This window comes from Taurulus bubalis (assembly GCF_910589615.1).
Source record: "Taurulus bubalis genome assembly, chromosome: 21".
NCBI classification, from domain to species: domain Eukaryota; kingdom Metazoa; phylum Chordata; class Actinopteri; order Perciformes; family Cottidae; genus Taurulus; species Taurulus bubalis.
Genome location: NC_136609.1, coordinates 10,954,271 through 11,012,055, shown reverse-complemented (window position 1 = coordinate 11,012,055; position 57,785 = coordinate 10,954,271). Strand labels below are relative to the sequence as shown.

General features: G+C 43.6%; 9 protein-coding genes and 1 long non-coding RNA gene across 10 annotated transcripts; 5 read left to right on the top strand and 5 right to left on the bottom strand.

Annotated features, from left to right (window-relative positions):
* The first annotated feature begins 8,481 nt into the window (after positions 1-8,481).
* aamp (angio-associated, migratory cell protein) lies at positions 8,482-12,339 on the top strand. The gene is made up of 11 exons (XM_079236719.1): positions 8,482-8,608; positions 8,877-9,011; positions 9,102-9,221; positions 9,313-9,452; positions 9,777-9,921; positions 10,032-10,115; positions 10,613-10,728; positions 10,812-10,906; positions 11,159-11,249; positions 11,443-11,597; positions 11,721-12,339. Exons 1-11 carry the CDS (start codon positions 8,518-8,520, stop codon positions 11,794-11,796), a joined length of 1,248 nt encoding a protein of 415 aa, XP_079092845.1. The 5' UTR covers positions 8,482-8,517; the 3' UTR covers positions 11,797-12,339.
* Positions 12,340-17,503: 5,164 nt separating this feature from the next.
* gpbar1 (G protein-coupled bile acid receptor 1) lies at positions 17,504-18,532 on the top strand (the record flags this gene model as incomplete). The annotated part of the gene is made up of 1 exon (XM_079236720.1): positions 17,504-18,532. One exon carries the CDS (start codon positions 17,504-17,506, stop codon positions 18,530-18,532), a length of 1,029 nt encoding a protein of 342 aa, XP_079092846.1.
* Positions 18,533-20,374: 1,842 nt separating this feature from the next.
* On the bottom strand, positions 20,375-24,426 carry LOC306753041 (keratin, type II cytoskeletal 8-like; the record flags this gene model as incomplete). The annotated part of the gene is made up of 9 exons (XM_079236872.1): positions 20,375-20,751; positions 21,239-21,264; positions 21,357-21,577; positions 21,661-21,786; positions 21,871-22,035; positions 22,134-22,229; positions 22,379-22,439; positions 22,582-22,790; positions 24,265-24,426. The coding sequence occupies 9 exons, from the start codon at positions 24,424-24,426 to the stop codon at positions 20,375-20,377; spliced, it is 1,443 nt and encodes a 480-aa protein (XP_079092998.1).
* Positions 24,427-24,813: 387 nt separating this feature from the next.
* LOC306752893 (keratin, type I cytoskeletal 18-like) lies at positions 24,814-27,580 on the top strand (the record flags this gene model as incomplete). Its single annotated transcript, XM_079236722.1, has 7 exons — positions 24,814-25,197; positions 25,310-25,392; positions 25,503-25,659; positions 25,744-25,905; positions 25,986-26,111; positions 26,424-26,653; positions 27,443-27,580. The coding sequence occupies 7 exons, from the start codon at positions 24,814-24,816 to the stop codon at positions 27,456-27,458; spliced, it is 1,158 nt and encodes a 385-aa protein (XP_079092848.1). The 3' UTR covers positions 27,459-27,580.
* Positions 27,581-28,381: 801 nt separating this feature from the next.
* On the bottom strand, positions 28,382-35,486 carry arpc2 (actin related protein 2/3 complex, subunit 2). The gene is made up of 10 exons (XM_079236721.1): positions 35,290-35,486; positions 34,058-34,092; positions 33,695-33,807; positions 32,196-32,241; positions 31,832-32,018; positions 31,462-31,555; positions 30,574-30,700; positions 30,372-30,472; positions 29,448-29,548; positions 28,382-28,868 (listed from the first exon to the last, which is right to left on the bottom strand). Exons 1-10 carry the CDS (start codon positions 35,361-35,363, stop codon positions 28,847-28,849), a joined length of 900 nt encoding a protein of 299 aa, XP_079092847.1. The 5' UTR covers positions 35,364-35,486; the 3' UTR covers positions 28,382-28,846.
* A 3,538-nt stretch (positions 35,487-39,024) lies between these two features.
* On the top strand, positions 39,025-40,080 carry LOC306753040 (C-X-C chemokine receptor type 1-like; the record flags this gene model as incomplete). The annotated part of the gene is made up of 1 exon (XM_079236871.1): positions 39,025-40,080. The coding sequence occupies one exon, from the start codon at positions 39,025-39,027 to the stop codon at positions 40,078-40,080; it is 1,056 nt and encodes a 351-aa protein (XP_079092997.1).
* Positions 40,081-42,274: 2,194 nt separating this feature from the next.
* Positions 42,275-46,603, top strand: slc19a1 (solute carrier family 19 member 1; the record flags this gene model as incomplete). The annotated part of the gene is made up of 5 exons (XM_079236718.1): positions 42,275-42,565; positions 43,671-44,448; positions 45,330-45,522; positions 45,619-45,760; positions 46,409-46,603. The coding sequence occupies 5 exons, from the start codon at positions 42,275-42,277 to the stop codon at positions 46,601-46,603; spliced, it is 1,599 nt and encodes a 532-aa protein (XP_079092844.1).
* Positions 46,604-48,437: 1,834 nt separating this feature from the next.
* Positions 48,438-50,440, bottom strand: LOC306752894. Its single transcript, XR_013771231.1, has 6 exons — positions 50,342-50,440; positions 50,195-50,215; positions 50,002-50,022; positions 49,880-49,906; positions 49,730-49,786; positions 48,438-49,625 (listed from the first exon to the last, which is right to left on the bottom strand). It is a non-coding gene; the product is annotated as an uncharacterized lncRNA (long non-coding RNA).
* LOC306753039 (lymphocyte function-associated antigen 3-like) lies at positions 50,441-53,740 on the bottom strand (the record flags this gene model as incomplete). The annotated part of the gene is made up of 6 exons (XM_079236870.1): positions 53,626-53,740; positions 51,201-51,356; positions 50,986-51,111; positions 50,741-50,901; positions 50,524-50,621; positions 50,441-50,462 (listed from the first exon to the last, which is right to left on the bottom strand). Exons 1-6 carry the CDS (start codon positions 53,699-53,701, stop codon positions 50,441-50,443), a joined length of 639 nt encoding a protein of 212 aa, XP_079092996.1. The 5' UTR covers positions 53,702-53,740.
* Positions 53,741-54,410: 670 nt separating this feature from the next.
* Positions 54,411-57,208, bottom strand: cyp4f3 (cytochrome P450, family 4, subfamily F, polypeptide 3; the record flags this gene model as incomplete). The annotated part of the gene is made up of 13 exons (XM_079236869.1): positions 54,411-54,630; positions 54,710-54,792; positions 54,868-54,932; positions 55,055-55,188; positions 55,269-55,398; positions 55,482-55,548; positions 55,621-55,744; positions 55,859-56,005; positions 56,077-56,198; positions 56,285-56,412; positions 56,505-56,558; positions 56,652-56,796; positions 57,026-57,208. 13 exons carry the CDS (start codon positions 57,206-57,208, stop codon positions 54,411-54,413), a joined length of 1,602 nt encoding a protein of 533 aa, XP_079092995.1.
* Positions 57,209-57,785: the final 577 nt, after the last annotated feature.

The window sequence follows — 57,785 nt, the reverse complement described above, 5'->3', positions numbered from 1 at the left end:
CTTTCTTTTTTTGGAGGGTAGCCTGAATTCCTCGTGCCTGGAGCATCACTGTCAGATGTAATAACGGCTCAGGACCAAAGCATGAAGCCGACTTTGCCACCGATAGAAGGGGTAAAACTGCCCGAGGCAAAGTGGGTGGGGGGCGGCGGCGTGGGGGCAACGTGCATGTTTACGCCCTTGTGTGTGTGTGTGTTGGCAGAGGTCCTCTGAAGCAGGATGGATGCATGAGTGTGTATGTTAAGGGGGGGTGGGTCTTAAGACAAGAGGGCCAGACAGTGCAGCCGCAGGACAAATTGCCCCCCAAAAAAGTCGGTCACTGCACAGTGCATGTACACTTGTGCTTTGTGATGGAAAAGCAAGACGGGGAGGGGTCGAACGTGTGTGTCACGGGGAGTAGCTGACACTCCAGGGGGGGGGGGGGGGCTTCATGCAACAGCATTCTCCGAGGGCATCTCATCTGTCTCGGGAGGGGTATTCATGTGTGTGCGTGCGTGTCCCAGGCCATTGTCCCTAAAAGAGCTTGCTTGATGCAGGGTGACAGATCTGGGGAGACGAGCCCTGGAGCCCAAAGTGAAGAAATAATGAAGAAAAACAGACCTGGAAAATGGGTTAAACACACAGTTATGATGGGATATAACGCCAAAGTTTGCTCCATGTGGCTTCAGCGTAGCATTAATCATGCCACTAGCTTCACCCTGCACTCCAAACTCAAACTCCCTCACTAACCTAGCGACACAACAACAAGATCCCCACCTCTGATGTCGTGCCTTTTCATCTGCTTTACGACACTTTAACCCAGCCGTAATACGCTGCTTTAGATGTCGCTTTAACGGCTGCAAGCAACCCGTACGCCCCCATTCACAAAAAAAAGAAGAAGAAAAAAAAAAAAAAAAGATTGACGCATGCAGAGAATTACCACCGCCCATCCCGAACCATTCACACACACTTTACGCAGGCCTGTGCCTTCGTTTTGCGACTTTTTCTCGCCAATAACGCGCGCATACGGCAACAGAAGCGTGTTAGCAGTCTGTATATTGCGTGAAAGCCTAAGGCTCGGCTGCGCACTAAAAATAGCTCAGCAACAATCGGCATAATAAACATCGCCTGTCCATTCTCCCCCTCCTCCCTCCCTCCCTCCCTCCCTCGCTGCCTTCACACTTCCCGCCCGCTACAGCGCGAATAAACCGCCTGGAACAATGTCGCAAAACGTGTTAAAAGATGTGAAGTCATTCCTACCAGAAGCAGACGCGAGTCGGGGAGACAGAGAAGCCGTGGAGGAGAAAAATAAACCCAACCGGTGCGCCGACGCCGACGCGGAGCGGAGTGGAAACTTCAGCCGGACATTGTTTTGATGAATCCCGTCTGTGCGTCGCATCCCCTGCGTGAATATCAACATCAAAGCGGCGCGCCGCTACACATTCATCCCGCGAGGACGCAAACACGAGCTCACCTACACGCGCCACCAGGAAGCCAGTCGTCCCAACATGTGTCCCGCGGGGCTTTTTATTTCTCTGCCATGTTACACTCTGGGGTGTTTTTTCTTTCTCTCAGCGCAGAGGAGGAGGAGGTGGTGTAGGGTGGTGAGGGAGGGGGGGGGGGGGGGGGGGGGGGGGGGCAAGAAAATTCATCTCCTGACAGATTCCGCCATACTGGATTTTGGTTCCAGCCCCAGCAGCGTCACATGGAGCGCCCCTGCTTAGCCTGATGAAAATGTGATTATCTAGGAGGATATTATGTCGCGTTATGGTCATTACGAGGGAAACGTCTCTGGGCGTGTCCTGTTTATTATAAGACATATCTCTGTTCCGGTCTAACGCGGTCATTATTTGTTTTTAATGACTTTATGATGCATTACATCTCATTTAACTGCTCTGTAATAAATATATATGCAAACCAGTTTCTTCGTCGTGCACAATAAAATAAATAAAGCGTATTTATTGATCATTATTACAATCACAGTCTCTTTCTGTGACAATTTAACGAGACCTTCATGTTGTTTGTGTATTATCTGAATAAAGTATCTAAACATTATTCATATTTTGGATATGGGTGAGTTTATTATAACTTCATACCAACTTCTAGTCTTTTTATCCATAATAACACCCCCATAATAAACTTACACTTATAGTTAGTTAGTTTATTATGTTACTTTATAGTAAACTAATAATACCATTGTGAGTATTATAGCTTTAATATGCATTATCATAATCATAAAAGGCTGTTGTATGTTTCTAATAACCTAGAGGTTTATATTGTGTTATTATTACAGCACATTAATTGATTTGTAGTTAGGTTTTTTTTAGTAGTAGTTTTAGTAGTTTATTTTTCTGTTATGACTAATATTATATTCTGATGTGATGTTTCTATCCCCGTTTGCTGTCATGTGTTTAAGGAACAAAGAACCTGAAAATAATATAGATTATGTAGTTATTGAAATCAAAGTTAAGGGAAAGCTTGAGCAAATCAAACTCATCTACTACACATCTTATTTTGTGCTATTGCAGCATTTCCAACGATAGAAAGCAACTTCACCAACCTTCCTTCCATTATTCAACACTTTCCATAACCGGTCGTGGCAAAATGAAACAAACATGTTTATCCAATTCTGGCTCATTGCAACATGAAACGCCTTCCCGCTGCCTCCTCTAATCCAATATGCTTTTATTTCCATTACTTTATATTTGATTGTGCCTCTCAGCAGCCACCCACAGGCAGACGTGCAGCACCACTGGTTGAGTTGACTTGATTTCTGTAATCTGCTAACCAGCTTCTGCATATATGTTACATCCATGGTTCAACTTCATGACCGCCAAGAGTTGAGCAAAGGTGAATTACTACCATCATATTGTCAAACCCTCATCTACCGAGAGGTCAAAGGTCAGGTGCTCTGGTATGATTGTAATATCCTTGGACTATTTATAGTATAAATATATGCATCATTTCATGGCATATTTGATCTTTTTTGTCTGACGCAGCTCCGTCAGAGGAACTCAGGTACCACTTGATGATCCCATTGAGTTCATTTGAACTGGATTATTTATCGCTATTTATTTTATTAAAGAAGATATTGTTGCAATAATGTATTCATACAGTTGAACTATTAATATTTCCATCGATTTGATCAAGTATCCAATCGTTTTCACGTTTTATATCATGTTTTATACTCCTGTTTTATTATTTTTATATTCCTCCTGCTTCCTTGTTTATCGCCTTATGTAAAGCACTTGTTGTTAAAAGACACAAAACAAATAAACTAGCCTGTCCTTCACCTGTTTCTTTCTTTTGCATGTCTATTTGAACAATTCTCATTATTTTTAGCTCGTCCCTGCTCTGTGCATGCATTTATTAATCAAAGTCGCTCCTCTCTTTTTTTTTGTACGGGAGGGGAGGCCAGTTGGGACAGCCGTATCCATGGCAACAGAGGATTTTAATTTCTGTGGCTGCGATACGGAGCATCGGTTACGTAAGGCGGTCGGTCTTGGAGGCATCTCTGATGTTGTTGTGCTTGAGTAAGCTCTTTAGGGCTCAACCCTGTGAGCTGCAGACCCTGCATCTGCATATGAAAACAAACATGAGATACATATCGCTATGATCCTTCTGTTCACATGCTGGACATCATATTCACTTTCATACAGATATAGATATATAGTGTGCATGAATTGTTGCCAGAGTTAAATACAGTTTAATTATAAAATTACACTTCCCTCTTTTAAAAAAACAACAACTTAAAAATACTATACCAGACCTGCACTAAAGTGATCTATATAACATTTGCAAAATTAGCATTACATCAATCTGCCTGCTAGCATTACTTAAAAAACAAATAAATAAAGGGCTTTAAGATATGCATCAATGGGACAATGTTTGTCAACTTATTTAGAGATAAGTTGCAAACTGTTAAACAACTCATATTCTGAAAGATTATATAAATCATTGTGACACAAAAGCACTAAATGTAAACTTTTCTGTCATGGAGCACACATCTTTCTCATCTGCATTGTTTGTTTATACGAGCTTCTGCTGACGCAGATATGCATAAAACACTCAAATGTGTGTATACGTGTGTGAGTGAGTGTGTGTGTGTGAGAGTGTGTCCAGAGCAGTGATGTCAAAGCAGGGATTAGATTGGTTTATATTGCCCAGAGCAGCACATTTGGAATTCAGTGAGCGTCACACTCAGGTCGCCAAATCGCTGATCATGTTAGTTTAAAACTACTTTGCATCCAGGAGGGGGGAAAGGGGAGAAGGGGTCACCATCACCTCCTTCCAGATCTGGAAGACCTCTGGTTTGACCTCTGGTTTGGAGCACGATGCCTTTTTCAAAATTTAAAAAGCATCCGCGCCAAAGTACCTTACATGGCTCTGGCAGGAAAAAAAACACACACACAAATCCTGATTGATGGATGTTCCAAAAATACCTCGTTTTTTTGGCCAGTGGGGCAGTAATCTGGCTAGAAAGTCAACAGGCGGTCACGCGCGCGCGCGGCCTGCGCGGACCGGCGCTCCCGCCACCACAGCCGACACATCACACGCAGGCTGTGGACCAGACCACTTGCAGTGCGCACACAACCGGCTGTTAGTGGTTTTGAGAAGGGAAGCCGTCGTCTCACCCAACGCGGTCCCACATATGAGTCAGACGCATGCGCACTGACGACGCGGGCGAGACCTGCTGCAGCATTGGAGACGGCTCGCGCTTTCTTGTGTTCCCAAAAACCGCGAAATCTTTCCAGGTGAAGCTGGAGCGTTTAAGAGAGAAAGGAGAGCAAAAGGAGCCATAAAGAGTTCTTGTTAAAACATTGTATATAAATAAAAGAAGCGGAGTCAAGGCTTCTTACGGAGGAGCCAGTTAGTCTAAAACTTTCCATCAAAGCTGAGCTGAGCTGCATGGAGTAATTACCTCTCACACAGCAGCGGCTCCTGGGCCTTATTACTGATACTGCGTGCGTGTGCGTGTGTGTGTGTGTGTGTGTGCGTGCGAGTGTGTGTGTGTAAAAGGTGCACACACACACACACAAAATATATGAATTTGCCTTCATGTCCAGGTCAGGCAGTGTGTGTTTTTGTGCGTGTGCGTGTGTGTGTGTGTGTGTGTGTGTGTGTGTGTAAAAGGTGCACACGCACACTAAGTTTGTCCGAGTCAGGCTGTGTGTGTGTGTGTGTGCGTGTGTGTGAGTGTGTTTGTGAGCGTGTGTGTGTGTGAGTGAGTGTGTGTGCGTGTGTGTGAGTGAGCGTGTGTGTGTGTGTGCGCGTGTGTGTGAGTGTGTGTGTGTGTGCGTATGTGTGTGAGTGAGTGTGTGTGTGTGTGTGAGTGAGCGTGTGTGTGTGAGTGAGCGTGTGTGTGTGAGTGAGCGTGTGTGTGTGTGTGTAAGTGAGTGTGTGTGTCTCTCTGTGCGTGTGTGTGTGTGTGTGTGTGAGTGAGTGTGTGTCTGTGTGTGAGCGTGTGTGTGTGTGTGTAAAAGGTGCACATGCACACAAAGTAGATGAATTTGTCCTGGTCAGGCAGTGTGTGTGTGTCTCTCTGTGTGTGTGTTTCTGTGTGTGTGTGTGTGTGTGTGTGTGTGTGTGTGTGAGTGTGTGTGTGTGTGTGTGTGTGTGTGTTTCTGTGTGTGTGTGTGTGTGTGCGTGTGTGTGTGTGTGCGTGTGTGTGCGTGTGTGTGTGTGTGTGTGTGTGTGTGTGTGTGTGTGTGTGAGTGTGTGTGTGTGTGTGTGTGTGTGTGTGTGTGTGTGTGTTTCTGTGTGTGTGTGTGTGTGTGCGTGTGTGTGTGTGTGTGTGTGTGTGTGTAAGGCAACAGCCCCAGAGTGTCCTGTTTTTCAGACATAAACCAGCTTGAGTGATAAACCGAGGCATGTTTTTATGAGGGGGGTCGCTCCTGTCCTGCTGACGGCAGAGAGAAGCCCACCCAATGTGCTGCTGGGTAAAAATAGGACGATTAGGAAAAACCTCCAGGAGCGCTGAACAATCCTCCAGTTTTCTGCTGCCCCTGAAGGCCTCAATGCTCTCTCTCCCCTTTGAGTGTTTTCACCTGTCAGTGTTTTGCTTGAATCCCACATTTGACTTGTTTGCTGATGTTCAGACTCAAAAGAAGCACTCAGATCTTTTGCTTCAGTGACATCACAGCAATGTAAAAGTCCTGCATGCCAATCCAATCCAAAATTCAGAAGCATAATCAGCTAACTGTGATCTAAATCATGTGGAAGATGCTGATAACTGACTGACGGAGGTGAAACGTCTTTTCAGACCGAGGAGTGACGTTTAGTTGCTCGGGGACTGGATCACATGATCTCTGCGGTCGGACCAGCTCATGATCTGTATTGCATGTATGGTATTTCCTGTTTCTCCCCACCACAGACTGGATGTACAGCCTGACTAGGATTAAACCTGCAGATCCAACTTTATTCAGTCGTGTAATCTTTCTTTGATGTGACCGGTCTGATTTTATTTGTGTGGACATTTTTTGATTTGATTGATGAACCTCAAGCGCTGCTAATCCCCCTCGTCTGGGTTTTAATGCAGACTTTGGGCCCAACTGCTTTTTCAGTGGCGGCTTGTTATGTTTCAGTATAAAAATGAGTTTATTTAAAACATCAGCTCTTGGATTAGTGTTTGTATCAGCTACAAACACACGTTGTAAAAATGTCCTAAAACTTGATTGATATTTCCGAATTAATCCAACAAATTGAGAAGCTTTGAGTTATGTGAACAGGAGCTGAATGAAGTCCTTTGCTGGTAGAAAAACAAGCCGATGAACTGTCGGCACAGATTGACGGAATAAAGCGGCTGCAACTAATGTCCTCTAACTTTCCAGCGGTCGCTCGTAACCCAGCCGAGAGTTTATAAATCTCTCACTCACTGCAGATTGGAAAGGTCTAAATAATGTACACTCTGATGTTTCCACATCTCACCACATCATGAGACGGTTGTATTTTTCCAGTGGCGGTTTAAAGCGGAAGGCCTGTGCAGCCAGTAAAACGTATTTGGGCGAGCAGCGGCTGAGCTCTGCCAGCAGCATATATAGCTGGAGACATAAAAAAACTAAAACCTGAGGTAGACAAACTGTGTTAAGTGTTCATAAAATATCTCTTTTCATGGAGAGATTAAGGAAGAGAAGGGAGCTCGTTTTACAAATATCTCCAAATGTCCACCCAGAGAGAGTGTTTGTCTTTGCAGAAGAAGGTCAGAGGTCAGGAATTCAAGCTGGTGGAAACCTGAGAATTTAAACAATGTTTTTTTTCTTCTGCTTTGATTGCACTGAGGTGATGTGGAGGACATATTCAGGTATTTACACCCCAAAGTATCTCTGAACAATGATAGGAGCTGGATGCTGTCACCACACATGATTTTAAGTAACGCTTTTGCATTAATAACGCAGCAATCTACAAAGCACTTCAACGGCAATTTCATCATCGTGTTATTTGAGTTTAAAATCCCTAAACAGCCACGTAAATGAGAGTTTTGTGTCACTAGCACACATCAGTAATGGAGCATGATGAATCGTGAGTGTCAGTTCACTGGAGGGCCACTGAGTGTTAATCATGGAGGGAATGAGAGAGAAGGATTTATGTTCCGACTGAAAGGGGCAATTACACAATGAGGAACACTTCACAGGAATATTTTAAGAAGTCAGTATGTGGCCCAGAATTATTTTTTGCATGTGAAAGGACTTTTGCTTCCTGTGCTGCTTCCTTAGAAATTACTTGGAACTATGTAAAACATATTTTCTGCATGATGCTGATGAAGATACTGAGGATGACATTGACTATCATCATTATCATTAGTATAGTTGTGGGGATTCAATTCACATTTAACTTCTTGAGGAAAGCCAAACTCATATAATTATCGGTGTCACTTTGAGGTTCATATTTCTTTATTGAAATTGACTAATTACTCAATTTAGAAAAAACATATAACAAAATCAGCCTTGGATAACTCGTTTATTCATATAATAACCAGTTTAATTTAGTATGATAACCAGTTTAGTACATTAGTAGTTATTATACTAACCAGTTTAGTATAATAACCAGTTTATTAGTAGTATTATGCTATCATGCGTCTCATCCAAAACGCAAAAAAACTGATTATTTTAGCGTTAATAACCATGTTCATGTTTATAAGGAGAAATTACACAATAACAATCTTTTAAAATGATCTCCAGGCTTTTTAAACATCCTCCAAATTGGTCTCACAGTATTTTCTGAGCTGTATCATCATTCTGCACAGCAGCGCCATCTTGTGGTCGCGGTGGTGAACGACGCGGAGGTTTTCGCGACTACGTCATCATTGCGCGCGGCCTGCCTTCTGAAAGTCTCCGCAGCATGTGAAGAAAAACACGGGGAAGGGAGGCAGTTAACTTGACATTTAACAACTGTTATATTTATATTCACACAACACTAACTGCGACCGGAAGTGGAACTATTAACCGGTTCCGTAAGTAGTGAGTCGGGTGAGATAACGTGAGCTTCACGCGCCCGGTTATACTAGTTTTCGGTTGTTTTGCTAGCTTTCAGCGCGCTAACAGCATGGACAACATGCAGGGAGACACGATCGACCTGCACGGAGATGAGGAAATTATTGAAGTCATCGACCTGGACGAGATGGAGCCTGGTCCCGGTTGGTTGAACACTTTGAACTTTCTGACAAGTTTAAGGGCTCAGGATTTGGCCCCTTTTTAATAATAATCTTCTGTGCAATGCTATTTATCAGTCACCTTGTTATTTGTCTCTAAATGCTCTCATCTAGTTTATATTCTCTTGTTTTAGTGTGTGTAATTGTATGTATTAGTATAGGTTCTTGTACTGCTGCACCAACACAATCCCCCCATTTCTGATCAATAAAGGTGGATCTTCTTCCTAGTTTCCTTTCTTTCTCTCTCATCAAGATGACTTGGCAGACGACTTGGAGGACGTTGCCTTTGAAGACGACGGGAACGCAAATGACTCCGAAGGCTGGGAAACCGATGACGAGATGGAAGAGGAGCAAGACGACAGCGAGTTCACCTTCACAAAGCACACAGGTAAACGTCTCGCCTGGCTTGACCTCGCGCTCTCCTTAATGGAGCCGATCCAGTTTGTTCAGCTTGTCCAAAACGCCTTCCTTCCTCCAGGCTCGGTGTTCTGCGTGAGTCTGGATCCTGCGACGAACAGCTTGGCTGTAACCGGCGGGGAGGACGATAAGGCCTACGTCTGGAGGGTGAGCGACGGAGAAGTCCTGTTGGAGTGCGCCGGTGAGTGTTCAAGGCCGACTGGCGGCTGCGTTCACGCCACGCACGTGGCGCTGAATCCGCCCGCAACCGTTTCCCTTTTTTGTCTCCGCAGGTCACAAAGACTCCGTGACGTGCGCCTTGTTCAGCCACGACTCCTCCATGGTGGCGACGGGCGACATGAGCGGCTTGATTAAAGTCTGGAAAGTAGAAGCCAAGGAGGAGATCTGGTCCTTCGAAGTGGGAGATCTGGAGGTGAGGGTGAACGGGTGTAATCATGTAACAGGCTTCTGCATCAGCAGGAACGTGTCTGTTTAGTTTGAGCGTCTGTCAGCACTTGTGAAAAGTCTTTCATGTGGACTGAAGGAATTTATGAGGACGTAATAGGGGATGGCGGCTCAGGCTAAGAATGTGTGGTCTTGTGGAGGAAGTGAACAATCAGACGTCCTTAACCCAAAACTGCTGAATCTTAGTCTTTCGCAATGCACCCAACCTGAGATGGTTGTAAGATGTGCTGCTTGGCTCCCAGCAGCAAACTAGAGAGTTATTTTGTGGCCGTCTGCCCGGCTTCCTCCTCAGTGGTTGGAGTGGCATCCCTGCGCTCCGGTGCTGCTGGCGGGTACGAACGACGGCCAAGTGTGGATGTGGAAGATCCCTTCAGGAGACTGCAAAACCTTCCAGAGCTCCGCATGCCAGGCCACCAGCGGCAAAGTCCTCCCCGATGGTGAGAGATGACACAAAATCACTCCCAAAATAAAAGTCTGGAGGCACGCTCCTCAGAAGTCTTGGTGTAAAACTACAGATTTGTCAACTTTTTACACAAATGTTCTCCAGGTAAACGGGCTGTGGTGGGTTATGAGGATGGAACGGTACGCGTGTGGGATTTGAAGCAGGGAAACGCCGCCCACGTCATTAAAGGTGAGTCTGGCAGCTCAAGATGTAGCTTCATCCTGTTAGATTTTACATTTAAGGTTTTTAGTAGATATTTGTTATCTAGATGAGTCAGCCTTTCTAAATCAGTTTCTAAAAGAATTGAGGAGAGACACTTTTTTATTTTCCTGTGTTAAAGGAAGGATGTGATTCTCTGGAGAACTTTCCATGTGACTGCTGCTCCAACCCCCAATGGGAAAGTTGTTTATTGTGACGATGATAAAGGTTTAAGAGAGGTCACTGCTTAATGGGAAACAACAATAAATAAAAACCAGTAAGGGAAACTGTAAAAGTATCAACTATCAATCAAATGCAGAGTTCCAGCCCAATAAAACCGACAAGAGCTGAAAAAAAATAAACCAATTATATAAGACTCAGCCCTGATTTAAAAATAGTCCATGCTCCACAATACCGAGAGTTTCTGAGCTTCTGACCCAGACATCATCACTGTTACATAAATGGTTTGGTTTCGTCTCTGGCGACAGGTCAGGACGGACACAAGGGGGCGCTCACCTGCCTGGCGTGTAACAAGGACAGCTCTCTGGTGCTCACTGGCTCAGTGGACGGTTTCTCCAAACTCATCAACACGGTCACAGGCAAGGTGGGTGTCCGAAAAGACGGAGAAGCACAGAAACATTGTCCGGTGTTTTCCAAGTGTTCTGATCTCTGCTTTTGGGCGTAAAGGTGGTCGGCACGTTCTCTCTGGACGAAGGCAAACCCAAAGCGTCGACGGACGAGCCGGAATCCAACTCTGTCGAATCTGTGGGATTCTGCAACACGTGAGTTGTGAAGGGACGACTTTGAGAGTCATTAAACTGCAGGAAGTTTTCATTTTGGAGAAGTGTATATTATGTGCATTTTACTTTTTGTCGCCATGACTTGAAATCGGGTCAATCGCAATCTAGTTCACTTCCTTCTGTGAGTCCCTCTTAGATAATTTAAGAGAAAACACACTTCCTGTGAGTGTGAGAGGGAAGTTTCCCAGCTCGGCTCCGGTTCATTAAATGCTTCGTCCCTCTTGTCCTTCCCAGCATGCCTCTCGTCGCTGTGGCGTACCTGGACGGGACTCTGGCCATATATGACCTCGCCACACAGGTCCTGAGGAACAGGTGCCAGCACGAGGTACCACCAGCAGAACGTTTAGTTTAGCTTTAGTGCCGCCGTGGATCCTCACTTGTCATAACTGTATAAAGTTATCCAGCGCCATCGGGGAGGTCCAGTCGAGTGGATGTGGCCTGTGTGCAGATAACATGTTGAATTATACACACAGAGACACCCGAACTGTCTATTTATTTTCCTCTCCGTGGTCCTACAGGCTGGCATCGTTCACCTGCAGTGGGAGGAGTCTTCTTCTGTGGTGTCCACCTGCTGCTTAGACGGAGCGCTGCGCCTCTGGGACGGTCGCTCTGGCAACGTGGTTGCCGAGTACCGCGGCCACACTGCCGAGATCCTCAACTTCACCATCAACAGGTACGACTTTGCTTCGTCATTATTTCTACACGAGAGCCTTCTCTCTATGAAAGTGTAAATATTCTCTCACAGCTTATTTATCACTAAAATATGTGTCTTTGTCTTTCTTGATCTCTCCTTTAGGGAAGCTACTCTGGCAGTGACGGCGTCAGGAGACAACCAGGCGAAGGTCTTCTGCCTCCAGCGACCCGACCGGTAAAGAGAGCAGGAAGACGAAGGAAATGTAGCCGAGAAATTTCACCATCAGACTTTTTGTTCTCTCACACGTTGAGAACATGTTTCCCCTCTGCTCAGGATTTTAAAATGTATGTCTCACCATCGTATCTGACCTGCTTTTCTGGGATTGTAGCATCCAAAACATAATTTCCCCAGTTTTCAAAAGTGAAAGAAAAAGAAAGTTTTTAAACAAAGAAGTCTGGAATGAAGTTTTTAATCTGATTGTTTAAAACAAAATGTTCCCGCATTGCTTCCTTAAGGACGCTCTTGTTCAAGAATCTGAGACTCTAAACAGAGTCAAAGAGAGATGCATTACAGCGGCCGCTGCCTTTGACACAAAAGAGGATTTCCTTTGGTCTTTTTTATAATTTGTTCCATCATGGTTTTTTATTTTCTTTCCTCGTTTACTCACTAAACTGGAATATGTGTGGTCTTCCAGCTCTCAGATACATTGTTCAGGATTTATCTCGCCAAGTTTGTGATGTAAACTCAAGTGTAAATACAACATAATAAATAATTTACTTTCTTTGGCTCATTGCTCCCCCACCTCCTTGAAACACTAGTTTCCACTTGTGTGTGTCAGCTTAGAGAAGACGAAGCGGCGACTTCATGTTGAGCCCAACGTGGTCGTTTTGTGGGTCACGTGACTTGTCGGCCGCTTCATTTGTTTAGACTGGGGTTTGATTCAGTTTGAACTCTGATCTGTTTTATCCATTTGATCAGACATGAGTAACAGGAGGAGTTTAGTCAGTCGGCAGACGACGGGACCCTTAAGGGACCCAAAAACCACAGCCGGGATATGATTCAAGGTATACAAATTTAAAATAGGAAGGTGGTGAGTACAGTCATAGTGTCTGATCTTGATTTAGTAAAATTCTACCCTGTCTTTAATACCAAATTCAGATTTTTATCATTAAATAGATAAGGCTATATTTAGCTCACGGGGCCTCCACTAGCACATACAAATACTATTTTCAACGCTTTATTAAGTCATTACTCCTTATGAATGCCAGATTTATCTTCCTGTCATCCTGCTGCAACGACAAATAAACAGCATGTTACTGATGCTCCGGAAGATTAACCTTAAAATAGACCGGCGCCAAAGCTATTCCTGGGACTCGACCAACCAGAATCTGCCCCCTTTGCTCCATGTGGAATGTTCTTTCTGCTATTACACATACAAATCAAGTATCAAATCAATCCAATTGTTTTGGCAAAGGAACCAGAGAATGGAGCCCCAAAAAGTAAAACATTGAATGAATGAAAAGGGCACAGTTACACCAGAAACACCTCAGCAGTGACTCGTGCAATCCCTTGTATTAATGTATGTCAAATGAATGGGTGAGTCAGTGCTTTGCGCTTACAGACGTCCTGATGAAGACCAGACTGGAACGCCTTCTGATTCAGTCTAATGTGTGGCCTCCGAACACCACCGCTGCACCCCTCTCCTCCTCGCACTCAAAAGTTTAAAAAGGTCTTGTTTCAAGGCCAAAACCAGCTCTGCTCCTTCAACTCTATTGTTCTGTTATTTATTTTTTTCTCCTCTCCCGCCGGTCGTAAGTCACTATGAGGGGGAAAACAACCGTCAATCGGTATCCTGCACACAAGTGCTTCTTCCTTGAACCTGGATCCAAATGTACGCACGAGCAGACATGTTTTGCTTGTGTGCTTCTCGAAGGTGCACAAAACTAATCCAGCAGCCCATTTAGTGACCAGGGGAAAAATAACACCTGTGAAGTGTGGCGGTCACTGACGGCAGGATATTTTCCTCATCTGTCACAGCAGTGTGTTTGGCCTCAAAGGTCAGTCTGCGTGAAGACAAAGGCGAGGAGTGGCCTGAAGGGTTTTCACTTTTAGACCTCCACGGGGCCAAACGCCTGGTCTATTAAATTGCAGCTCGTATTGCGCTGACAACCGATGCCGAACAAATCGGTTGAGCACAGAGAGACGCGCAGGTGCTGTTGCCAAGGTAAACACATCTGGAGGAAGAGGAGGCAGGTGATGGACCCATTAACACGGTTTCACCAAAACTGACTCACTTTCCAGCCTCTTTGGGGGGGAAATGCACTGGATGGCCACATTTTCATTAAACAAATATTATAGTTAATTTAAGTGTAACATGTATGATTTAAGTAAGTTAAGAGTTGAAATTGAGTGCTGGAAGGAAGTGTCATGAGGCGTATGTGATACATTGAGCTGGGAATGTCAGTAATTATAAGCCCTGAAAGAAATTAAGAAGTAAAAGCACTAAAAGCAGGTTATTTCTATTATAAAATAGCAAATTATTTCAACAAAAATCCCACCTATTTGAGTTTCAGGACACCTTCAGTGTCTTCTGGAGCAAGGATGTGGCGCCATACATCTCAGCTAACATTAGCTAGCGAGGAAGAGGCGGCATTGTCTCAGCTAAGGTTAGCTAGCGAGGAAGATAAGATAAGATAACAAAACATAATCCTTTATTAGTCCCGCAGTGGGGAAATTACAGGATTACAGCAGCATTGCTCACAAGTGAATAAAAGAATACATCTCAGCTAACATTAGCTAGTGAGGAAGTGCCGCCATACGTCTCAGCTAAGGTTAGCTAGCGAGGAAGAGGCGGCATTGTCTCAGCTAAGGTTAGCTAGCGAGGAAGATAAGATAAGATAAAATAACATAATCCTTTATTAGTCCTGCAGTGGGGAAATTACAGGATTACAGCAGCATTGCTCAAAAGTGAATAAAAGAATACATCTCAGCTAACATTAGCTAGCGAGGAAGTTACGGCATACGTCTCAGCTAAGGTTCGCTAGCGAGGAAGTGGCGTCATACGTCTCAGCTAACGTTAGCTAGCCTGGAAGTGGCTCCATACGTCTCAGCTAACATTAGCTAGCAAGGAAGTGACGCCATACCTCTCAGCTAACGTTAGCTAGCAAGGAAGCGGCACCATACGTCTCATCTAACATTAGCTAGCAAGGAAGTGACACCATACTTCTCAGCTAACGTTAGCTAGGGAGGTAGTGACGCCATACCTCTCAGCTAACGTTAGCTAGCGAGGAAGTGACGCCATACCTCTCAGCTAATGTTAGCTAGCGAGGAAGCGGTGCCATATGCCTCAGCTAACATTAGCTAGCTTGACTAAAAAACTTTCATCTCCTATACCAGCCAAAGTCTTCAGACTGCCTTTAATTATTCATATCACATTGCATGTTTCCACTGTGTACGAAACATGCAGATTAGATCACTGATGTACTGTCGAATAGGATCCGGTGTTCTCGGAAAGCCAAGATGCTCCATCTCCTCCTTTGTAAGGGGAAGATGTTGTGCTTTCATGTCCAGCTTGGCCTCCCTGCATAGTGTCTTCCCAGACGCTCCGGGGCCCGGGGGACATCTCTGTTTAAAACCATTATCTGACGGGAGCTCGTCCATCTCGAACAGCACCAGGTCTGCTCCAGACTATCAGGGAAAGTTTCCGTGTTTGGCGAAGAAAACAGGTCACCGGCGGCCTTCCATCTAACAGTGTTTAAATTTGAGACATGTGTGACAGCTGTTATGAATTCAGGCGTACACACTGTTGTATGTGTATGTTTGGGTCAGTGAATGGCCAAATACGAGGAGAAAATACACCTCAGCATCCACTTTGACCTACTTGGAGTATGTTCTGGCCGTAAATTACTAATTTTGAAGGAATGTTTGAGTATTTTTAAGTAAAAATGTGAATTTAAATTGCTCACTTCCTTAAAACTCCCACTTTTGTCTACATTTCTAAAGAAAGTCGTGTTTGTACAGCTTCTATATATTCTGATAAACAATATTATTCTCCCCCTGGGGCAGCTTAAAAGTTTTTAACTCCTTGGAGCATCGAGAGACTCTCTCTTGGCTTGAAAATATGTATCAAAGGAAAGCTTATTAACAGTTGGATGTATTTTCCTTTCTTATCTTCCTCCCTTGGTTCTCTAACTGAGGTTTCACTCAAAGATGATAAACACCAGGAGCCCCTGGGGGCCTTTATGGAGGGTGTGAAAGCAAACCACATGCCAGGCCTGCTGATGTTGCCCAGGAATGTCTCATCATATCCAGGCTGCAGTGATAACAGCTTTCCATCCTTCCATTCATGGACGTGTCCTGGCCAGTGGTGATCAAAAGCTGCAAGGTGGTTAGTTAGTAGGGGAAGGGTTAACGGACACTGCTGCCTCATCCTCAGTGTGACCAGCGACCCCCATCAGGAAATATTTGCAGTAGAACCTCTGCAGCCTCCTCCTTCAGTGTGCACTTCCCCTTTAAAGTATCTGAGAGGAACAGCCTTTCACTTGGCAGCTCACTCTCGCTCCCTTGTAGTTTGCGGTGAGGCTGCTGTGGCTGACTTTGACTGAAAGGATTATTAAACAATAAAGAAGAAGCTCCTGTAGTTTATGTGGAAGGCGGCATCTTCTGCTGGTGGATGTGACATGCAGGGGAACAGGGTCCAAGGCATCAGTGATAAGAAGCGTTTTTTAACTTACATTTCCTTTGCCAAAGAATACATGACTGGACCGTCCATCCCAAGAAAAACAGGTAAAAGCCTTCATAGTTTTGTTGCTTTTTTATTAAGTCATACTCTGCAAAAGATTATTATATATTTCTGGTGATTTATTTAGGTAGCATCATGTCTACTCTTTTAAACCGCTTTTTTCATTATTGCAGCATTACAAATTATTTGATAAAAGCACTGTTTTATTCATTTAAAAAGAAAAGTGGCTCCTTTTATGAGAAGACATATTTGGAAAATGGCTTGAAAACACATTTCGGGGGAGAAGAAAAACCCATTAAATCAAACCAAATAGCATTAAAGCAGTAATTTAAGTCAAACCAATTTATTACTGTGTATTCACCTTTTAAAGACCCTTTAAAGGCTGTATTTGTTGAAACTGTCGCAGGACTTTGATACCATAAAATTCCATTTATTGAGCTGGTTAGCAAATGTTATATATGTGGACATTGGAAATGCTGGCATTTTGCAATATTTATTTGTAAGATTGTAATATAATGTTCGCTTTTGCACATTAACAGCACAGTTGCAAACAATGCTAGCTAGCCCAACATAATAAAGTATATTCATAAAACATATAGACAAATAAAACTATGTGTAATATATGGTTTATTGTAGTTCAATGGGAGAATTTCCCTTGACCATAAACTGACTTGTTTCCTAAAGTCAAACTTGTTAAATGATCTCCGGGACAAATACAAAGCGGGATGTAACTCCAGAGTCCCAGCTGATGAATTATTAAATAACAGCGGCCTCAAATCCATTAACACGTGCTCTTATCTCGGCTTTGAGCGAACACACAGCTTACATTTGTTTCGCTGCTTAAGAGATGACAGATAGTGTTGTAACTGTGACACCAAAGACAAAATGTGATATTTTAGGGAATACAAATACAAACATGCTCCTTTGAATTCAACAAGAAGGGTTTCTCTCTCTCTTCATTCCCAATGAGGTTTGACAGGCCACTTGCTTGATCTTCACTGCATGTTTAACTGTGAGATTGTAGCTTTTATTGACTTAAATTGGCTTTCAAGAGGTTCCTTAACTGCATCTTCTTGAATAGAGTAAACCAGTCTCACACATGTCAGCTCTACTTCAACCGTGCGTCTCCTTCCCCGCAGGGTAGCTGTGCCTTGATGGGAGTAGAGCCAGACTGCAAAGGGGAGGAAGGCCGCAGATCTCACTCATGATGGACTGCAACGACTCCCACTCGCTGCTCTCTGGGGAGCGGCTCATCTACGCCATCACCATACCGCTGTCGACCTCCATCATCTTGGCCAATCTCGTCATCATCCTGGGCATCGCCTGGAACCGCCAGCTCCACAACACGCCCAACTACTTCTTCCTCAGCCTCTTGGTGGCAGATCTGTGCACGGGCACGGCGCTGCCCTTCATACCGTTAATGGGCCTGAACCGGGAGCTGAGTCTGAGCTCCTGCCTGGTGGCTCACGTTTTCCCAAACTTCCTCTTCCTGGCGTTCCTTTTCAACCTGGTCATGGTCCACTACGAGCGCTACATCTGCATCGTGGACCCCTTGCACTACAGTAACCTGTGGATGCATCGCAGCTTCCCTCTGGCGCTGCTCGTGGTCTGGGCGCCGCCGCTTCTGTACGCATCCCTACCTGCTTTCGGGTGGAACAACTGGACGGCCCCGGATTGGAACGGCTGCTGTGCAAGTAGCCAAAACATAACGCGGCTTTTAAACTGTTCACCCAACAGAACCAAGTGCTGCTCCTACAGGCGAGTGTTCCCCAATGCTTTTATCTACTTGGAGGTGTATGGACTCGTCCTGCCCGCCATACTCGCCATCGCTGGCATGACCGGCCGCGTTCTGTGGATCACCCGAGGTCAGCTGAAGGACATTTGCCGCCTCCATCGCTCGGTGGAGCGGGGGAGCCAGGCCTCGGACCACGAGCAGAGGCTGAACCTGCGCTACACTCGCTGCGTGGTGGCCGTGTCGCTGACGTTTCTGGCGTGCTGGGTACCCTACCTCATATACATGCACGTGGGCATCGCCTTCTTGATCAGCGACACCAAGAGGAGCTCCACCACTCAAATCGTGCTGTCGTGCATTGGCATCGGGAGCATGGCGGTGGTGCCGCTGGTGCTCGGCCTCGCCAACAGGCAGTACACCGATCCCGCGTACAAGCTTCTCCAGAAACTCAGAGACAGGTGGAGGAGAAGGACGCAGGAATCGGGGGAGGTGGAGGTCTGAGAACATAGGGGGGAATATTTATGAAGATGAACCTGTGAGAATCGATGTCGCTGTAGTTGATGCAGGAGGGAATACTGCGTCACAGCAGAAGAATACATTTTCCCTCAAAAAAAATGTTTTACCTACACAATACTAAGTTGTGAAATATCCTGTCTGTCTGTAACTCCCCATTCCTGATGGGTTTCCATTACATTTTCATAATTTGGCTGATAATACTACTTGATATAATCAAAAAGATGAAGAAAAGTTAGTGCTGTTTTTACACTAAAACCAAGCACTGTTTGAAACAAGACTAAAGCGCCACTACAGCGACATGCTAACATGCTAACATGCTAACATGCTATTGTCCTGATGCCTAGCCGGTACAATAGGGTTCTGCATGAATGTAAATTCTCAGTATGATAACACGATGAGGGAAGCTTGAGTAAAACTGTGTAGACCTCAAAGCCCTCATTTGTCTTTGTGCCGCCTGCTCTGGATATCAGCTGAACCGGTGGTAGATTTTCTCCATCTGCCTGCAATGTTCACTCCTACTTTGTGTTTATCTATATACTGGTATGCAGGCTGAAGAGCGGCGTCCCTCATCCATCTCCAAGACGTGAGGAAATGAGAGCTTCAGCACGAGCGTGCACAACGTGAGGTGAAAACCATGTGTGCAAGTTAAAAGCAGTTTTGGCCATATTCAGATAAACTGTTACAGGGAGCTGAAGTACCTACAAGCAGGCTCTGGAGAAACATCTGCTGCGTTCAAATACCTGCATTCCAAGACTGAAAGGGATTTCTCTTGTAAAGATCCATTCAAGGGGAAGTTCGATTTGTATTTTGGATTTGATTAAACACAGAATATATGCCGTGCTATTTGTTTCCCCCAATCAAAGTGCGGTTTTAGACGTGTATGTACAGTATGTGGGTGGAAAAGAGACTTTAATCCAGTTAAAGAGCAAACAAGGTCCGACTGCGATGGGACATGAGGAGGGATGGGATACCACCGCGGGGTCAGGCTCCACCGCCACTGTGCCGTGTGTTGCTCAGCCATGTTCTAGCATGTTTTCCACATCGGAATATTGTGCACGTGAGACCGAGGAGAACCGAGAGGAGGAAGAGGAGGAGGAGGAGGAGGACAAGACGAGACTGTCGGGCTCCAGCTCCTGATGACTGACTGCCATCTGTATCAAGTGGAAACACACTGTGTCCAAATGGGGTCTGGGTTCTTTTCATGTAAGTTACAGTGACGTCACTCACGCATTTCCCGAAATGTCTTTTCTTCAAGCGACTATACTCACTGTGTGTTATTGCAAATGAAAAAGAGAGCAGACGTATTGTTCACGGCGCTTTATTTATTTATTGTGCTCAATTGTAAATATTGAATAGTAAACTTTGATGCCCTCTGACTTCCTTGTGATCATTTGGACATGTTTAAGCAGAAGAAAAAGACATTCCACTCCATGTTTGTTAGTTACTTATTTTATTGTTGTCATTGAGAAACCTTTACACGGTCAGACAAAATCGTACATAGCTCCCAAAGGCATGAGAGAACAACTGCAAAACACACGCCGATGGTACCAAGAACTCACGTCTGTGCCAAGGCACACAAAGATAGGAGAGGATTTTTAAAAACACTGCTTGACATAAACAAAACGTCTCTGGATTCTAGGAAGAAACGTCCCACCTGCCAAGAAACTACTGTTATCCTCGAAAGCACACAGACGAAGCACGAGACGATTATTGCATTTAAAGCCACTTTCAAAATGATTCAGGAGTTTAATTTAATGTAATTATTGAATTCACATTTTACGGATTTACTGTAATGCTGCAGACACGAGGTGTGATGGACCGTGCCGGTCAATCTTGGATGTATTGGGAGCTTTCGGACAAGACTCGGCCCGCTTTCACCTCCACCCGGATCAGCAGCCGGATCTTGGAGGTGGGGTCCGCTGCCAGGATGAGACCATCTCTGGGCTCTGGGGCTCGTGGCTTCTCGGTCAGGTGTTGCTTCTCTGTCAGGTGTTGCTTCAATGGCAGGTGTTGCAGGTGTTGCTTCTCGGTCAGGTGTTGCTTCTCAGTCAGGTGTTGCTTCTCGGTCAGGTGTTGCTTCAATGGCAGGAGTTGCTTCTCGGTCAGGTGTTGCTTCAATGGCAGGTGTTGCAGGTGTTGCTTCTCGGTCAGGTGTTGCTTCTCGGTCAGGTGTTGCAGGTGTTGCTTCGATGGCAGGGGAACGTCTGCGTGTAAGTAAGGACGTGGATTGGTTGTTTGTTTTTAGAAATCTGAGCGAAAGAGAGGTTTGATTTTAGCGGGAAAACAAACATGAATCAGCCATGAAAATGTTGATGTGCATGAAATAGATGCAGGTTTATTTTCTATAAAATCTTTTTGTTATAAGTATATCCAATGTGTGTTCCTCTCTACCTTCCTTGTCTTCCTCTTCCTCCACTACAGATTTCGTACATTTCACATTTTATTTTAAAGTTGCTAGTCAAAGGCGGACAAGCAGCCACTTTGTGCCCATTTGCTGCATTGCATTATGGGAACAAACATTAGTGGTTCCAAACCTGAGGGTCCAGATCCCCACAAGGGGAAGAGAAGACCAAGGGGGTCACAAAATATCTATATAATCTGACTTTCTTCCAAACTGTTTCTTTGTCTTGTAAATTACTGGATAATTAATCCATCTGAACAATGATTGGGAAATTGCAAAATGGTTCTCACCTCCGTTGCGCATGATGTGGTTCATTCTTCACAGAGATGGAGCAGAGACAGAGACAGATTAGTTATTTGGAGCTTTAATAACGCATGGTGGTACATGTGATAACGTTACCTCACGTACCTCTGCTCCTCGCCCTCCAGCAGCTTGCGGTAGGTGGCGATCTCGATGTCCAGGGCCAGCTTCAGGCTCATCAGCACCTGGTGCTCGCGGATCTGTCCCACCAAGTCTTGCTTGGCCCGCCTCAAGGCCTCCTCCAGCTGGCTGATGTCCTGCCGAGCCCTCTCCAGGATGTTGTCTCCTTCTGCCCTGGTGTCGACGATGTCCTTCATCAGGGACTCCTCCTAACATGGCATGCAGAGTGTGAAGAGAACATCAGCGGCTGAACGGATGGACTCTGGGAGCGTTTTATCCGTGTGATCACAACCTTTCTCCGGAGGGCCTCCAGGTCCCCGTTGAGCCTCTGGATGTGGCGCACCAGGTCTGAGATCTCCCTCCTTAAATCACGCACATCCTTCTCACGCTGCCCTACAGTTGACACCATGTCATCCATCTACGGAAGGGAGGGGGGCACATTACATTTCACCATGTCTGTTCGTAACTGGAGCTGGTTTAAGAGGGTCTTCCTTTTCCTCACCTTTTTCTGGTTCCACTGCTCGGCTTCCTCCCTGCTGCGGGCGGCCATGTTGACGTACTGACTCTCGACTGCCTCGATGATCTTGTCCATGTCCAGAGAGCGTTTGCTGTTGTCGCGTAGGACCACCGTCTCGTTTTGGATGTGCGACTCCAGCTCCTTGATCTCCTGCAGGGGGCAGACACGGGTACCACACGGTTCAACCGCTAAGCGTCAAACAGGGATGTACAACCAACAATGAAAAACACAATAAACCATGTGTTTACCTCATCATAGCCAACCCTGAGGAAGTCCAGTTTCCCCATCAGGTCTTCCAGCTCCAGAGCCAGATCGATTGTGTCCAAGTGACCTTCATCGACGTCCTGTTACACACAAACACATTAGAAAACAGAACAATACATTCATCAGTTGCCTGAAATGCTTTAAATGTACAAGAATGTACTTCAAACTTCATAAGAGACTATGTTTGGAAAAAGGCTGAATAATAAGCAGCATAAAAAACAGACGGCACCTTTTTCTTGATGATGAACTCGTTCTCCAGGTCAGCTTTCTTTATGAACTCTTCCTCATACCTGCAACCGATAGAAGGGGTGAAAAGTGAATTTGCTCCAATAATGACTCTTATGCTGTGGGACATTATCCTCCCCCTATTAAAGACACATTGAAAGTTAGTATATATAGTAATATAATATCTAGTATAGTTAGTCTATAGACCTCTTCTTGGTGTCGTCCACCTCCTCCTGGTTCTGGAACAGCTCCGCCTTCAGTTTGTCTTGGTCGTGGAGCAAGATCTGGATCTGCTGCTCCATCTCGTTCTCCAGATGCTTGACGATGTCATCGACTTTCCCCTCGTAGTCGCCCTGGTCCTTGAGGATCTTCAGCTTCGTGTCAAGCTTTTTGTTCTCATCCTCCAGGTGTTTCACCTAAGACAGAGACAGACACAGTAGTCCCTTTATTTAATGTGATGGGAGGAAATGCCATGTCTAAATAATACAGTATAAACTGGAGCTATTTGTGTTTTAAATACTCTAAATATGTAAGTTTAGCCCCACCTGCTGGCAACAAAATAGAAGTCTGGTTTATTATTACAAGTCTGCGCTTGAGGAAAACCAACCAAATCTTGGAAATACGCATGCGCAAAGCTGATTCCTGCCCTGCTGCAATTTGATGGATGTTTTGCCACTGTCGTCATTTGCTCGTATGACAGCGGTTATTTTATATATTTAAAGATAGTAACGGCAGTCACCGTGAACTACGTGGATTATCTTCTACACAGGACACATTTTAAAGTCCTTTTTTTTAAAAACTGGATTATAACCTGCGTGAAACTGTGAAATAATTTATACAATTGTAAAATAGTGTCATGTCTTTGCATCGGTGCAAAGTAATACTTTTTGTTCACCTAAAAACTGCACTCTGTATATATATATATATATATATATATATATATATATATATATATATATATATATATATATATATATATATATAGTTTTTACACAATGAACTAAACAACACTGAGTCCATAGTTCAGGTTACGTTGACTGACTGACAGCCCTCAGACCTAAAGGTATATCATCATCCACAAGGTGGCGTCCTACATTGTACACCTGAAGTGAGGCGAGCAAAAATGGAAATTATTCATGGCCTCCGGTTACCGAATTCATTTCAGCTGACAGATGTTGATATAAGTGAAGTTTTACAAATGTTATAACCTCAACAAAAGGCTTGTTGTGCATTCGAAATTGTTCTGAATCTCAGAATCTGAATCAGAACAGTTTATTGCAAAGTATGTTTCACATACAAGGAATTTGTCACGGTAAAAATTAGGAACATATACAATTACATTTACAATAGAATATACAATTAAAATAAAGTGCACAGACAAACAGATAACAGTTCTTTAATCAAGTTTACTGTAAGTGTAATGTAAAAGTGACAGGTGTATTTAAATATGAGGTATAAGGGATTGTCCTGATCTCTGTTGATGCGCGCGATCTTGTTCTGCTTGTACTGATTGTGACATTTAACGTTGGTTCAAATGAGTGAATGAACACACAAAAACAAAATAAATGACTAATTTATTTAAAAGAAAAAAAGAAAAATGCACAAACATATTGAATAAAATTAAGTAATTAGAATTGTTTTATTATTATAGCCCACCAAAAAAACTTGAAAAAGAGTGAAAAATGCCATTCATAACTCTATTGTTTAATATATAATATAGATAACGTCATTTTTTATAATAGCCTTTTATTTATTATATAGGCTAACCTTTTTTTGGTTGCAAATACATTATAATGAGCCTAACAGGAAATATCTTAATAAACCAATGAATTAATTTAGCCCAACTGTTCAAATTATTATTATGAAATAATACAAATGTAATTCACACACCTTGTCAATCAACTGGACGAACTTGTCGTTGAGTCCCACCATGTCGTCCTTCTCCCTGGATTTTCCCGACGCGTCGATCTTGTTGTTGGTCGGGAAGCTTTTGGCCGGCCCCGTGATGCCGGGGGAGTAGGACTGGCTGCTGTAATCTTTAGCTTTCGACATATTGCACAGCTTGTACCCGCGAGGTGAAACCCAGAAGCCGAGCAGGTGAGCCGTGAAGGTGCCAGCAGCTCCGCATCACCTGCTTTTAACGTCGACAAGGACCACCCATCCCCTCCCCAAAACTCTGCACGCGTCCAATCAAGAGAGGACAGGTGCAGAATAACAGTGAGGAAATAAATAAAAAAACGTGAAATACTTGAATTTTAAGTGTGAACCAGTTTATCCAGGAGTGGTGCGGGGCGCCCGGAGCCAATGGTTCAGCTCTGGGCGGATGCATGCGTAAAAACCAGGTATAAAACCCACCTGTCTCCATCGCACCCATCACCAAGTGGCTCTCCAGTCAGAAGCGCTCCTTGTGGTTCAGCTCCCTCTCATCCAGCAGCAGTCATGCCTTCAAACACCGCCTCCAGCATGTTCGGTGGAGCCGGGGGAAGAGGCTCCAGGGCGTCCGTGGCGAGCCTGCAGGGGCTGCGCAGCGTGCTGCGCAACGAGACGGAGAGAGACGCCGCTCCCGCCGCTCCCGTCGCTCCCGCAACACCCGCCAAAACCCCTGAGGATGCGGCTGTATCCGAGGCGGCTCCCGCGGACGACAAGCGGACACTGCGGGGTCTGAACGACCGGCTGTCCGGCTACCTGGGCAGGGTGAGGGAGCTGGAGAAGGAAAACAATGACCTGGAGAACGAGATCGATGGGATTTTGGCCAAGAGGAAGACACCCGAGGGGCGCAACTGGGATGAGACTGAGAAACCCCTGGATAACCTCAAGGCGCAGGTGGGTCATCGCGTGTCATTCTTACTGTATTTATTTCATTTTTGCATTCATAAATCAAAACATTGAATCCAAATAACGATATCCCTGTCGTGTCATGCATTCATCTTCTTAGATCAAAGACATCACCAAGGACAACGCCAAGCTGCTGCTCCAGATTGAAAACACCAAACTGGCGAATGAAGACTTCAAGAAAAAGTGAATCTCATGCTAACTTTTTATTCTTTGGAAAACATGGGCTCAGGAAATCAGGAGCCAAAAATCCAGATCACAATTCAGTCAACTTTATTTGTTTGGTTTGTGTGCAGGCTGGACGATGAGCTACAGGCAGAGAAAGAATTAGAGAAAGACCTGCAGGATCTGAAGAAGACCGTGGAGGACACCGACCTGAACCACAGGCAGACGCAGAAAGAGATCGAACTGGTGAAGGAGGAGCTGTGTCGCCTGCAGCAGGAGCACAAGGCGGTGAGACTCGAGACAAACGCACTTCGAGAACGTGTCACAAAAGTGCAGCGTGTGAAATCTGAGGCAAACGTGTTGCTCTCCTAGGAAGTGGACGCCCTGCGCGAGAAGGTCAAGGTCTCCGAGGTGAAGGTGGAGATGGAGTCTCGGGGGTCCGACCTGGCTGAGCTGGTCAACAACATCCGCCACCAGTACGACAAGCTCGCCAAGAAGAACCTGAAGGACACCGAGGAGTGGTACGAGAGCAAGGTGCGGAACAGGAGAGTCACAACGTTTTCTTCTCCTCTGTTCATCTCACTCATTTCCATCTCATTTCCCCTCCTCTCCAGTTTGAAAACATCAAGGTGGCCGAGGCCGAAAACAACGAGCACCTGAACGCTGGAAAGGCCGAGCTCAAGGAGCTGCTCGTGCAGAAAAGGTCTCTGGAAATTAAGATCCAGAGCTTCCAAAGCAAGGTAACAACACATAAAGTCTATTCAGGAGTTTGGAGACGCCTTTTTTTCCTCTCAACAATATTTCACATGTTTTCAAATAATGACTCTGCAGCAAAACTGATATTAGTCGTCCAGTAAACACCCGTCAGATCAAAGTCAGAAAGATGCCTGAGCATACCTGACCGGCCTGTCATTACCACGACAACCTGCTACTTTAAGAAAGACACGCTCCTCATCCGGCTCACTGCCACCTGGATGTGCTTCACAGAACAAACTGTGCCCCTTTTAAAAGGTCACAGACATGACCCCCCTCACTCTGTGTGCTGCTTTCAGATCTACAATCTGGAGGAGGCCCTGAATAACACCAAAATGGAGAACGGCCAGCGCCTGAGCCCCTTCAACCAGGCGATTCTGCAGCTGGAGGCGGAGCTGAAGGAGGTGCGGGCCCAGGTGGAGCGCCACGTGGACAACAACAATAACCTGCTGTGTGTGAAGATGAAGCTGGAGGCGGAAATGGACAACTACCAGCGACTGATGCAGGGCATCATCACTGACACTGAAAGGTGAGGACGGCGGCGAGTACTGACACATCTCAGGAGAAATGATACTCAGGATAGATAGTTACAACTATCAACGGTGATAGTTCAACAAATTGGGAGGTGGGCACCTATTGGCTTATTCATACCTGTTAGCATTCTCATCCTCCTCTTTCCCGACAGCTTGGACTTTTCTTTAGAAGAAGCGGTGCACAGCGGTAAGTTCTGGGTCTGGCCTGACAAATAAAAACTACACAAAGACTCCAGCGCGTGTTGGAAAAGTTTACCTCTACAAGACAGAAAGCTCGTCAGTCAGCAAGTTGACCTTCTTATTCGGCTTCTTTCACAAAAGGAAAAAGAAGGATTTGACCCCCTGAGCTGTAGATTTGAATTTGAATATTTGTTCACACCTTTAATATTCTGTTCAAATCCACAGCTTGGTGATGGCGCTACTGTACGTGCAGAGTTAAACTTGTAATGTCACCCACACATCAGCGCTTGAAGACGTTGCTTTGGGGAAACACGCCTGAAGACGTTCAGACCTTCTCTTCTGGTTTTGAGCCAGAAAGCAAACAAGCGTGTTTCCTGAAATGTCACACTCTTCCTCTAAAGCTGGCCGTGTCGCTTCACTCAACTGTTTCTGTCATGCTGCTTATAATCACGCACTATATTTTAACACAATGACATCATACATGTAATGATCAATCGCAAAAAAAAGAAGATATCATTTCTTTGTCCAGCAGAATTTCACACAGATTCAAGGAGAAATGAAGAACCAGCGGGATGCTAAACACACTTTTATCTCTCTGTTTCCAGATCAGCAAAAGCCTGACAATGAGGTGCCCAAGCAGCAGGAACAGGTGGAGGAAGAAGCCCTCGTGGAGCGAGAATGCTCCTCTGACAAATCCACTCCCCCCAAAGCCCCTGAGGAAGAGGAGGAGGAGGAAGGACCCCTCGTCGAGGACGAGAAGGTTGCTGTCAACAATGAAGCTGCTGCAGCTGCACCAAGCAAGAAGAAAAAGAAGTCCAAGAAGTCCAAGTCCAAAAATAAGAAAGATTCCTCCTCTTCTTCCTCCTCCTCCTCCTCCTCCTCTTCTTCTTCTTCTTCCTCCTCATCTTCTGACGAGAATGAAGATGAAAAGCCCAAAATTGAGGATGAAGTGCCTGAAACCTGCTCATAAAAAGCTTTTCTGTCACAAAGTATCATGAAAACTGTTTCCTGCTGTGTCTCACCTGTAAAGGTGCTATGAGGTCACCAATAAATACACATTTGATTTAAAAAGTGTTTAATTTTTTTTATTCTTCTATGAAGCTAGAAATATAAATGCATATGCTGTAATTATATTGATGCTCCTACTGGAGAGATTAGGATTTACAGATTATGATTTCCATGTGAAGAAATGACAAATACTTAATAAACAAATCTGACAAAATGCCACGGTCAGGTGAACATTTAAAATCACCGTAATGTCATTAGCACCATTCATTAGTAGGCATTTTTATTTCAATGGTTGTAATAAAATATATTTTACTATATTAAAATAAAAGTCCCAAAACCAAGTTAGAAAGCCATTCAAACCAAAGTTGAGTATTTCCAATATACAAGGTCTATGCAATTTCTTTGATAAGATTTCTTTATTTTTTTTTTAAACATTAATATTTTCAAAGGAAGTAAACATGATGAAGCAAATCAACAAGGACAACATATTCTATGTGCCATGAAGTGGTGGAGAGAAAAGGACAGAAGTGTTTTTTTTTGTAAGAGTGATTTATTTTATTTTTTCAAATGACAATGGTACAGACGACATGAAAGCACAGAGAGGGAGGAAAGAGGGATTCAATCATCCAATGCTGGACATTGCATGGTGAGGGTTGAGGGCAAGCAAGAGTACCAAATGGAGTAAAAGATATCGTATCAAAAATTTCAATTCGTTTTCATATATATATTTATATAGGACTAATAATTCTCTTTAACTATGCAAAGCAGGGAATGCCCATGTTTCCGTTTATCTTGAGCCGAGGCCTTCCCGAAGTAGAGCCGGAAGTAGAGCCGGCAATAAAAAAAAAAAAAAAGGAAGAAGGAAAAGACTGGACATGTATTTGGGGGCTGGGCATTGAGAGGAGTCCGGTCCGATGTGGCGTCGAGTCTCAGTGGAGGGAGTTTGGGCTCGTGTCCATGAGGGGTCGGATTTCTCAGGTGGGGGTGGAGGAGGATCAGCCTCAGCGGGAGAACGTTTTTCCACTAATAAATCAAACAAAGACACCAAACAGGTTATTGTCTTCCCCGGTACTGCCCACAGACATCAAACCCGCGAGGCGGAACCAAAGTTTGTTGGAACATCAAAACATTATTTTTTGGCTGTCACATAAGCATAAAACTGCCGGACAATTATGGTGTCATTTAATCTGCCAATTCCTGAGCCGATAATCTCTCTCTAAAAATTCATGCAAAATGTTTTTCCCTCTTCGTGTGTGTGTGTGTGTGTGTGTGTTTCTCCGATTGTTGAGGTTACACGTTAACCTTGGAACAAAGACTCTCTTTGCTCTGACCGTTTATATTTCACAATCATTTCTAAAAGTTACAAGGCTAAAAAAATAGGTTGGAGGTTTTAGGAAAAGAACAGAGAACTGTAAAAATTCCTCCCCGACTCACTTCAAACACGGCAGAAACATTGTCGGCAAACAGTCACACCTCAAAAACACACAAAGCCGTGTCTGTTAAATCTGTTAAATCAACCTGAAGTAAGAAACACCCTCCAAAAAGTGGCATTGCATCTCATAACTCGATGAGGAAAGCCTGAATCTGAGCAGAGGTACGTACGAGATGGTCTTCATCTCCTTCTTCTCGGCGTCGGGTCGGGCGCGGTTCAGCACCTTGAGGAAGTCTGACGTCTTGGCCCTCATGCGTGTGTGAATGTAGGCCTTCGGAGGAAAGGAGATCGGATCAGGAGATTCTCAGAGAACAAACAAACATAGTTTGATTGACATTGTTTCTTTATCTCACACAAAGATGCACTTACAGATGAAGATGAAACTGGTTCTTTTTTGTGCCAAACAACACATTCCATTACCTGGAGATCAGGTGTTTTGAGATAAGTGACAGACACTTCTGCTTTCGGTTCTATATTCCTGGGTATTTCTGAGCCGATGTAATCTTTTCGTATCTTCAAAACACAGAATTCGTGCGATATGTTTTTCCATCTACGAAACTCACAAACATGACGATCGCATGAGGAGATTCTGAGTCTGACGGATGGCTTTGAAGTCTCATTTTGAGTTGTAGCCTTTGTTTGATCTCACCTGTGTCTGGGCTTTCTATTGTGTAGAAGGTTTTTGAAGGAGGATGGAACGTACCATTACGGAGGTCTTTATGACTCGTGTGTAGCCTGTGATTAAAGCAGACTTTAGTGTTCGACAGGTGCCTGCTTAATATTCGTTAAGCAACGCTGGAGCCTCGAGCGTCAGTTATCATCTCATGAGCTTCAAGCGTAAAGGGATGAAACACACTGACTGCAGCACTTTTTGAAGTTGCGCAAGTGAATCCCACATTTAGAGCCAAGAAACTACAGAAAATAGAACGTTGATTATGTAAAATGTCTAATTTGAATATCAGAAAGGTGGTTTGCTCCGGTTACATCAGAGCTTAACATTTGCGTGCACTCTGCTCCAAAGAGAAAATACCGACAGAACATACGTGTTTTTAAATCCTTGAAAGAAAGAAAACTTGTGGTGGAGCTGCACTGACCTTGGAGCACTTTATGTGGTAGTGCAGGTAGTCCCTGAAGGTGTGGATGAGGTTGATGGTGTTGTCTCTGGCATTGGCATTGGTGTGGCGTGGGAACAGGACTGAAAACATCCAATCAGAGTAAACACATCAGAACCAAGTTAGCAGATAAGTAAAAAATAAGGACAGCCGTGGAGCTTCAAGACAACGCTGGTGTACGGACCAAAGGTGATGTATCCAATGTTGTCCCCCACAGCGGCGTCTGTGTCCTTCAGCTCCAGCGGGGGCTCCCTGTGGCTGAACAGCACCTGGGGGGCCGTGTGGCTGGCTCGCCGACCCTCTTTGAACTCCTACACACCCAACAGATACGTGGACAGGTGTTGTAGTAAAACACAACACGAGTGGTACAGTACAGTGACTAGTTATACGACAATAAGTTTTATCCATGACAAAATTCAAAAGGAAAACGTGAGCTTAACAGCAAGGAAGGAAAGCGGTTCAGCTCTTAAGATTAGCTTGTTAGCTGCTTAGCTTGTTGAGTTAGCGCCAGGCTGCTGGAGCTAATGTGATCCTAGAAGGTACGCTAGGCTACTTAGCTAACTTAATTAATCAGAACATAAATAAATAAGCTTTCAGCTAATAATGAGAGCGCCACGCAACTTAATATTAGATGACTCTTTAGTACTATTTCAACATATTAATGCTACGCTCATGTAGCTCAACAGCAAGGAGCAAGCGGTTCAGCTCTTAAGATTAGCTTGTTAGCTACTTAGCTTGTTGAGTTAGCACCAGGCTGCTGGAGCTAATGTGATCCTAGAAGGTACGCTAGGCTACTTAGCTAACTGAATTAATCAGAACATAAATAAATAAGCTTTCAGCTAATAATGAGAGCGCCACGCAACGTCATATTAGATAACTCTTTGCTACCATTTCAATACATTAATGCTACGCTTATGTAGCTAATGGACGCCGAACAGAGAGGAACTCAGGAGTGTTTCTAGTTAATATTGGCTTTTAATTCCAGGGTAAATGTAGTGGACTAGCTTGCTGCAGTCTCATATAACCTCACTGCATTTCCTCCTTGACTTTATGTGCATGCGGCCTCACACACCTGCATGAAAACTTTGCCGATGATGACATCGTCGTCGTCTTTGAACACCGTGCTGAACACAACCGTCACTCTGTCTTTCTTGGCCTCCAGATACCTGAAAAGAAGAAGAAGAAAACATTAGGCTTTAAAAGCTTAATCCTGTGAAGCCTACAACACATTTCCCGTTCAGAAGAGTCCATCCAAAGGACTGCAAATAGCATTTTTAGCTGTGTAACATCAAAGGTCTTATAATCAACCTGTTTTCATTTCATTCTTTTATTCATTACTAGGACAGTACATTATTTTATATCCACAACTCCTCATAAACATTAACATTCATTTCACACGGTCACATCTCAGGTGATAAACATGCAGGTGAATTTGCATTTACATGGACTCGTCCTCTCTGTAGTGGACCACGGCCCTCTTCTCGCCCTCTTTGCCCTCTTCCTGGAACTTGAAGTACTTTTCGAACACCGAGGCGAAACAGTTCCTCTTGAGCATGCCGGCCTGGTGGACAAGCTCGTCTTTATTGGCCGGTAGCGCGTCCAGGTCGTAGATGAGGGACACGTTGTAGCCTGGGAGGAAACCGATTAATTAAAGATTGTACAAAATAAACAGAGTAATGCCTCATTGGCAGCCACTGCGTTTTCTTTTCACAGATGCATATTAAAAGGAACAAGTAGGAATGAGGAACAAAGTGGAAGTTAACCATCTATCAATCTCAAGCAATCAGTAGCTTAGTGAGAACTTACCATCCTCTGCTGAAACCAGGAAATTCCCATAGACCCGCTTGAGCAGCTGTAATTAAAAACATGACCTTTTATTTTCAGCTCACTTCTCGAAAACACAGAAAAAAAACACGACACAAAAAGGCAAAAATAATATGAACATCAAGAGCAAAATCTTAGTTCACAGGAAACAAGATTGAATGAATGCGGCAGAACAGGACTCTTGGAGTTTAAAAAAAAAAAAATCTGATGTAAGAATGTGTATATTGTGCAAGACAAAGCACTTAAGGTGCTTCTTTGATGCGAGAGCAGAGAGCGGTCCCGAGATGATTCGGCGCCATCTTTTGATTGAACCGATGCTTTCAAAGTCGTATTTCTCTCTCTCAAAATTATTCATACTCAACATCAATAACATGAACAATAGGTAGAGCGTGGAGGAGGAAGGAGGTGGTGATTTCACAACACGGGCCTCCTCTCTAATGGGTACCTGTCAGCGTGAAATGAGGTAGCCTTAGCGGGAATATGCAAATCTAACTCAGCTATGGCGACAATGGGTCACCGAAGGTCAACAAAAGACAGAGCGCCGAGTACAATGATCTTCCTCTTTTTAATCCGAGCAGCAGAGCTAACCGCCTCAAATGAAGAAGAAGATGGGAATGTGTGAGAATAAAAGGAGCCCTCTCCCTCCTCCCTCCCCGACTGCTTTCTAAATAAGACTTTTCACAGCCTGAATAACTGAATGTAACACTGCCGAACCATTCACTTATCCCTCCGCTCCTCGGTTTTAGGGAACAAGGAGGGAAGCTGTTGGACGGCAGCCAAGACACACAAACACAAACACACACACACACACACACACTCACACACACACACACTCACACTCACACAGTGGCTGGTGCTCGCAGTCAGCATTTCCTCGCCTGGGGTGAGTCACACAAACTCACTTCCTGTTTCTACCAGAAGCCTCGGCAGCTGCTTTCTTCCTTACATGGCAACAGAGCTCTTGTGGTGGAGGTGTGTGTTGGTGCGTGTGCGTGTGTGTGTGTGTGTGAGCGCAGATAGCAATCAAGACCTCGTACTGCTTTAAAAAAATACTTTATCAGCTCAAAATTGACAGTAAACCGGTTGGTGAATCCTGCCTGGACGTATTGGTGACAGTGTTTGTTGATTGTTGCAGCAGAGCGTGTTCATACGATGCTCTGAAAGAAAATTGTAATCACGAGTATATAATGAAGCACCTGTTGACCTCTGCGTGACCAATTTATTTTCGGCACGCTTTTTTAAGATTTTTAAACTCAGATTTAGGACCGAAAAGACAAGAACATTTCACCGTATGAAATACGAGCGCATAATTTCAGACACTTAAAGAGTTTTTTTCCAGCACTTGCAGACCTGGTCTGTGTTACTTTTGTTTAGACAGTGTGTAAAGTGTGTGAATTTGAAACCGCACATAACTGAGCATTGGTGGGGCCCCGTTTCTGTCTGGGCAGGCCCAGAGGAAAAAGTTAAGTTGTGTGTCGTACCTCGTCGGCCCCATGCTCCTGCAGCTCCTTGTAGAACTTCAGGGAGATGCTGACCATCACTTTGGTCTTTTCCCCATTGGGGTTGGAGATGTGGTACAGGACGCCATCGAAATCTGCAGCAGAGATGACCAATAAACACGTATTCTGCCATCTTAATTAGAAACCTCAGCACATGCACGATTATTTTTGGACAATTTCACATGTGATTACTGGCAGGGCTGAGCATGTGCAACAGGTTGATTGCATAATAGGAAGATCTTCCAGCAATAGCCTTTAAACGTCATCTATATATCTATATAGATATATATGATAACTCAGTAGATGGAAAATTCTAATCTCGATAAGATGCCACCATAGTCTCACCTGCAAACGTCACATCCAAGGCCTCTGGCTTGGTTCTGCAAGAGAGAATAACATTAGGAGATGCATGAGGCATAAAGAGAATGCAGCCATACGTTGTTGAGTCAGATATAGTTTAATTATAGCATTCTTTAATTATTTTATGACCAATCTATAAAATGCTAATTAAACCATTGGGAAAACCTGAGAAGTATTTATTCTCTGATTTCAAGCAAACACAGTCTGTGTTTACTGATGTGAATTGTCTGTCCAACATCTTTAGAAAAGCACCATACATATTGATATTTCAGTAAGATTTTCTAAAATCACTGACAATCTCGTCTTTTCTTAATCCAGCAAAACACTCTTCAGATGCTGTAACCACAACACTGGTACGTGGATATCTTTAGAGGTGGAGGAGCAGCAGCGTGTTCAAACTGCACGCTCCAAGAAGCTGCAGAGACTTGACGCAGCTTGACGACAGGAATGCGGAAGCTGGGGAGAGAGAGAGCCGCTGGTTGGCTACCAAGTAGCCGCTAACTGATCCTACAGAGCCGTGGAAAGCAAATATGTAGTTTATATCGAGTGGAAACACCAACTCCAATACAACAATAGCAGCCCTGTGTTGTGACACTGTGGTTGACGGTTGATGGCGCGGTGAAGGGACACCGGATATGACGTGTTTTTGTTCTCCTTGACAGACCTGATGTGTCAACAACTGTACTTCTTAGAAAATGTATTTCACTGGCTGTGAATCACGATTTAATCCCCTGGGTTATGCATATAAAAGGATTAATGAAATGGCTAGCCGAGTTAAAAATAGGTATTTGTGGTTTGACATCAAGACAACCGACATTGTGACCTCCATTAAATAAGAACATAACCATAAACACGTTTTATTTTCCATTTGCCAGGTAAACGGTAGACAAATAGCCTCGAACACTCAATTAGTATTCTTACACGGTCTCTGGAGGAACAGCGAGGGGAGATTCAATTACCGGGGTCACAAATTGTGGCACAACACCACCCCGGGCAGACACACCCAGCTGCGGGCAAACCGGGGAAATCGAGATATTTCACAATGTATTTGGGCATTTTCAACCACAAACACGAGTGAGTAGCAGGCAGAAGGTTACCACCGGCCTCTGGAGCCCACTTCCTGCTTCGTGCTATGCAGCCATTACCTCCAGTAAACCGCTACAGGGGGAGCTAGCTGATGCTAGCGCCGCTAGCCAGGTGTAACAATGATTTCTCACCCGTTGGATGCGCCGTCGAACTTCAACGACAGCGTCTCCTCAATAATACGGTTATTGATTTCTAACAGGATCATTGCAGCGGACGCCGGTGTCGAAGAAAAAGGGGGAAAGATCGGTGCTATTTGGTGGGATTAACCTCTTTGTGTCAAATTCTGCAAATTTTTTCCTGCCTTGACAGATCAGACCGCTTCCGTCGAGGCTCCTTCCGCCTGTCGCTTCCGCGTATTTTACACTCAGGACCCCAGAAGACGAGGGCGCCCGCGATGTTGCCTGTCTAATAACATCGTAATGACGATATTGCTAATTTGTGGTAGATTAAATGGTAAGAAACGGACCTGTGATTTAGTGCATGACGGAGATTCGCTATTTACCTGTGATCAGTTTTGCATTGAACAAATGTCCAAATATACAACGTATGCAATGCAAACACATACATAGTTCTTATATAACATTGAATTAACTATCATTAATCACCTTATCAACTGAAGGTATCAGGATTATTAAAAACAATGTCATAATTATTTAGAACAGGTTTTACAGAGACGCTCTTAAAATAATAATGATTATTGCAATAGAATTTATATTAACATAGTTTAGTTTATTGTGTTGTACTTTAATTTTTTACAACGACCTCATATGTTTATACTTGTAAATGAGTACTGTTTTAAGGTTAATAAGATGAAGAATGTTTCATGTTATTCTTCTCTAACATAATAATTATGCTGCAATTGTGCAGCACAAGGAGAGTGTTTGAAAATGTATTTATGTGGGTTCGTATTGAATCTATAATTTCAGTCATCTGTGTTTGTGAAACTCCACTGAAATAAACAAAGTGTAAACCCTTTGCGGATCATTTAGATAACTCTTATTTCCTTTTTTTTAAGAGTAAGTCATATCACATCAGCAAGTCTGAATTACCAGCCAAGAATGTGGGCAACTGCCCCAGATTACTCCAAAAGCAATGTGTTCACTTGTTTTTTTGTAATTTGATTTCCTCGATCCAAATTGGTTTATTCACACTCGATACTGACACAGATACATACCTCTGTGGTTCTTGCCTGACAGACAAAAACAAAGTCAGAATAGTTCCTTTTACATGATAAGTATGAGGTGTAAATTTAAACACAGGCCTCAGTCCATTTACAAGGTATGTCAAAACAACTGTCAGTAATGGCTGCACATTCTGTCACGACATTCTCATTCAGTTGAGTGCTTTTGTTTTTTTTAAAAGAAGTTCAGGATTGTAATAAAATAACTACTGTGTTGGCATTGTCCAAACATGAAGAAGACACTTTCATGTAGAAACATCACACAGTGTTCAGTCACTGATGGGTTCCCCAAAACTCACCTGCACCAGCTGGTGCATGAGTATTAACAATATAATAATGGCCTTTATGATTATATTTAAGTCACAAGTGGAATTCCTGATGAACGAGTACTTTTACTTAATTTTGCTGATTATATTTTTGTATGAATGCAGGAGTTTACTTGGAGTGGAGCATTGTAACAGTGCTTTATTACATTATTAAATAAAAACAAACCGCTGGGAGGACGTCAGGGTGGTGACAGCAGAATAATGCTCCAAAAGCAGACAGACCCTTGTCAAATAAAAAACTCATAAAAAAGTGTTATCTTATTGAAAAACACATAGATACAGCCCCACTCCCAACATACACTAAATTCCAAGCATAGCTTAATTTTAACAGATTGCAGCTTTTATATTTTGAAGAATCATTCCAGTGTTGCTTTAGACACAACAATGTTGATACCGTTGATAAAATGAATAATAGACAAGCCAGTATTTCCTTTTCTTTGTATTGACATTTCCAAAGAAGGACGCACACAACTTGGCACGATATCTTAACTTCCAAAGAACAGGCACGACCCTGCCAAGTTTCACTATCGTTCTTTTTTATTTTTTACAAAAGAGCAAAAACTATAAGAAACAACTCAAGAAAACACAAAAACAACACAGATATTAACTTTTGCTTCAAGCCTTTTTCTGTCATTGTTTTTCTGCTTTTATTTTCTTAATGCCGTTATTACTATTGATCCAGATATTGTACCACAGTGACCAGAAACCAAGAACAGGTCAGTCTCGTTGGGGGACTTCCTCGCTACCTGAGGGATGCTGGCACCAACACTGTTCATTAGTGGCGTGGTGCCTTTATGTCTCAGTTGTGTGACGGGGCAGTGAAGCAACACAACAGTATGGTGATTATTGAGCCTGGGATCTCTCAGGGCCTGAATGAAGTGATTGATGGAGTCAAAGGGGAGGAAGAGGAGACACCTTTGAGCCTGGATACATATTTGTCTTTACTTTAAGATCGAGCAGAGGAAGAGGAGGAGGGGTGTCAGTGAAGCCTTTCTATGAGCTGCGTCCCCTGTCATTACTGATGTGTGGTTATCATTTTTCTCTGCATGCTCACCTACGCTCAACAAACTAACCCACATACCAACGAGCTGAACAAGATGCCTGGCAGCTGACTATTTGTTGATTGTAGATGATGTGACAAAACGGGGGGAAGGATGCTGGACTTTCACAACAGCATGAGTGAAAACAAAATGTTTAATTTCCAGAAAGTCTCACCGCCGACACCCCGATCTGCTGATTTGTAAAACCCCTTACCAAACACCTCTCATTGCCCAATGACTTGCAACAGGGTCCCATCACATGTCATCACTTGTTCTGAGACAAAGACGTAACTTTCTCGACTGCATCAATCAGTTTACAACATCTGAGTCCATGAAGGATTTTTTTTCTGCTTTACTATTATCACAAATGTGTCTTTTTTCAAAGGTGGAGCTTTATTTTAGAGGAAAATATCATTATTTGTAGACATGCAAAGTGTTATTGCGGTGAGTTTGTGAGCATAAAAAGGCTCACTTTGTTATAATGAAATGGGACCAATTTATGTTCCCTTTTTAAAATCATTAACAAGTACAAACCACGGGTTCACACTCAAGATTTTATTATCTCTTGCTTCATTTTATGGATATTTATTTCCTATGCTTTTTTGTAATCAGCGCTTGTATAACTATGTATTCCTATCAGTCTAATAGCTGAATGACAAAGCCTCACAATTTTAAAAAGAAGCCATCAGCCATCATTTGTTTAATTATTTACACCTGTGCTTCCTCTATCGCAGCCAAATGTCAAAATCTCTTCTGCAAAAGCATTTGATGACGCAGACACGTGAAGCAACTTATTGGGGAAGGAAACCGGACATTGGGCCAACTCTCCATCATTTTTTTTTACAAACACTTAAAGGGATGCTCATTAGCACAGATTCACTTGGGTGTTGAGTTCTTGTCATCTTGAAAGGAAGCTCCAGCAAAGCCAGAAGGTGAGCGTCTGAGTATGTATGTGCGTATTAAAAGGAGATTGTGTAACTTTAAAAAAGATGAATAACCCAACATTCTTGGTAAAAAGATGTTGCATTGATAAATAATAAAAAATGAAAAGTTTCTTGGTCTGGTATGACCAGGAGCTCATCATGGCTCACGCTAACGGCAAACCTCAGTACTCGTCTCTACTGTTTCTCTCCATGTAGCTTGTGGTCACATTTTAAAGCGACATAATTGTGGTAAATAGCTATTTGTAATGTTTGACGCTTGAAAAAGTAATACCATGCATCCTCTTGCTGCAGCTTCCTCTTCTTTTTAAGTGTACTTTTGTAGCATAATTGCATAAAATCGTATACCAGTATTCATCTTTTTTTCCACTCCATAGCCATGAAGTACACCTTGTCCCTGGACGATGTGAACTATACCATCCCCGAATACGACACGCCCTACGTTGTGGATCCAAAGACGTTACCATGTGAGATAACACCGCTGGCTCCGACAGCAGCTTTGACCATCTGTGTCCTCCTCATAGCCATCTTTTTACTGGCAATACCAGGGAACCTGTTGGTGGGGTGGGTGATCGGCACCAGCAAACAGGCGCTGACTCCTTCGGATGTGTACTTGTTTCACCTGACGTTAGCAGACGGTCTGATGGCCCTCACGATCCCATTCTGGGGCGTGGCCCTGATTAAAGGATGGATCTTTGGAGACTTCCTGTGCAAGCTCCTCAGCCTCGTCATCGAGGCAAACTTCTACACCAGCATCCTCTTCCTGGCCTGTATTAGCGTCGATCGCTACCTGGTGATTGTGCGCGCCAGCGAGAGCCTCCGGAGTCGCCAGAGGATGTGCAGCTGGCTCCTGTGTGCAGCAGTGTGGGCCCTTGGTTGGGTCCTCGCTCTGCCCGCGCTCTTCAACGACGCCACCAAGCTCAACTCAGAGAGGATGATTTGCACCGAGACCTTTGACATGGGCAGCGCCTCCTCGTGGAGGAATGCCACGCGCGGGTTCCGGCACATTTTTGGCTTCTTGCTCCCTCTGCTGGTCATGGTGATCTGCTACAGCATCACCACCGCCAGGCTGCTGCGCACCCGCGGCTTCCAGAAGCACCGGGCCATGAAGGTGATCATAGCCGTGGTGATTGCGTTCCTGCTGTGTTGGACGCCGTACCACATGACCTTGATGGTGGACACGCTCCTGAGGGCCGACGTCATACCGTACGGCTGCGCTCTGAGGAGGTCCGTGAACTTGGCTTTGGTTATAACGAACAGCCTGGCTCTGCTGCACAGCTGCATCAACCCGGTCCTCTACGCGTTCGTGGGCGAGAAGTTCAGGACCAGAATGACCCAACTGGTGCGGAGGAGAGCCAGACAGGAGAGGATGTCGGGGTCCAAGTTCAGCAGGTCGACGTCTAACACTTCTGAAGGCAACGGAGCTGTTCTCTGAAACTGGAATAGACTTTTGAAAATATATTTTTTTAATCATTGTCTCTTTTTTGTCTAAGATAGATAGAAAGTTATTTCCATCTGAAGGCCGAACAACCTTGATTTAGAGTCGCTAATTCTCTACTTTTGATTTGTGGTGCGCTGCTGCCATCTATTGACTTTCCTGTTGTCTTCATCCACATCTCCAATTTCCATTTTCCTTGCTCAAGAATTGACCAGTATTTGGATTTTAGATGTGTTTTTAGAGCCTTTAAAGCTTGGGCTGCATGTATTGCAGAATTCAAGCCTTCACTCTTGACAGTGTTTTTAATCGTCCAGCGGATATTTCTGTGTTTATTTATGTATATATGCTATTACATAAGTTTGTATAAACTGTAAATACTGCTTTTTCAGTAAACGTGCAAATGCTATTCACATTTCAAGTGCTGACAAGTTCATCATTACAAATAAAAAGCTTTGCAATACTTCCTGCATTGGCTGATTTAATCTTATAGACCTGTGGTTATAGTTTAGGGTCATCCTGACCTGACCAATAAAGCTTTTGACGAATCAAAATACCGACATTGTTGACAAACCTGCAAAAGATAACGATATGAAGATGCTGGAAATGCACAACAATCAATTTTACACTTTGGCTTTTCATAATCAAGACAGAGAGTTCATTATTGAGCTTGAAAACAGTAGTTTACAAGGTTTATAAGGTCAAGAATGAAGTTCATGGCAGCCTGCTCGCTAAAACCACACAAATCCAGGAAGAGGAAGTTATTTCAGAAATCACATCCGTTAAAATGAATTGAGTTGCAAAATAATTTAGAGGACATGTATAAAATAAAAGCAAAGGTAGTGTTTGTTAAATCAACGCAGAAATGGTTGTACAGGTCAGCAGATGTCTATTTCTCGAAACTAGAAAAGTCCCAAGCCAAATACAATACTGCAGTTGAATATTGAGGGGACTGTTATTGGTGATAAAAAAGGATATTTCAAAGTGTTGTTATACTTATTCTAATTTATACAAAACTAAGTTTAATTGGGATGCCTTGTCACCTTTAAAGAAGCCTACAATAAATTCAGTTCGTTTTACCAGCGTTGACGCAGCAGTGAAACCCCCGAACTACATTTCCCAGAAGTCAGTGCGACGAGAGAAGAGCGGGGTAGTAAGTGAGCTACGCGCTGCAGACACGCACTTTCACGAGGTAAGTTATGCGCTTAACGTCAATTCATTTTCGTGTACCCTAAAAATGATATATATTTAGATTTGGTGCTTTCTTAATAGGAAGCTCGCGCGCTGTGAACGCCACGCGGGCTGTCAGCTGCTCGCGCTAAGCAGTGTGTCATGAATGTCTCTGCCAACAAAAGCAACACGAGTGCGTTGTTGTTTTAACTCGTATATACTGTTAGCACGCCTGCTAGCTGCGCTATAACGTCGTGCACGTGTCGTAAACCGCTGTGAAGGTTTCTGTGACGCAACGAGCCGACCAGGTGCAGCACAGCACAGCTAGCTGGCATGCTAGCTCTGTGCCCTGTGCATGGGTTGTGTAACTTATTTGCATTGCTCCTAAATATCTAGAAACATACCTGTGATTCACGTGCATGTGATTCATTAGAAAGCACCACTACTTAGACAGATTGCATGCATTATTTATTATTGGAAATTAATTTTTTCATTTAATTTGTCATACTGTTATATGTGTAACCAGCTCTGGAAACTTGTGATGGGCATATACACTAATACAAATAGATTTATTGCAAAAATTAGCTATTTTTGAGCTAAACCAGCCAGACTCTCAGGTCAGCTGTCTGCACAGTGTCAACACAGTCTGACTAAAGGACAACTTTGTCTTTTCAGGTGAACAATGACGCCGGACCCAGCTGCTGGATAGCTTGCTGTCAGAAAATGTCACAATGTGGAATGGAGCAAAGGTCAACATTTTCTCCTACATGCCAACAGGAGCATGTAGCATTTTAACTACCGTGCCATCACCCTGTTAAGTTCATTAACACCGGCTCGGTTATTCTTTGGCGTGCAGCGGGAGGTGGATTGGAACCCAAAACAGTTGGGTTTTTACATTATTTTGTTCCCCTCGTTTCAAGCAGGACGTCTGGCAGCTTTTTAGGTCAAAACAAATCCCCACATGGTGATTTGACAGGGCAGAAAAGTCACAGTCCGCATCACAGAGGGGTCCCGCTGACGCACAATGGTGGCGGATTACACGGCAGGAAGTGGGGACAGATCAGAGGAGGAAATGGACCAGAAGGCATCTGACGACGGCGGAGGACTTGGAGATAGAGACCTGGAGACGGTTCTCTCCGCGTCCGAGGGCCCGGCTCCTAGCGAAGGGCCCCCGGGCGACGCGGCGGAGCCCAGAAAGTGGAAGGGGGCCGTAATATTCTTGTGTTTCTACGGGTTTATGACGTCGATAAAGCCCGGTGAGCCCTTCATCACACCATATCTACTCAGCCCAGAGAAGAACTTTACCAGGGAACAGGTTAGTGGTGTCATCAGGCTGGAGGAGTTCTATATGTCTATATATAAGCCCAAAAAGAAAGGAGTAGCAACAGCTCCTACAACGGGCTGTGCAAAAAGACTCAAAGTTAACCTGTTAGAACTTGATTCCACATGCAGTGGAGCCCTTGTTACGCAGTAGAATGAATGAATGTCTGCAGGGAGTCTGCTGATCCATCTTACAGTGGTCAAAGTTCACATTCCTCCAAAGTGGGTCAGTGTATTAGGTCTGTGAAGACTGGCTGGGAATCATCTGAACACTGCGACCTGCAGCTTTAGTTAATTTCTCCTTAATTTGACCACGAGTTCATCCCAAGTGTTGCTCGCTTACCTGTCAAAGTGTCTTTCAGAGAGGAGAATAGGTTAAATATTTGTGTGTGTGTGGAAAAACCAGACCCGTCTGCCAGAGGGATTGTGTGTTCCAGTTGAACCAGTTCCACTATCGTGACTTCAAATTTGTTATGAGTATTATGCAGGACGACAATGGATAATATTCTATTGTGTTCTGTTACCAAACAAGCATCTAATTAGGATTTTTCTTTAACTTATGAGGAGTTTGTTAATGGTTATTACTCTGTTGCACACAGTGCACCATATTGCATCAATTTAATCGGCTACAACTATCATTTTTATTAACGATTTAATCTGCAGATTAATTTCTTGATTCATAGGTCGGCTGTTATGTCAATAAGCAGTCTAGTCACGTCTTTAAGTGTCTTGTTTTATTTGACCAATCAAATGTGTTTTACTGTAACATAAATCATATATAAAATGCAAAAACGTTACCCAGCCATATCTTGTGATAGTTACATTGCTACAGTATCTAAGGTGTGAAGCTCAGTGGTCACAGTGATATTTATTTATTCCTTATAAAATATCCTTATGAAATATCTTTGGGCTGAGGAAATTGTGAAAGGAAAAAAGCACAATTTTCTTCAATTTAATTAAGAAAATAATCAGCAGATTAATAGAAACAATCATAAATTGCAGCCCTACACTCTACAAGTGTAAGACAAAAATATCAATAAGTCATATCTTCAATTTGCTGCCTCGCTGATTTCTTAATTGACCGACTCGGCTCTTTCCAGGTGACCAATGAGATCACTCCGGTGCTGACGTACTCCTACATGGTGGTGCTGGTGCCGGCCTTCCTGCTGACGGACCTCCTGCGCTACAAGCCGGTCCTGATCATCCAGGGCGTCAGCCAGGTGGTCATCTGGCTCCTTCTGCTGCTGGGCTCCACCCTCCTGGAGATGCAGTTCATGGAGTTCTTCTACGGCATCACCATGGCCTGCCGCGTGGCCTACTCCTCCTACATCTTCTCCCTGGTCAGCCCGGCCCTCTACCAGCGCGTGGCCGGATACTCGCGCTCCGCGGTCCTCATGGGCGTGTTCACCAGCTCGGTGCTGGGCCAGCTCTTCATTTCCTTCGGCGAAGTCAGCTTCTACACGCTCAGCGCCATATCTCTGGGTTTCGTCAGCTTCGGGCTGGCGCTGTCGATGTGCCTGCCCTGGCCCAAACGCTCCCTGTTTTTCAACCGGACGCAGAATCGAGAGCAAGCGGCCGCGTTAGCCGGCAAGTCAGAACTGGACAAAATGAACCCGAAAGAGAGCGCCCCGGCCCCGGCAGCCCCCCCGTGCTCTGCGTCACGCTGGAGGGACTCTGTCTTTGTGCAGATGCTGCTGGAGGTGAGAAATGTGGCGAGGAGGCCCAACCTGAGGCTCTGGTCCCTGTGGTGGGTGTTCAACTCCACAGGGTACTACCTGGTGCTGTTCTACGTTCACATCCTGTGGAACAAACTCCATCCGGTCACTGAGAACAAGAACGTTTACAACGGGGGAGTGGAGGCAGCTTCTACCCTGCTGAGTGAGACATTTCTGGAGCTACAATAGTTAGTTTTTAGAGAATAAACATGTTGCTCTGTGCTCATAAAGCAGTTAGGATTCTGTTTCATAGTCCTTGGTGCTTTTGTTCACGTTAGCATGCAAACCTGGCGTCTAAATGTAGTGTGTAATGTGCAAATAATGGGTACAACTCGTCTGTGTCACAAGATATCATGTTTTTTATTTTTATTTCTTGCAGAGAGTTGCTCTGAAAACTAAAGTCTTAATCTAGGATTCTTTTGAAAGGATTTTCAAGCTGCTTCACATTGACATCTTATCTTAACCCGGTTTAATAAGCTCTTCAGACTCAGTGGGATCGATGGAGGAGTTTCTATGTGAGCTGCCAAAGCTGCTGCACATTTACTCCGGGAGAAGAGTAACTTCTTCTTATTGTTTTTATTTAATACACAACTTTTTTCATCAGAGAAAAGTTGTGTATTATTCAGATTGGTTAATGCCACAAGGTTCATGAGGCTCTAAATCAGATGATGTGGGAGACAGATAAAAGCTTTATTAAATAAATCCTGTGTAGATTGGAGGAGCCTGATCATGTTTAAAATGAATTTGATCATATTTTGGTGGTGGGTTTTGAAGCTGCATACAGTATTTAAAACACCAAATACACATTTAGTTCTGATATAATTACAGCCATCAAACTGAAGAGGGAAAGTTATTGATCTCCCACTTTTAAAACTATCTCTTCAAAGTAAATATGTTCATATTGAAATGAATAGGTCAATACAAAATGACAATTTCCACCACAGGAAAGTGACGATATTAAAAGAACAATATGAATTACAAGAGCAGTGATTAAGTGTCTGAAGCAGATGAACAGCGTTTTGATCGGCGTGCGTCTTTCTGCAGGTGCACTGACTTCCTTCATCGCCGGCTACGCCAAAATCCGGTGGACCGTCTGGTCCGAGCTGGTCATCGGCGTCATCACGGCGGTGCAGGCGGGGCTGCTGCTGCTCATGGGCACCACGGACAACATCTGGGTCTGCTACATGGCCTACGTCCTCTTCAGAGGCTTCTACCAGTTCCTGGTGCCGATTGCCACGTGAGTGTAACCTCGATATGAATCTACATCCTCTATGAAAATGCAAAAGCTTCTGGAGTGTTGTGCTCTGTGGTGATCGTCGCATCGTCTCTGCAGTTTCCAGATCGCCTCGTCGCTCACCAAGGAGCTGTGCGCCTTAGTGTTTGGCATCAACACCTTCTTGGGGACCATTCTGAAGAGCATCATCAACCTGATATTCTCCGACAAGAGAGGCCTGGCGCTGGACGTGCAAACTCAGGTAGAACGGACATTTAATACGTTAACGCTGGCCGCTCGGCTCATTGAGCTTTGGCTGTGCTTCCCCATACTGATTATGTGATTTTACTATTTGAACATGCAGAAGTTGCATGACAACCGGGAGAAGACGATGCAAGCAATGTAATGAATAACAATCTGTGTGATTTTTCATTTGCACAACAGAAACTGAGAAGTGAAATGAAACACGCATTTTTTATATCCTTTAACAAAATTGTCTCCGTTAAAGGTTTCTCCAGTATTGTTTCTTATTATTTATATTTTAGAGTAAAATACAGAGAGGTGGTAAAGAAAAACATTTCAGGAGGTGTAGAGAAACAGAATATAGGTTTGCAATAAGGGACTTTTTAATTTCATTAAATGATATTAATAATCCGACAAAGTGGAGGTTTGTCATGTGCAAAATCTTTGTCATCCTCCTTTTTAAGATAAAATAAGATAATCCTTTATTAGTCCCACAAGTAATATAAATAAACAGTAATAGAGAACATTAAAAAATATGGTAAAGAAGAATATTAAATATACAGACTGAATAAAGAAGTATATAAAAGTACTTAAACGTGTTGAAAGTCAAAGTGTTTTATGATTTGAATCAGATTTTTAGATGTCTCTCTCTCTTTTCTCCTCTCAGTTCCTGGTGTACTTCCTTTACTTCGTCATTCTCACCGTCGTCTACCTCGTCTGCGCTGCCGTGGTCATCATCCGTCACTGTAGGAAGCCGCGTGCAGAAGGGGGCGGGGCCAGCGAGCCGGCGGCGTCCACAGAGCTCAGCCCCGTGGCTGCAGAGTCAGAGCCTCTGTCTAACGGCACAAGCGCCAAAGCGTAACGACAAAGACTGTCTCTTCTTAAACTGCTTCCATCGGCATCGCATCTGGAGCCCAGTTTCACCAATGAGCTCTTTGGACTCGGCGGATCGATGGAGGAGTTTCTATGTGAGCGGCTGAGCCTTAATCAGAGAAGTGCCTAAAGCTGCTGCACATTTACTCAGTGAGAAGAGTCACTTCTTCTTTTTATTTAACAAAAAGCACTAAGTGGTACTACGCTTTCATTCACACAGAGAGGGACCATTAACGTGCCTTTTCTTTGTATTTTGTACAGGAAACAAATGAGGAGGATTTTTTTAGTTGTGATTCAGTTTCCTGATTACCATGTGATCACTACGTGTTACTTTATGAAAACGGCCTTTTCAGGTTTGGTTAGACACTTTTTTTTTCTTTCTTTTTTGTAATTCACACTCCTATTGGGATGTTACAGTGTTATAATTATGTGTAAGTGCCATTTAATGAAAGCAAATATCCACATCAGTATAAAATACAATCCTTTCTGTATTGATAATCAAATTTCACATCACATTCTTATCATCAGCTTATGAAATTATCTGTTTATGTGAAGCTGGAAACTGCAGATTGTATGCAGTATGTTAGATAATGTGATTTTTTTTAAATTTTTTTTTTAATTATTATTATTTCATGGTCGCTGTAATGCTCTTAAATGTAGAAACTGCAGCATCTGAATATTTAGAATTCTTATTTGATGCATTGAAACAAGCTGCAGATTGTGTTGCTTTGGAGAAATCACAAACAAATTATTTACACACTTATGCTTATTGGACAATTATCCTAGTACACATCACTGAATTTTGGTTATTAAACATGTGATATTTCTCTTTAGTGTTGATTTTAAGGAAGATGCAGGATGAAAAACAAAGCAGTCAGTATTGCTGCTAATTCTATTTTCTCTATTTTTGACTCGTTCATTACCAGGAAGACTAGAGGCCCACGCGTTTCTAATAGGATCTTTAATTAAATAAACATAGGAATGCACTCTTACTTCATGCAACAGGAACTAAAGTGCAAACATTAAGTAGTTTCTATTTTCTTCTTTAAAAAGCAGGTGTGGCTGTGAAATAATGAATATTCTTTTACAGTAGACACTGTAGTGGCTGAAGTTTTTTACATTCATAATGTATAGATATTTCTGATTGAAATAATTGCAGAGGTGTAATGTAACTGTGAATCTGTCTGAATGCTGTAAAAAGACAAACGCTGACATTAATTACATGTTTGTTTTTGTATTCACAAATAAAATGAGGTTGGTGGATGAAAAACTCGATCATTTTGAACAATTCACCTTTTTCCTGACGATAAACTAACAAAACACGTTCTCTGCAGCACCCAATCCTACAAGTAGATGCTCGTAGTTCTGCGTCTGAGGGATTCGTATTCTGTTTGGTCAGCTGCTCGCAGCATGAAGTCCTCCGATTTGCTTTTTCTGCGTTTGCTTCTCGGTCAGCCGCCTGTTGCTTCAGCTGAACGCAGCGATGTGATGGAAAACCTTCGTGTTCACGACCCGCTTCCCTCCTGGGAAACCGCTCGCCGTTAAACTGAGGAGTGAATCGAGGCGTCTGCTGCCGGACGCTCTGCATTCTTGACCTTTGGTCCTCTGAGTAAGCGGCGAGTCATCACAATATTGGCTTTTTAAATAAAGTTGCATAACAGCGCCCCAACACATGATAACTGGTTTCAATGTGTCGACCTGCTGCCCTCCAGTGGTTCAACTTTTACTATTTCTTTATTTCGCTGTTGGAAAAAGACTTGAGACACAGAAAAAGGGTCAATATTCAGTGCTTTTATTAAATACATCCCATATAAAAACACTGTATTTATACATTCTTTATATCCCGAAACACTTCAAGCCGTAATAAATACCACGCGAATGGTAGGAACAACTAATCCAAATAATGTCAGTGCCAAAAAACAATATAGTATATTACAAAGACTAATTTGATCTTTAATTGGTGGGAGTGTCTTTTTCCCGAAAGCTAATACTTTCAGCTGTGTTGAAGTGCAAAGTATTTTATACTACTAGTTACAAAACTAAGAATAAGACTGCAAAGAAAGTGCAAAAACACACCTGTTCATTTTAAACACACACCTCTACACACATCTACACAAAAACAAGTCAGTTCTTCAGAATGTGAAGCTTCACGCGCATTAAAATACAAGGAAGTTAATAAACACGGCAAAAGAAAACCCAAACGGAAAATAGCTGATTGATGGCTCACAGTAGCTGAGGAGGAGGAGGAGGCGGTAAAGTGCAGTACAATGCCCTGCTTGTTGGCCCAAAACAGACAAAGGCGTCCCTTTTTTCGGCCCAGTTCCTCCCAGTTCCTCCCAGTTCCTCCCCACGCAGCCCGAGCTCTACTCCAACACCAGCAGCCCTGCCTGGTCCCATGAGCTGGAGGTAACGGTCGGGGTCAGGTGAGCTGTCCGCCACAGGAAACGGAGGCACTTCCTGGTATTGTCTGGACTTTGAAGCCCTCCTGAGCCGCGAATAAAATCTAGAAACAAACCTTCTTGGCTTTGTATTTGTTTTTGCCCTTTTTTGATTTCATGATAAATAACTTTAATATTTCCCTTCGTGCTGTCTTTTAAATGCGTGACATAAAAGATCCCAGCAGTTAATATAGCAGCTGGATAAATTAATGTGTTCTGTTTAAAACAAACAGTACTTTTAGATATGTGAACGTAATGTTCCTTTCAGAAAACGGCGGATTGTTCTTATTTTTAAATACTTTTTAAAAGTCATATTAAAAAAAAAAAAAAAAAAAGTCCAATATTCTGTGCTAGCATGCACGGAAATTTGGGCATGGAAATAAAAAAAAAAGAACGGCTCTCGAGTTCTCCTTCTATTCTACGTGTGAGGCGTTGGAGCACGAGACATTTTTCTTAAACGGATTCTTCTTTACATTTGAAACGCAGCGCAGAACGATCAGTGTGTTCTTCACTGTGGATCACGTGTTCGACAGCAGACAGCTCACGTTGCTGCCTATGAAAATGGTGTTTCCTCTGCAAAGGACAAAAGCACAGTCACACACTGCAAATATATATATATATATATATATATATAGTCAATTACTGTAATTACAGACAAGCAGGAGTTTGTCTCTTACCGTCTGATTGCCCCTTCCCTTGGGCAGATGTGCCGTTAGATTCAGCAGCATCTCTTGCTGTATTTATGATATAGACGTTAATATTTTCATTATAATAAAACATTAGACGAAAAAAATAATAAGAAATCCAGAAAACAGACTGAAACTTACATTGCTGCTCGTTCTTCCTCCAGAAGTCTGTGATGGAGGGAGACAGGACGGTAATGTTATATCAATTCACCACATCTGTAAAAAGGTCAATTTATGTAATTCATAATGTATAATTTACTAACTTGGTTCCCACGGCATGGAGGCTGCAGGGAGACAAATACAGGAGAGATTATGTCAAAGTGTCAGTCGCTGTTTACAACACTGTAAAATGTATATCCTACATTTCCCATGATGCCCCAGAGAGAAAGGGCAAACAGTAAAATAATTCACAAACTAAAAGAAACAAACTTTTAATGGCTTTGAAGGATCTCTTACTTTTTTGGAAGAACCACATTCCTAGAGGAAATAAAACAGAACGATGAAAACTCATTAAAACGCAGAAATGCACACATGACAGCTTCTGAATTTAATGCAAATACAATTGCTATTATTGCTAAAAAAGGAAATAAAATAAGTTCTCACCTGTTTTACATCTGTGAAAGGCGATGAGCAGCAGCACGCCGACCAGCAGAGCGATGAAGACCGTGACGGCCGTGGAGATTTTCAGCTTCCCTCCGGGGGCTAAACGGAAAAAAAACAACGACTTATTACAGCGTAATAACACATCAGGGTATTTTTGAAGACGCGTAATAACTGGTAATAACCCACTTGTGGAGAAAGGGTTGGCGACGGGTCGGCTGCTCTCCCGGCTGACCGGATTCTCCAGCTCGCAGCTGAACTCGGCGACGCCCGAACTGCCCTCCTTGAAGATGTATGCACGTGTGTTATGAACATGTGTGTTATGAACATGTGTGTTATTAACATGTATGTTGAGCTGCGGCTCCGAGAGGGTTAGCGTTAGCTGACCGTGACCGCGGCTACCTTCGTGATGAGCAGCGCCTGAGATCCAGTCGTCCACTTGTCGTCCCACCTCCACCTGCAGGTGACCGGGCCGGCGTCCGCCGTGTCTCCGTCGCAGGTCAAAGTGCAGCTGGCGCTCTCCTCGTCACAGGAAGTGCCGACGGTGGGTTCCGGGACGGGAGCTGTCGGGGAGAAGATCGGAGAACGTCGCAACACGACCTCCCACACCGATAAACAGAAGCTCTTGCTTTTTTCTCTCCACTCACAGATGACGATGAGGCGGATGTCTGGACTCTCGACGCCTCTGATCTCTGACGTGTACAGTCCACTGTCGGTTCGAGTCAGCCCCCTGAGCGTCATCGCTCCGCTCGTCTGGTTCAGGCTCCCGCGCTCTTTGGAACAAACGCAGACGCGGAGAGGGTTAAACCTCCAGGGTCGACCGATCGAAAACACACACACGCGTTTCATCGCACGGCCTGACCTTTGAACTGGCGGTACGAATCGATTCCCGTATTGTCGAATTCGAGGGCGAGGCTGTTATCGTGCTTCCAGACGACGTAGGTGACGGCGCCCGGCACGGAGGCGGTGACCGGGTTGAAGACCACGTCGTCGCCCACCTTCTTGTAGACTTTAATCTCTGCAGCGCAAACAGAAGCTCAGCACATCGTCTGCTTCCAGCTCCTTGAGACTCATTGCTTTTTCTGTTTTATGACTTCTAACTGTTATATTTCTACTTTCTTTTGCTATATTCTAATGTACTTCTAACTGTTATATTTCTACTTTCTTCTGCTCTATTCTAATGTACTTCTACTATTATATTTCTACTTTCTTCTGCTATATTCTAATGTACTTCCAACTGTTATATTTCTACTTTCTTCTGCTATATTCCAATGTACTTCTACTGTTATATTTCTACTTTCTTCTGCTCTATTCTAATGTACTTCTAACTGTTATATTTCTACCCACTTCTGCTATATTCTAATGTACTTCTACTTGTTATATTTCTACTTTCTTCTGCTCTATTCTAATGTACTTCTACTGTTATATTTCTACCCACTTCTGCTCCATTCTAATGTACTTCTACTGTTATATTTCTACTCACGTCTGCTATATTCTAATGTACTTCTACTGTTATATTTCTACCCACTTCTGCTATATTCTAATGTACTTCTACTTGTTATATTTCTACTTTCTTCTGCTCCATTCTAATGTACTTCTACTGTTATATTTCTACTCACTTCTGCTATATTCTAATGTACTTCTACTTGTTATATTTCTACTTTCTTCTGCTCTATTCTAATGTACTTCTACTGTTATATTTCTACTCACTTCTGCTCTATTCCAATGTACTTCTACTGTTATATTTCTACTTTCTTCTGCTCTATTCCAATGTACTTCTACTGTTATATTTCTACTCACGTCTGCTATATTCTAATGTACTTCTACTGTTATATTTCTACCCACTTCTGCTCTCTATTCTAATGTACTTCTACTTGTTATATTTCTACTTTCTTCTGCTCTATTCTAATGTACTTCTACTGTTATATTTCTACCCACTTCTGCTCCATTCTAATGTACTTCTACTGTTATATTTCTACCCACTTCTGCTATATTCTAATGTACTTCTACTGTTATATTTCTACCCACTTCTGCTCTCTATTCTAATGTACTTCTACTTGTTATATTTCTACTTTCTTCTGCTCTATTCTAATGTACTTCTACTGTTATATTTCTACTTTCTTCTGTTCTATTCTAATGTACTTCTACTGTTATATTTCTACCCACTTCTGCTCCATTCTAATGTACTTCTACTGTTATATTTCTACCCACTTCTGCTATATTCTAATGTACTTCTACTTGTTATATTTCTACTTTCTTCTGCTCTATTCTAATGTACTTCTACTGTTATATTTCTACCCACGTCTGCTCCATTCTAATGTACTTCTACTGTTATATTTCTACTCACTTCTGCTATATTCTAATGTACTTCTACTTGTTATATTTCTACTTTCTTCTGCTCTATTCTAATGTACTTCTACTGTTATATTTCTACTTTCTTCTGCTCTATTCCAATGTACTTCTACTGTTATATTTCTACTCACGTCTGCTATATTCTAATGTACTTCTACTGTTATATTTCTACCCACTTCTGCTCTCTATTCTAATGTACTTCTACTTGTTATATTTCTACTTTCTTCTGCTCTATTCTAATGTACTTCTACTGTTATATTTCTACTCACGTCTGCTATATTCTAATGTACTTCTACTGTTATATTTCTACTCACTTCTGCTATATTCTAATGTACTTCTACTTGTTATATTTCTACTTTCTTCTGCTCTATTCTAATGTACTTCTACTGTTATATTTCTACTCACGTCTGCTATATTCTAATGTACTTCTACTGTTATATTTCCACTCACGTCTGCTATATTCTAATGTACTTCTACTGTTATATTTCTACCCACTTCTGCTCTATTCTAATGTACTTCTACTGTTATATTTCTACTCACTTCTGCTAACTCTTTTAGTAATAACTGTTCTATACATAATGTTATTTTTCCATTCTACACATCTTAATTCTGTTAGATGTTACTATAGATTAATCCATTCCATGCATGTCAACTATTGCACACATATCTACTGTTTCTACTCTGCTCTCTGCTGTCACACCCTCTGGTTGCTCTTTGGTGCGTGAACTATTCAGATCTAACTGTCGGCCCTCGTGCTGCTCGTCCTGCAGCAGCATATAAATACAGGCTGGTCCACACTGGGTGGGGCCGTGGATCAGTCTGGAAACACACGATAGTGCGACACAGCGTGCACGCGCACACACTTTTACAACCCACAAAACGACACTTCTCTATAAAACGTGGCAGCTAGCAGTGACGTAACGTAACCGCCTTACCGGAGGCTGCGGCCACGACAGCCAGCAGGACGCACGAGCACGCGGCCAAAGCCACGGACGCCTCGCGCGGACTCATCTCGCTCCTCCGTCGGTTAGACTGACAGCCAGCTGCGTCTGTTCTGATGCAACGTTATTTAAAGGGGTAGAAGAAGTGTGCAGGTTTAAAGCACAGCTAGCTGGAAGCGCAGGAAGATCTAAAAGTGAAAGTTAAAAAGGAAACCAGCTCCACAGGTTCCCGGTGTCTCCGCCTCCACCGGGGAATGCAGCATATAACACATGTGTTATGATTTTAGAATCATACATTTACTTTAAAGTATTCCATGCTCACCAAATATGTGACACTAACCAATGGTGTACTTCGTTTCTTCTGGGAAAAGTGGATACAAAATAATAAATCTTTATACAGACACAATAAAAACCGGCATTTTTCCGCCTCCTAGTGGCCAGAGGTTGTTACTGCAGTCAGAAAACAACAGGGCTGCAATACATGCATCATTTATCATTTATCCACAGGAATATTGTCTTTAATAAGCAAATCACATGCAATTATTTATGAATGTTTTAGCAAAGAGGATTTTGGGTTAACTCTAATGGTCACAGTGTTTAAGGTATGTTTTTTCTTCTTCAAAATCTACTTAATACAGTCAACAATCATGTCATTAGAACATGAATACATGCAATGAATAAACTTAATTGAAAAGTGATAATAAAATGTCACAGATAGATTTAGAAACAATAGAGCAAACATAAAGAACAGGGCTAAACATCTGTGTTTTTGTGAGGTGTCAGTCGTCCTGCAGCTCCTCCGGGTTGTGTGGGATCAGAGGCTCGAGCTGCAGCCACAAGCCTCCCTCCGCCCGCAGGACGAGCTGCGGGAGACGGCGGACGCCCCCAGACCCGGTCCCGAGTTCAGGGTTGGCCCCCGGGGTCAGGCGAAACCTGAGCAGGGTCAACGCCACGACGACTCGAAGCTCTGCCAGGGCGAATTTCTGCCCAATGCAATTCCTGTGTGAACACAAACAAGTTCTTGTCTGTACAACATGTCAGATCCTGTTATTACCTCGCAGCAATGAGGACTCAGTACCTGGGGCCCGAGGAGAAGGGGATGTAGGCATGAGAAACCCGCTCCGCTGTGCGCTTGGGGCCAAAACGCAGGGGATTAAACTCCTGAAAGAGAATAAATCCAACTGAAAAACCACAAGTGGACAGAAACCAAAGATCTGTCTTTTTTTCATCTCTTACATGAGGGTTTGTCCAAACAGCAGGGTTGTGGTGTGTACCGTAAATACTGACCAAACAGATGGCCCCTTGGGAGGAATCACAGAGAAACAACTTTTTGAGAACACATTATACTCGCTAGCACAATGTAACGTCTCAAATATACTTAAAAACCCTCCAAGAGAGCCAAGAGTCCCCCCCTCCCCCTCACCCTTTGGTACGGTCCGATGCCCGGGCAGTGCCATGTCCTGGGTGTAGGTCCTTGTGACTGCCTGCACAGGAGCGTGCAGCCGGAGAGACTCTCGAATGCACATGGTGGTGAAGGGAAGGCTGGACAGATCCTCCCTTCAAATAAAGAGAAGCATTTTTTTACTGAGGAAATTACAATCGTTGCTCATTGAGATTGTACGCGTGAGTTTTCTTACCACTCTATTGCATGCCGGTCTCGTCCTTCCATCAGATCCATCACCTCCAGCCTGCATTTCTCCTGATAGTGCTCGTGGCGCGCTAAATTATACAGCGTCCAGCAGATTGCACTGGCCGTTGTGTCGTGACCTGTGAGGGGGAAAAAACAAAAAAACACTCTTAGTGGATGTCAACTTGTGTTTTATGACTCATTTTCTTTTTAACTGTCTCACCCGCGAACATGAAGGTGTTGGCCTCCGCCTGTATCTCCTCATCCGTGAGGCCTCGTCCATCTTCATCCTGCAATTATACGGTATTACGCCGCAGTCTTTTAAATCTATTCTTTCATTCTTAGTTCTTCTTCTCTACTACCTTCGACAGCAGTATGATGTCCACAAAATCTTTCTTTTTCCGCGGTGCTGTGGACAAATCTGACTCCGTCTTCATCTGCTGGCTGATCAGAGCTCGACGCTTCTGGACCACCTCCCTGGTAAACCTGCAAACAGGTTTCACCCAAATATAGGATAGTATAAATACTGATAACGATATTATAAGATACAGAAATGTTCTTCTATGTAACACTGCTCCATAAAAGGTCAGAAGGTCACACCTGTGCACGATGCTGAGGGCCTTTCTGAACCGCTTCCCCTGCTCCGTTTTCCAGTAGAACCAGTGCCAGTGGTGCAAAATCTTTTGCCGACGATCTATTACCAGGTCACTCAGCTCCACTATGGCGGCCACGTACTCACTGGTGGACCTGGAAGGAGAAAAAAAGCGAAAGAGGAATCGAATGGAATACATTTGAGGAAAAAATGTGCGCGTCCTCACCTCTGACAGTCGCTTTTGTAGCTGAAGGCACATTTCAGTAAACTGTCCAGTGTCATCAGAGTGACGTGGTCGAACATCTCGAGAGTAGTCGTGCCCTTTGCGACCAAGTGGCGCCACTTATCCTGAGAGACGCCGGAAAGATGCAACAGAGACGTATGTACACATGTCACAGGGGTCGTGTGAATGGCGGCAGGTAGGCGTGTCTTACGTGCATGGTGTTGGTGGAGGTGTTGAACTTTGCCACGTATTCCTTCAGGATGTCAAAATGAAAAGCCGGAGTCAGCAGCCGTCTCTTGCGGGACCATTCCGCCCCGTTGCTCAGCAACAGGCTCTGTCCTGGGACGTTAAGAGGAGGGAATATTTGGAGGATGACAGTAAATAAAAACGAAAGTCTTTCAGGACACTTTCGTCAGAGCGTATTGACTCACCAAGCCACGGACGCAGATGACCGTAGATGAGCTCATCTTTCATTGTGATGCTGGCTGGGTGGAGGGAGACAAGAACATGTGCACATGTTGTATTGACGGCTCAGATTACGCATTCCAAAGAGTTGGTTTCCAGCAAGTATACACTACCAGGTGCCATAAGCAGAGGCTTGACGTAGTCAGGGTGGAAGAGTCGGACCAGGTGGTAAAAAGGGCCGAGGAACCAGCTGCAGGAGTGCGTGTACGTCCGCACCAAGTCATCCACCTGCAGGAGACCTTCCTCCGAGCTCTGCATCTTGTAGTTCAAACGAGAAATTAAAAGGAAATGAACCAGAAAGAGGAAATCTTGCAATAATAACTTGCAACACTGTATCGCTGAGACATCGACGGTTAGAGTTCCTTATGCCTTGTTTCAACATTCAAGCGTTACAATAACGGCGTGAACAGATGAGGCGATTGCAGAATGAATCCTCGATCAAAGTGACAATCATCAGGGTGTGTGTCGCCAGGTGTGTGTCTCCTACCTGGCCCAGGTGGCCGAGCAGCCAGGAGTTGGCGTGTGGCTTGCTGAAGCAGGACAGCCTGTACGTGTACCAGGCGTGTCGCGCCAAAAGCCTCGCCGTCCCAACTGCAACCACGGCTCCCAGCCCTGCAGCGAGGCCCGTCCAGCTGAGGACCTGAGAGAGGACGGCCCAGAGGAGAGACATCCCGGGACAGAGAGGGATCCAGAGGCTCTGACTGCGTTCACGGCGAGACGTTACTGATTTTGAAATGTGCAGAAACCAAACTGTTCCACCCAATTATTTCAACAGGAGCGAGCGCTGTCACCATTATGTGTGACGCCACTTCCTTTATTAAAATAACCAGTCATTTCCTATGTCTTTGTATCCTTTTGATGGGAAATTATAACCATTAACTTGGTTAATTCGCTTATGAATGTATTTATTTGTGTTAGTTATTGTCACCTTTAGTTATTTGTACGGCTGTTGATAGGAATGCACTGCTGTTATTCTGTTATTAAGCTTATTTCATCTTAAAGGGACAATAATAGCAAGTGCTAAAGAGATTTCCTTTTTTTAAATGTTCATCTTTTCATCATCTTCATTTTTTTTCTTGCCAATTATGTTGACATTGTTTTATTATAAGCCATAGACAACAACATTTGTTTCCTGAAATAATTAAGAAGTTTATTTATTAATTTATCATCAATATAGTTTTGTTTATCAACTTTTATCAAGTTTCATTTTTGTTACAGATATTTGAATTTCCTCCCCAAGAATTGTG

Bases quoted from the DNA above. Each gene is read 5' to 3' on its own strand.
- aamp (XM_079236719.1), top strand. From the start codon at position 8,518: ATGGACAACATGCAGGGAGACACGATCGACCTGCACGGAGATGAGGAA. The intron at 10,116-10,612 runs GTGAGTCTGGCA...CTCTGGCGACAG, and splicing joins CGCCGCCCACGTCATTAAAG to GTCAGGACGGACACAAGGGG. The intron at 10,907-11,158 runs GTGAGTTGTGAA...TGTCCTTCCCAG, and splicing joins TCTGTGGGATTCTGCAACAC to CATGCCTCTCGTCGCTGTGG.
- arpc2 (XM_079236721.1), bottom strand. From the start codon at position 35,363: ATGATCCTGTTAGAAATCAATAACCGTATTATTGAGGAGACGCTGTCG. The intron at 30,473-30,573 runs GTCCGTACACCA...GGATGTTTTCAG, and splicing joins CATTGGATACATCACCTTTG to TCCTGTTCCCACGCCACACC. The intron at 28,869-29,447 runs GTACGTACCTCT...TTGATTTATTAG, and splicing joins AAGGAGATGAAGACCATCTC to TGGAAAAACGTTCTCCCGCT.